The sequence below is a fragment of the Oncorhynchus gorbuscha genome, linkage group LG07, assembly GCF_021184085.1.
Source record: "Oncorhynchus gorbuscha isolate QuinsamMale2020 ecotype Even-year linkage group LG07, OgorEven_v1.0, whole genome shotgun sequence".
Lineage (NCBI taxonomy): Eukaryota > Metazoa > Chordata > Actinopteri > Salmoniformes > Salmonidae > Oncorhynchus > Oncorhynchus gorbuscha.
Window position 1 is genome coordinate 87,882,104 of NC_060179.1, and position 72,089 is coordinate 87,954,192.

General features: G+C 44.1%; 2 protein-coding genes across 2 annotated transcripts in view; both read left to right on the forward strand.

Annotated features, from left to right (window-relative positions):
* Window positions 1-8,809: 8,809 nt before the first annotated feature.
* Window positions 8,810-44,656, forward strand: LOC124039069. Its single transcript, XM_046354949.1, has 4 exons — window positions 8,810-9,950; window positions 13,081-13,131; window positions 41,227-41,327; window positions 44,630-44,656. The coding sequence occupies exons 1-4, from the start codon at window positions 8,810-8,812 to the stop codon at window positions 44,654-44,656; spliced, it is 1,320 nt and encodes a 439-aa protein (XP_046210905.1).
* A 5,301-nt stretch (window positions 44,657-49,957) lies between these two features.
* LOC124039399 overlaps window positions 49,958-72,089 on the forward strand; it is a 28,705-nt gene continuing 6,573 nt past the window's right edge. Inside the window, exons 1-7 of the mRNA XM_046355363.1 lie at window positions 49,958-50,037; window positions 65,662-65,820; window positions 66,125-66,245; window positions 66,401-66,447; window positions 69,626-69,714; window positions 69,963-70,133; window positions 70,610-70,806. Of these exons, the coding sequence (XP_046211319.1) occupies window positions 66,175-66,245; window positions 66,401-66,447; window positions 69,626-69,714; window positions 69,963-70,133; window positions 70,610-70,806 (575 nt within the window). The 5' untranslated portion in view covers window positions 49,958-50,037; window positions 65,662-65,820; window positions 66,125-66,174. The remainder of the gene's footprint in view (window positions 50,038-65,661; window positions 65,821-66,124; window positions 66,246-66,400; window positions 66,448-69,625; window positions 69,715-69,962; window positions 70,134-70,609; window positions 70,807-72,089) is intronic.

A 72,089-nucleotide genomic window follows, 5' to 3' on the forward strand; every position in this document is an offset into this window, starting at 1 on the left:
CAGTGATATGCTGAACTGGGAGCTGACCTCCAGTGATATGCTGAACTGGGAGCTGACCTCCAGTGATATGCTGAACTGGGAGCTGACCTCCAGTGATATGCTGAACTGGGAGCTGACCTCCAGTGATATGCTGAACTGAGAGCTGACCTCCAGTGATATGGTGAACTGGGAGCTCACCTCCAGTGATATGGTGAACTGGGAGCTCACCTCCAGTGATATGCTGAACTGGGAGCTGACCTCCAGTGATATGCTGAACTGAGAGCTGACCTCCAGTGATATGGTGAACTGGGAGCTGACCTCCAGTGATATGCTGAACTGAGAGCTGATCTCCAGTGATATGCTGAACTGAGAGCTGACCTCCAGTGATATGCTGAACTGGGAGCTGACCTCCAATGATATGGTGAACTGGGAGCTCACCTCCAGTGATGTGGTGAACTGGGAGCTGACCTCCAGTGATATGGTGAACTGGGAGCTCACCTCCAGTGATATGGTGAACTGGGAGCTCACCTCCAGTGATATGGTGAACTGGGAGCTGACCTCCAGTGATATGGTGAACTGGGAGCTCACCTCCAGTGATATGGTGAACTGAGAGCTCACCTCCAGTGATATGGTGAACTGGGAGCTGACCTCCAATGATATGGTGAACTGGGAGCTGACCTCCAATGATATGGTGAACTGGGAGCTCACCTCCAGTGATATGGTGAACTGGGAGCTGACCTCCAGTGATATGCTGAACTGGGAGCTGACTCCAGTGATATGCTGAACTGGGAGCTGACCTCCAGTGATATGCTGAACTGGGAGCTCACCTCCAGTGATATGGTGAACTGGGAGCTGACCTCCAGTGATATGGTGAACTGGGAGCTGACCTCCAGTGATATGGTGAACTGGGAGCTGACCTCCAGTGATATGCTGAACTGGGAGCTCACCTCCAGTGATATGGTGAACTGAGAGCTCACCTCCAGTGATATGGTGAACTGGGAGCTGACCTCCAATGATATGGTGAACTGGGAGCTGACCTCCAATGATATGGTGAACTGGGAGCTCACCTCCAGTGATATGCTGAACTGGGAGCTGACCTCCAGTGATATGCTGAACTGAGAGCTGACCTCCAGTGATATGGTGAACTGGGAGCTGACCTCCAGTGATATGCTGAACTGAGAGCTGACCTCCAGTGATATGGTGAACTGGGAGCTCACCTCCAGTGATATGGTGAACTGGGAGCTCACCTCCAGTGATATGCTGAACTGGGAGCTGACCTCCAGTGAAATGCTGAACTGAGAGCTGACCTCCAGTGATATGGTGAACTGGGAGCTGACCTCCAGTGATATGCTGAACTGAGAGCTGACCTCCAGTGATATGCTGAACTGAGAGCTGACCTCCAGTGATATGCTGAACTGGGAGCTGACCTCCAATGATATGGTGAACTGGGAGCTCACCTCCAGTGATATGGTGAACTGGGAGCTGACCTCCAGTGATATGGTGAACTGGGAGCTCACCTCCAGTGATATGCTGAACTGGGAGCTCACCTCCAGTGATATGGTGAACTGGGAGCTGACCTCCAGTGATATGGTGAACTGGGAGCTCACCTCCAGTGATATGGTGAACTGAGAGCTCACCTCCAGTGATATGGTGAACTGGGAACTGACCTCCAATGATATGGTGAACTGGGAGCTGACCTCCAATGATATGGTGAACTGGGAGCTCACCTCCAGTGATATGGTGAACTGGGAGCTGACCTCCAGTGATATGGTGAACTGGGAGCTGACCTCCAGTGATATGCTGAACTGGGAGCTGACCTCCAGTGATATGCTGAACTGGGAGCTCACCTCCAGTGATAGGGTGAACTGGGAGCTGACCTCCAGTGATATGGTGAACTGGGAGCTGATCTCCAGTGATATGGTGAACTGGGAGCTGACCTCCAGTGATATGGTGAACTGGGAGCTCACCTCCAGTGATATGGTGAACTGAGAGCTCACCTCCAGTGATATGGTGAACTGAGAGCTCACCTCCAGTGATATGGTGAACTGGGAGCTGACTTCCAATGATATGGTGAACTGGGAGCTGACCTCCAATGATATGGTGAACTGGGAGCTCACCTCCAGTGATATGGTGAACTGGGAGCTGACCTCCAGTGATATGCTGAACTGGGAGCTCACCTCCAGTGATATGGTGAACTGGGAGCTGACCTTCAGTGATATGGTTGGTCAACTTTACGTGGGTAAGAATAGTCAGTTGCCCATTGAGCTTTTCAATAAGCTTTGCAAAGCTTTGCAATTACGACACATTTGGTTGTACATGTTCATTGAAATAGAAAGGGCTTATGCTTCCAAACATACTCTACATTTTATTACCAAAAGTCTAGATGATGTAAATCCACCTCGAGACTGATGGAAAGAAGTTTGACAGGCATGCATTATTGTGGAGTACTGGATTTCTCAACATTTCAAGCCTCCTTATTCTGTTTAGTTTGGATGTGTTTACCCTCTGAGGGGAATGTAGCTCGTAGTTGACACAGACTTCTAACTGCGTCTTTCACCAGGCGATATAACATTGTAATTTAAGTCTTCAGTCCTCTAACGAATCAACGTTACCAAATAACAATATAGAGCAACATTTTAACAGGGGAAATAGCTGTCCAGTTGGGAGGTGTATGGACATAATCATGTGAGTCTCCTGTCTTCATGAGTACCAACAAACACCCAGAACATTAAAAAGGTAGAAGACATATTTCCTGTAAATTTAACCCTGTAGATCTATATATGCCATTTAGCAGACGCTTTTATCCAAAGCGACTTACAGTCATGTGTGCATACATTCTACGTATGGGTGGTCCCGGGAATCGAACCCACTACCCTGGCGTTACAAGCGCCATGCTCTACCAACTGAGCTACAGAAGGACAACAACAATTGAGCCATCTGGTTGGGTGTTGCATAGATATGTCTTTGTAGTCTACATCATTATCTCATGTCATGTGATAGGAAGTTAATATATAATATTAATATTAATATAATTAGTCATTAAACAATGCTTATGGTATAGGGGACGGTTGCGTCCCACTTGGGCAAAAAACAGGGAAAATGCAGCGCGGCAAATTTTAAAAAATGATATAAAAATCAAACTTTTATCGAACTTTTATTAAATCACACATGTAAGATACTCAATTAAAGCTACGCTCATTGTGAATCCAGCCAACACGTCAGATTTTCAAAAGGCTTTTCGGCGAAGGCATAAGAACCTATTATCTGACGATAGCACAACAGTAAACAAAGAGGATAGCATATTTCAACCCTGCAGGCGCTACACAAAACGCAGAAATAAAATATATAACATGCATTACCTTTGATGAGCTTCTTTTGTTGGCACTCCAATATGTCCCATAAACATCACAATTGGTCCTTTTGTTCGATTAACTCCGTCCATATATATCCAAAATGTCCATTTATTTGACACGTTTGATCCAGAAAAAAACAGCTTCCAAAAAACGCAACGTCACTACAAAATATTTCAAAAGTTGCCTAGAAACTTTGCCAAAATATTTTAAACTACTTTTGTAGTACAACTTATAGGTATTTTTAACCGTTAATAATCGATCAAATTGTAGACGGGTCTGTCTGTGTTCAATACAGGAAGACAACAAACCAATGCTACTTTTCACGTCTTGCTCACTCTCAACAGTGTTACCCAGTTCCTAGATGGCCTACTTCTTCATTGCACAAATGAATAACCTCAACAAAATTCCAAACACTGGTGACATCCAGTGGAAGCGGTAGGAACTGACAACAGGTTCCTAAGAAATATAATTTGCCAATGAGATATCAGTGAACAGACAGAGACCAAAACCAAAAACATTCGGAACGGTTTGTCCTCTGGGTTTTGCCTGCTACATAAATTCTGTTTTACTCACAGACATGATTCAAACAGTTTTAGAAACGTCAGAGTGTTTTCTATCCAAATCTACTAATGATATGCATATCTTATATTCCTGGCATCAGTAGCAGGAAGTTGAAATTGGGCACGCTGTTTATCCAAAAGTGAAAATGCTGCCCACTATACCTTAAGAAGTTTTAAGGATATGACTGCTATGAGACTTCCTGAGAACCATAGTCACAGTACTCTGAGCATAAAACAGATGGGGAAAGTTTGGGTGATTGGGTGATGAATAGGTATGGCTTTCTAGTTGTCACGCTCTGATTTGTTTCACCTGTTCCTGTAATTGTCTCCACCCCCTCCAGGTGTCGCTTATTTTCCCCAGTGTATTTATCCCTGTGTTTCCTGTCTCTCTGTGTAAATTTGTCTTGTATGTTTAGTCAAGTCAACCAGCATGTTGTTCCCGTACTCCTTTTGCTATTCTCCTTATTCTAGTCTTCCCAGTTTTGACCCTTGCCTGTTTTCTGGACTTTGTGCCTGCCTTGACCACGAGCCTATCTGCCACTCTGTGCCTCCTGGACTCTGATCTGGTTTTGACCCTTTTTCCTGTCCATGACCATTCTCTTGCCTTTGGATTATTAAACATTGTAAAACTCCAACCATCTGCCTCCTGTGTCTGCATCTGGGTCTCGCCTTGTGCCTTGATAGTAGTAGGTTTTGTAACGGGCACGGCTTTCTAATGGGCACGGCTTTCTAACGGGCACGGCTTTCTAACGGGCACATCTTTCTAACGGGCACATCTTTCTAATGGGCACGGCTTTCTAACGGGCACGGCTTTCTAACGGGCACATCTTTCTAACGGGCACACCTTTCTGACGGGCACGGCTTTCTAACGGGCACATCTTTCTAACGGGCACGGCTTTCTAACGGGCACGGCTTTCTAACGGGCACGGCTTTCTAACGGGCACGTCTTTCTAACGGGCACGGCTTTCTAACGGGCACAGCTTTTTAATTCACATAGCGCGAAAAGGTGGGGAAAGTATTTTCCGTGAAGCCATCCACTTGAGTGTAGAAGGGGCTTATTGTGATAGTAACTCTAAATGTCTCGAGAAATAAAATCAGATAAATCTTCTTAGGGATAGGGGGCAGTATTCGGAAGTTCGGATGACTGAGGTGCCCAAAGTAAACTGCCTGTTATTCAGGCCCAGAAGCTAGGATATGCATATAATTGGTAGTATTGGATAGGAACCACTCTGCAGTTTCTAAAACTGTAAGAATAATGTCTGTGATTATAACATAACTGATATGGCAGGCAAAAACCCGAGGAGAATCAATCCGTAAATATTTATTTTCAGGTCACCACACATTGAAATGGCTGTCTATGGGAAAATCAAAGGAAATCCTCCCAGATTGCAGTTCCTATGACCTCCACTAGATGCCAACAGTCTTTAGAAAAGGTTTCAGGCTTGTTTTTTTTTTAAATGAGCTAGAATTTGTAGTTTTTCTGAGTGTCTCCCATTATGACTGTAGTCTTGTGTGGTTGAGGGCGCGCATTCCGTTATTTATCTCCGGTATTGAACACACTATTCTCTGTCTTAAATTTAATTGTTTATTTACGTATTAGGGTACCTGAGGACTGATTAGTTGTTTGACTTGTTTGGACAAAGTTTATTGGTTACTTTTGGGATTCCTTTGTATGCATTTTGAATGAGGGGAACAGGTGGATTACTGAATCAAGCGCGCAAACTAAACAGACTTTTTGGGGATATAAAGAAGGACTTTATCGAACAAAACAGCCATTTATTATATAGCTGGGATCGTTGGGATTGCAAACAGAGGAAGATCTTCAAAGAAGAGTGATTTATTGTATCGCTACTTCTGACTTTCGTGACACCTCTGCTTGGTTGGAAAATGTTTGTAATGCTTTTGTATGTGGGGCGCTGTCCTCAGATAATCGCATGGTATGCTTTCGCCGTGAAGCCTTTTTGAAATCTGACAAAGCGTCTGGATAAACAAGAAGTTGAGCTTTTAGACAATGTAAGACACTTATATTTTCATGAATGTTTAATATTACGATTTTTGTATTTTGAATTTCGTGCTCTACAATTTCACCGGATGTTGTCGAGGTGTTCCGCTAGCGGGACGTCTAGCCCAAAGAGGAAAACTTAGAGATCCAATAATTTGAGTGGTTTATTTAGGTGGTGATGGGCAGGGATTTAGTTGAGGGTGGTGATGATGGGCAGGGATTTAGTTGGGGGTGGTGATGATGGGCAGAGCTTTAGTTGGGTGGTGGTGATGGGCAGGGGTTTATTTAGGTGGTGATGGGCAGGGGTTTATTTAGGTGGTGATGGGCAGGGATTTAGTTGGGGGTGGTGATGATGGGCAGGGATTTAGTTGGGTGGTGTTGGGCAGGGATTTAGTTGGGTGGTGTTGGGCAGGGATTTAGTTGGGGGTGGTGGTGATGGGCAGGGGTTTATGGGCAGGGATTTAGTTGGGTGGTGGGGTTTAGTTGGGGGTGGTGATGATGGGCAGGGATTTAGTTGGGTGGTGTTGGGCAGGGATTTAGTTGGGTGGTGTTGGGCAGGGATTTAGTTGGGGGTGGTGGTGATGGGCAGGGATTTAGTTGGGTGGTGTTGGGCAGGGATTTAGTTGGGTGGTGTTGGGCAGGGATTTAGTTGGGTGGTGTTGGGCAGGGATTTAGTTGGGGTGGTGGTGTTGGGCAGGGATTTAGTTGGGTGGTGTTGGGCAGGGATTTAGTTGGGTGGTGTTGGGCAGGGATTTAGTTGGGGGTGGTGGTGATGGGCAGGGATTTAGTTGGGTGGTGTTGGGCAGGGATTTAGTTGGGTGGTGTTGGGCAGGGATTTAGTTGGGTGGTGTTGGGCAGGGATTTAGTTGGGGGTGGTGGTGATGGGCAGGGATTTAGTTGAGTGGTGTTGGGCAGGGATTTAGTTGGGGGTGGTGGTGATGGGTTGAGTGGTGTTGGGCAGGGATTTAGTTGGGGGTGGTGGTGATGGGCAGGGATTTAGTTGGGTGGTGTTGGACAGGGATTTAGTTGGGGGTGGTGGTGATGGGCAGGGATTTAGTTGGGTGGTGTTGGGCAGGGATTTAGTTGGACAGTGTTGAGCCGAGTGGTGGTGATGGGCAGGGCGTTCTCTAATTCATTCTGTCTGTCTTCTCACCAATCTGAGAACAGGACTGGGCCTGTGGAGATTTATCTGATGCCTTAGGGGTGGTGGGTGTGCCATGCATCTGCTCACTGGCAGTGTTTGTGTGTATGTGTGTGTATGCATGTGTGTGTGTGTGTGTGCGTGTGTGTGTGCGTGTGTGCGTGTGTGCGTGTGTGCGTGTGTGCGTGTGTGTGTGTGTGCGCGTGTAGGTGTGGGTGTGCGTGTGTGTGTGTGTGTGTGTGTGTGTGTGTGTGTGTGTGTGTGTGTGTGTGTGTGTGTGTGTGTGTGTGTGTGTGTGTGTGTGTGTGTGTGTGTGTGTGTGTGTGTGTGTGTGTGTGTGTGTGTGTGTGTGTGTGTGTGTGTGTGTGTGTGTGTGCACTGATGCACGTATAGTACACACCTGCTCCAAACATTGAGCCTCAACACAATGTCAACACTGACTCAGGGATTACACACACACACCAGCCTGATCTCTAGAAATTGATTTCAAACATTTTAAAATGTCCTGAGAATGCCTTCATCGGTGCTCACTCAATAACCGATTGTCCAGCAAACTCATGATGTTCAGAGCCGAAGAACACTGCTCAGATCAATGCGCTACTGCAGTTCACAATGCTCTAGCAAGCCCTGAGAATACTGATGATACTTGATGGTAATATTGAGTCGTTTTGTATTATTTTGTTTTAAACCTTCCCCAAACCACAGCCCTAACCTTAACCACTTAACCCTGTAACCACGCGGAATTAACCCTGTAACCACGCAGAATTAACCCTGTAACCATGGAGAATTAACCCTGTAACCATGGAGAATTAACCCTGTAACTATGGAGAATTAACCCTGTAACCATGTGGAATTAACCCTGTAACCAAGCGGAATTAACCCTGTAACCATGGAGAGTTAACCCTGTAACTATGGAGAATTAACCCTGTAACTATGGAGAATTAACCCTGTAACCACGCGGAATTAACCCTGTAACCATGGAGAATTAACCCTGTAACCATGGAGAATTAACCCTGTAACTATGGAGAATTAACCCTGTAACCACGTGAAATTAATGCGGGGAAAAAATGTACGTTCATCCATAATACGCTGAATTTCATTAAGATGTTATTTTCCCGGGTATCATAGGCTTTTTTTAAAGCAGAACAACGTCTAAACATGAAGCCCTGCTTTCCATATGAAAGGCCTTTTTAATTATAACTGGTATTCATTTCAAGTGTTCCTCTGACCCAGAGCAGCAACATGAATAGGTTAGTCCTCTCTGCTTGCTAAGCAACACAGACTGCAGAAGGATATATTTACATGGCGTGTGAAGCCCATCAAAGAGTTAGAGCAGGAGCACAGTGCAGAGGTGTGGGTGGCTGTTCGCTGTTCATCCGTCAGACTATTGACGAAGGCGTATCAGATGAAACTGGAAAAACAAGGCAATGTTTACCAATAGTCTTGCTTGCCAAGCTCATGACAAGACAGATGTCAGAAGACACTAGTTTAGCAACTATACCAGCCTCCTTGTTTGTTTTTTGGGGCTGTCTGAGGTAAGTGGAGTGCAGAGTGATCTGATGTGTCAGAGAAATTGTCTTATCAGATGAAACTGAAGAATGGCCTCCTTGTGGTCTGAGACTGCCCGAGGATGTGCAGAGTGATTGGAATTGGCAGGGAACGCATGACAGACGTAGTTGGGAAATGCTGGTAAAATAAAACCCATAACATTTTCGGAAACATCAAGTTCACCAGTGTGCTGGATTTATCCATTATTTTCTGGGATTGGGAAGACATGGCTGCAGAGAGGTTGCATGGTCCTCAAAGGCATCGTCTGTGTCTGTGGAGGAAGAATGTACATGATCTCTCCTGCAGGCTGCTGTGCTGCTGCTGCTCCTGTGTGGGAGGTGAGGACAAAGAACTACTACCTGACCAGAGCCAGAGAGGGCAGAGCGGGGAGAGGGATACACAGCTGGAGTGGACTTGTCTGGGGGACGACCAGGGGATCTCAGGGGAGGGAGAGGCCAGTGCTATCCACATCACGGTGGAGGATCTTGGGCTGGCCAACCCTAGCTTCAATCTGACCAAAGAGGTTTCACCAGTCCAGATGCTCAGTGCTGTTAGTCCATCTTCCAACTCTGTGTCGGCCGTCCGCAGGGCACTGAAGAAGAAAAGACTGCTGAAACCTCTGTCCTCCCTTCCTCTCCAGCAGAGAGGAGACCAGCCGGGAGGAGACCAGCTGGGAGGAGACCAGTCGGGAGGAGACCAGTCGGGAGGAGACCAGTCGGGAGGAGACCAGCCGGGAGGAGACCAGCCGGTAGGAGACCAGCCGGGAGGAGAACAGACAAAGAGGAGAAGCCCAGCCAGCGAGGAAGAGCGTGGGGCACACCAGAGGAGATACATTACAGGTGAGGGGGAGCAGCGTGAGGCAATGCAGGAGCAGGAGATAGAGGTAGCGGAGGAGGAGGACTCAATTCTGTTTGACACACCTGGCGGCTCAGGTACAGGTAGCCTCCTCACCCCACCTGTCATCAACCTGATCCCTCCCACTCCCTCTGACGTCATCGATGAAGACCAGTTCTTTGATGACATCATCTCGGACGAGGAGAGCATGGCGCACACGTATGGGACTGGTAGTGATGGGAGTAGCAACACCGCCGGAGACCGGGAAGAAGAGGAAGAGGAGGAGAGGATGGAGGATTTGGACCAGGAGCCTGAAGAGGAGGGGACCAAGAGAGACGCAGAGACCATGGAGAGGCAAATGGTGGATGGGAGTAAAGGGTATCTGGGAGAACCAGACCAGGAGGTGCTCCTTCACGCTCCAGCCCCTGAGAGGGAGGGGGAGGTCAGGTCTGCTGAGGAGAAGGAGAGACCCAAGCCCAGCTTCCTCTGTAGTGCCTACCAGGTGGCTCCTCTACCTGAGTACCCCCGGAAGAGTGAGTCTAACATTCCTACCACTAGGACCTACAGTACTACGGTCACAGAATATATACAGTCACATCACACAGCACAGGACCTACTGCATTAGTCACATCAAACAACCTACTGCATTAGTCACATCACAAAGCCTACTGTGTTAGTCACATCACACAGCACAGGACCTACTGCATTAGTCACATCACAAAGCCTACTGTGTTAGTCACATCACACAACCTACTGCATTAGTCACATCACAAAGCTTACTGTAGTAGTCACATCACACAACCTACTGTATTAGTCACATCACACAACCTACTGCATTAGTCACATCACAAAGCCTACTGTGTTAGTCACATCACACAACCTACTGCATTAGTCACATCACAAAGCCTACTGTGTTAGTCACATCACAAAGCCTACTGCATTAGTCACATCACAAAACCTACTGTGTTAGTCACATCACACAACCTACTGTATTAGTCACATCACACAACCTACTGTATTAGTCACATCACACAGTACAGGACCTACTGTATTAGTCACATCACACAGTACAGGACCTACTGTATTAGTCACATCACACAGTACAGGACCTACTGTATTATTCACATCACACAGTACAGGACCTACTGTATTAGTCACATCCCACAGTACAGGACCTACTGCATTAGTCACATCACACAGTACAGGACCTACTGTATTAGTCACATCACACAGTACAGGACCTACTGTATTAGTCACATCACACAGGACCTACTGTATTAGTCACATCACACAGTACAGGACCTACTGTATTAGTCACATCACACAGCCTACTGCATTAGACACATCACACAGTACAGGACCTACTGTATTAGTCACATCCCACAGTACAGGACCTACTGTATTAGTCACATCACACAGTACAGGACCTACTGTATTAGTCACATCACACAGTACAGGACCTACTGTATTAGTCACATCACACAGTACAGGACCTACTGTATTAGTCACATCACACAGGACCTACTGTATTAGTCACATCACACAGGACCTACTGTATTAGTCACATCACACAGTACAGGACCTACTGTATTAGTCACATCACACAGTACAGGACCTACTGTATTAGTCACATCCCACAGTACAGGACCTACTGTATTAGTCACATCACACAGTACAGGACCTACTGTATTAGTCACATCACACAGCACAGGACCTACTGCATTAGTCACATCACACAGCCTACTGCATTAGTCACATCACACAGTACAGGACCTACTGTATTAGTCACATCACACAGTACAGGACCTACTGTATTATTCACATCACACAGCATCCCACAGGACCTACTGTATTAGTCACATCACACAGCATCCCACAGGATCTACTGTATTAGTCACATCACACAGTACAGGACCTACTGTATTAGTCACATCACACAGTACAGGACCTACTGTATTAGTCACATCACACAGGACCTACTGTATTAGTCACATCACACAGTACAGGACCTACTGTATTAGTCACATCACACAGTACAGGACCTACTGTATTAGTCACATCACACAGGACCTACTGTATTAGTCACATCACACATTACAGGGCCTACTGTATTAGTCACATCACACAGGACCTACTGTATTAGTCACATCACACAGTACAGGACCTACTGTATTAGTCACATCACACAGTACAGGACCTACTGTATTAGTCACATCACACAGTACAGGACCTACTGTATTAGTCACATCACACAGTACAGGACCTACTGCATTAGTCACATCACACAGGACCTACTGTATTAGTCACATCACACAGGACCTACTGTATTAGTCACATCACACAGTACAGGACCTACTGTATTAGTCACATCCCACAGTACAGGACCTACTGTATTAGTCACATCACACAGGACCTACTGTATTAGTCACATCACACAGTACAGGACCTACTGTATTAGTCACATCACACAGCCTACTGCATTAGACACATCACACAACCTACTGTATTAGTCACATCACACAACCTACTGTATTAGTCACATCACACAGCCTACTGTATTAGTCACATCCCACAGTACAGGACCTACTGTATTAGTCACATCACACAACCTACTGTATTAGTCACATCACACAGCCTACTGCATTAGTCACATCACACAACCTACTGTATTAGTCACATCACACAGTACAGGACCTACTGTATTAGTCACATCACACAGTACAGGACCTACTGTATTAGTCACATCACACAGTACAGGACCTACTGTATTAGTCACATCACACAGTACAGGACCTACTGTATTAGTCACATCCCACAGTACAGGACCTACTGTATTAGTCACATCACACAGTACAGGACCTACTGTATTAGTCACATCACACAGCACAGGACCTACTGCATTAGTCACATCACACAGCCTACTGCATTAGTCACATCACACAGTACAGGACCTACTGTATTAGTCACATCACACAGTACAGGACCTACTGTATTAGTCACATCACACAGTACAGGACCTACTGTATTAGTCACATCACACAGGACCTACTGTATTAGTCACATCACACAGTACAGGACCTACTGTATTAGTCACATCACACAGTACAGGACCTACTGTATTAGTCACATCACACAGTACAGGACCTACTGTATTATTCACATCACACAGCATCCCACAGGACCTACTGTATTAGTCACATCACACAGCATCCCACAGGACCTACTGTATTAGTCACATCACACAGTACAGGACCTACTGTATTAGTCACATCACACAGTACAGGACCTACTGTATTAGTCACATCACACAGTACAGGACCTACTGTATTAGTCACATCACACAGCATCCCACAGGACCTACTGTATTAGTCACATCACACAGTACAGGACCTACTGTATTATTCACATCACACAGCATCCCACAGGACCTACTGTATTAGTCACATCACACAGTACAGGACCTACTGTATTAGTCACATCACACAGTACAGGACCTACTGTATTAGTCACATCACACAGCATCCCACAGGACCTACTGCAGTCACCACCCTTTCTTCTCTGCTCTCCATTTCAAATGAATACAAGTGTGATATTTGATTAATTCAAGCATGCTAACTTATTATATTAAAGTAGATGTGGTTATTGGCATCTTTTCTATTCCAGGGAGCTTCAACTCGAGCATCAATCTGCTGTTGTTCACTGAGCACAACCTGGGTGAGTGAGGTGTGTGTGTTTGTGTTCCCAGGCATTGGGTTGCTGTGGCTCTGTACCCTTCATCACTCTACTCATGCCATCTTCATCTTCTTCACTCTCTCTCTGAAAGGCCTGCTCTCCCCACAGCCTCGACATTTACATTTACATTTAAGTCATTTAGCAGACGCTCTTATCCAGAGCTACTTACAAATTGGTGCATTCACCTTATGACATCCAGTGGAGCAGCCACTTTACAATAGTGCATCTAGTGCTGTCCTGGCGTCGTGAGGGAGTTTGTTCCACCATTGCGGGGCCAGAGCAGCGAACAGTTTTGACTGGGCTGAGCGGGAACTGTACTTCCTCAGTGGTAGGGAGGCGAGCAGGCCAGAGGTGGATGAACGCAGTGCCCTTGTTTGGGTGTAGGGCCTGATCAGAGCCTGGAGGTACTGAGGTGCCGTTCCCCTCACAGCTCCGTAGGCAAGCACCATGGTCTTGTAGCGGATGCGAGCTTCAACTGGAAGCCAGTGGAGAGAGCGGAGGAGCGGGGTGACGTGAGAGAACTTGGGAAGGTTGAACACCAGACGGGCTGCGGCGTTCTGGATGAGTTGTAGGGGTTTAATGGCACAGGCAGGGAGCCCAGCCAACAGCGAGTTGCAGTAATCCAGACGGGAGATGACAAGTGCCTGGATTAGGACCTGCGCCGCTTCCTGTTTGAGGCAGGGTCGTACTCTGCGGATGTTGTAGAGCATGAACCTACAGGAACGGGCCACCGCCTTGATGTTAGTGGTCCTTCTGTAGCTCAGTTGGTAGAGCATGGCGCTTGTAACGCCAGGGTAGTGGGTTCAATTCCCCGGACCACCCATACGTAGAATGTATGCACACATGACTGTAAGTCGCTTTGGATAAAAGCGTCTGCTAAATGTCATATATAGAACGACAGGGTTCTTAGCGCTCTGGGAGGAGGACACAATGGAGTTGTCAACCGTGATGGTGAGATCATGGAACGGGCAGTCCTTCCCCGGGAGGAAGAGCAGCTCCGTCTTGCCGAGGTTCAGCTTGAGGTGGTGATCCGTCATCCACACTGATATGTCTGCCAGACATGCAGAGATGCGATTCGCCACCTGGTCATCAGAAGGGGGAAAGGAGAAGATTAATTGCGTGTCGTCTGCATAGCAATGATAGGAGAGACCATGTGAGGTTATGACAGAGCCAAGTGACTTGGTGTATAGCGAGAATAGGAGAGGGCCTAGAACAGAGCCCTGGGGGACACCAGTGGTGAGAGCGCGTGGTGAGGAGACGCCACCTGGTAGGAGCGACCTGTCAGGTAGGACACAATCCAAGCGTGGGCCGCGCCGGAGATGCCCAACTCGGAGAGGGTGGAGAGGAGGATCTGATGGTTCACAGTATCGAAGGCAGCCGATAGGTCTAGAAGGATGAGAGGAGAGAGAGTTAGCTTTAGCAGTGCGGAGCGCCTCCGTGATACAGAGAAGAGCAGTCTCAGTTGAATGACTAGTCTTGAAACCTGACTGATTTGGATCAAGAAGGTCATTCTGAGAGAGATAGCGGGAGAGCTGGCCAAGGACGGCACGTTCAAGAGTTTTGGAGAGAAAAGAAAGAAGGGATACTGGTCTGTAGTTGTTGACATTGGAGGGATCGAGTGTAGGTTTTATCAGAAGGGGTGCAACTCTCGCTCTCTTGAAGACGGAAGGGACGTAGCCAGCGGTCAGGGATGAGTTGATGAGCGAGGTGAGGTAAGGGAGAAGGTCTCCGGAAATGGTCTGGAGAAGAGAGGAGGGGATAGGGTCAAGCGGGCAGGTTGTTGGGCGGCCGGCCGTCACAAGACGCGAGATTTCATCTGGAGAGAGAGGGGAGAAAGAGGTCAGAGCACAGGGTAGGGCAGTGTGAGCAGAACCAGCGGTGTCGTTTGACTTAGCAAACGAGGATCGGATGTCGTCAACCTTCTTTTCAAAATGGTTGACGAAGTCATCTGCAGAGAGGGAGGAGGGGGGGGGAGGATTCAGGAGGGAGGAGAAGGTGGCAAAGAGCTTCCTAGGGTTAGAGGCAGATGCTTGGAATTTAGAGTGGTAGAAAGTGGCTTTAGCAGCAGAGACAGAGGAGGAAAATGTAGAGAGGAGGGAGTGAAAGGATGCCAGGTCCGCAGGGAGGCGAGTTTTCCTCAATTTCCGCTCGGCTGCCCGGAGCCCTGTTCTGTGAGCTCGCAATGAGTCGTCGAGCCACGGAGCGGGAGGGGAGGACCGAGCCGGCCTGGAGGATAGGGGACATAGTGAGTCAAAGGATGCAGAAAGGGAGGAGAGGAGGGTTGAGGAGGCAGAATCAGGAGATAGGTTGGAGAAGGTTTGAGCAGAGGGAAGAGATGATAGGATGGAAGAGTAGAGAGTAGCGGGGGAGAGAGAGCAAAGGTTGGGATGGCGCGATACCATCCGAGTAGGGGCAGTGTGGGAAGTGTTGGATGAGAGCGAGAGGGAAAAGGATACAAGGTAGTGGTCGGAGACATGGAGGGGAGTTGCAATGAGGTTAGTGGAAGAACAGCATCTAGTAAAGATGAGGTCGAGCGTATTGCCTGCCTTGAAGGTAGGGGGGGAAGGTGAGAGGGTGAGGTCAAAAGAGGAGAGGAGTGGAAAGAAGGAGGCAGAGAGGAATGAGTCAAAGGTAGACGTGGGGAGGTTAAAGTCGCCCAGAACTGTGAGAGGTGAGCCGTCCTCAGGAAAGGAGCTTATCAAGGCATCAAGCTCATTGATGAACTCTCCGAGGGAACCTGGAGGGCGATAAATGATAAGGATGTTAAGCTTGAAAGGGCTGGTAACTGTGACAGCATGGAATTCGAAGGAGGCGATAGACAGATGGGTAAGGGGAGAAAGAGAGAATGACCACTTGGGAGAGATGAGGATCCCGGTGCCACCACCCCGCTGACCAGAAGCTCTCGGGGTGTGCGAGAACACGTGGGCGGACGAAGAGAGAGCAGTAGGAGTAGCAGTGTTATCTGTGGTGATCCATGTTTCCGTCAGTGCCAAGAAGTCGAGGGACTGGAGGGAGGCATAGGCTGAGATGAACTCTGCCTTGTTGGCCGCAGATCGGCAGTTCCAGAGGCTAACGGAGAGCTAGCTGTTGGCTAGCTAGCAGTGTCTCCTACGTTAAGGATGACAAATAGCTGGCTAGCTAACCTCGGTAAATTAAATTAAATTAAATTAAATTAAATTAAGATAATCACTCTAAGACTACACACTCTAAACTACACAATTATCTTGGATATGATGACAGCAAAGACAACTATGTAGCTAGCTAACACTACACTAATCAAGTCGTTCAGTTGAGTGTAATAGTTTCTACAGTGCTGCTATTCGGTAGACGGTGGACGTTTGCTAGCTGGCGGGCAGATAGCAGTGTAGACTACGTTAGGACGACGAAATACGATAATTACGCAATTATCTTTGATACAAAGACGGCTATGTAGCTAGCTAAGAAGAAATTGCTAAGATTAGACAAATCAAACCGTTGTACTATAATGAAATGTAATGAAATGTAATGAAAAGTTATACTACCTGCGGAGCGAAGTGCCGATTCGACCGCTCGCTCCAACCCGGAAGCATCCAATACAATACAGATAATTGTATGCTTTTGTTTTAAGCCAACTTTCTTCTTCGGACAGAGCTGTGGGCACCTGACTCACGCCTTGGAGACAGCCCGGTTCCAAATCAAATGCAAAACATTTTAAACCGGTGCAAAACACGCCAAAATAGTTATCGGATTCACGTGGAATTGTTGTTCAATTTAAAATGTTTGAATATGAAATTATTCATGATGGGATGAAATGTGATTTTATCTTCTAAAATGTGAGATTTGAGTTTTCTGCTCAATCAGTGGCACACTCCACTAATTGAGTACATACTGTATGTGTGTGTATCTGCCCCTTGAAAGGAACACAGTAAAAACTCCTTTCACCCCTGTGTGTCCTGACTGATTATTATTCTCCTTCTTGAGGATGATGTTCATCTCTCCATTACTAGTGGTTATCCCACTAGTGGTTATCCCACTGGCTGGTGGAAAACGGATTCGTCCAGCTTGAGGCTCGGTGCCACCATCTCCCTCACCCCTCCCTCAGCATGCCTCAGCATGCCACAGCCCAGACATTCCTTTCTGGCTGTCTTCCTCTGTGTCTAAGGGCTGGCACAGGGCTAAGGCAGGGCTGGCACAGGGCTGAGGCAGGGCTGGCACAGGGCTGAGGCAGGGCTGGCACAGGGCTGAGGCAGGGCTGGCACAGGGCTGAGGCAGGAATGGCATAGGGCTGAGGCAGGGTCAGGGCTGAGGCAGGGCTGGCACAGGGCTGAGGCAGGGCTGGCACAGGGCTAAGGCAGGGCTGGCACAGGGCTGAGGCAGGGCTGGCACAGGGCTGAGGCAGGGCTGGCACAGGGCTGAGGCAGGAATGGCATAGGGCTGAGGCAGGAGCAGGGTCAGGGCTGAGGCAGGGTCAGGGATGATACAGGGCTGAGGCAGAGTCGGGACAGAGGCAGAGTCAGGGTTAAGACAGGTCCGAGGCAGGGTCAGGTCTGAGGCAGGGTCAGGGCTGAGACAGGGCTGAGGCAGGGTCAGGGCTGAGGCAGGGTCAGGGCTCAGGCAGGGCAGAGGCAGGGCTGAGGCAGGGTCAGGGCTGAGGCAGGGCTGAGGCAGGGTCAGGGCTGAGGCAGGGTCAGGGCTGAGGCAGGGTCAGGGCTGAGACAGGGCTGAGGCAAGGTCAGGGCTGAGGCAGGGTCAGAGCTGAGGCAGGGCTGAGGCAGGGTCAGGGCTGAGTCAGGGCTGAGGCAGGGTCAGGGGTGAGGCAGGGTCAGGGCTGAGGCAAGGTCAGGGCTGAGGCAAGGTCAGGGCTGAGGCAGGGTCAGGGCTGAGGCAGGGCAGAGGCAGGGCTGAGGCAGGGCTGAGGCAGGGTCAGGGCTGAGGCAGGGTCAGGGCTGAGGCAGGGTCAGGGCTGAGGCAGGGTTGAGGCAGGGTCAGGGCTGGGGCAGGGTCAGGGCTGAGACAGGGCTGAGGCAAGGTCAGGGCTGAGGCAGGGTCAGAGCTGAGACAGGGCTGAGGCAGGGTCAGGGCTGAGGCAGGGTCAGGGCTGAGGCAGGGTCAGGGCTGAGGCAGGGTCAGGGCTGAGGCAGGGCTAAGGCAAGGTCAGCGCTGAGGCAGGACTGAGGCAAGGTCAGGGTTGAGTCAGAGGCAGGACTGAGGCAGGGCTGAGGCAGGGCTGAGGTAGGGTCCGGGCTGAGGCAGGGTCAGGGCTGAGGCAAGGTCAGCGCTGAGGCAAGGTCAGGGCTGAGGCAAGGTCAGGGCTGAGGCAGAGTCAGACCTGAGGCAGGGTCAGGGCTGAGACTGATTATTAGAAAGCAAATTACGGACTCCTCTTTAAATCTGCGTATTCCTTCAAAGCTCAGTTGTCCTGAGTCTGCACAACTCTGCCAGGACTTAGGATCAAGAGAGACGCTCAAGTGTTTTAGTACTATATCTCTTGACACAATGATGAAAATAATCATGGCCTCTAAACCTTCATGCTGCATACTGGACCCTATTCCAACTAAACTACTGAAAGAGCTGCTTCCTGTGCTTGGCCCTCCTATGTTGAACATAATAAACAGCTCTCTATCCACCAGATGTGTACCAAACTCACTAAAAGTGGCAGTAATAAAGCCTCTCTTGAAAAAGCCAAACCTTGACCCAGAAAATATAAAAAACGATCGGCCTATATCGAATCTTCCATTCCTCTCAAAATTTTAGAAAAGGCTGTTGCGCAGCAACTTACTGCCTTCCTGAAGACAAACAATGTATACAAAATGCTTCAGTCTGGTTTTAGACCCCATCATAGCACTGAGACTGCACTTGTGAAGGTGGTAAATTATCTTTTAATGGCCACAGACCGAGGCTCTGCATCTGTCCTCGTGCTCCTAGACCTTAGTGCTGCTTTTGATATCATCGATCACCACATTCTTTTGGAGAGATTGGAAACCCAAATTGGTCTACACGGACAAGTTCTGGCCTGGTGTAGATCTTATCTGTCGGAAAGATATCAGTTTGTCTCTGTGAATGGTTTGTCCTCAGACAAATCAACTGTAAATTTTGGTGTTCCTCAAGGTTCCGTTTTAGGACCACTATTGTTTTCACTATATGTTTTACCTCTTGGATGTAATTCGAAAACATAATGTAAACTTTCACTGCTATGCGGATGACACACAGCTGTACATTTCAATGAAACATGGTGAAGCCCCAAAATTGCCCTCGCTAGAAGCATGTGTTTCAGACATAAGGAAGTGGATGGCTGCAAACTTTCTACTTTTTACTTTTGACCCTGATCTCCCTTTTGAAGAACATATCAAGACCATTTCAAGGACAGCTTTTTTCCATCTACGTAACATTGCAAAAATCAGAAACTTTCTGTCCAAAAATGATGCAGAAAAATTAATCCATGCTTTTGTCACTTCTAGGTTAGACTACTGCAATGCTCAACTTTCCGGCTACCCGGAAAAAGCACCAAAAAACTTCAGTTAGTACTAAATACGGCTGCTAGAATCTTGACTAGAACCAAAACATTTAATCATATTACTCCAGTGCTAGCCTCCCTACACTGGCTTCCTGTCAAAGCAAGGGCTGAGGCAGGGTCAGGGCTGAGGCAGGGTCAGGGCTGAGGCAAGGTCAGGGCTGAGGCAGGGCTGAGGAAAGGTCAGGGCTGAGGCAGAGTCAGGGCTGAGGCAGGGCTGAGGCAGGGTCAGGGCTGAGACAGGGCTGAGGCAGGGTCAGGGATGAGACAGGGCTGAGGCAGGGTCAGGGTTGAGCTGTTTGTTTAGAAATTCTAGGGACAATTAGGAGACCTGCGTCTTGTGACCGTAGCGTACGTGAAGGTATGTACGGCAGGACCAAATCAGAGAGATAGGTAGGAGCAAGCCCATGTAATGCTTTGTAGGTTAGCAGTAAAACCTTGAAATCAGCCCTTGCTTTGACAGGAAGCCAGTGTAGGGAGGCTAGCACTGGAGTAATATGATTAAATGTTTTGGTCAGCAGGGCTGACCCTGCCTCAGCCCTGACCCTGCCTCAGCCCTGACCCTGCCTCAGCCCTGACCCTGCCTCAGCCCTGACCCTGCTTCAGCCCTGTCTCAAATCAAATCAGATCAAATGTATGTATATAGCCCTTCGTACATCAGCTGATATCTCAAAGTGCTGTACAGAAACCCAGCCTAAAACCCCAAACAGCAAGCAATGCAGATGTAGAAGCACGGTGGCTAGGAAAAACTCCCTAGAAAGGCCAAAACCTAGGAAGAAACCTAGAGAGGAACCAGGCTATGTGGGGCGGCCAGTCTTCTTCTGGCTGTGCCGGGTGGAGATTATAACAGAACATGGCCTAGATGTTCAAATGTTCATAAATGACCAGCATGGTCCAATAATAATAAGGCAGAACAGTTGAAACTGGAGCAGCAGCACGGCCAGGTGGACTGGGGACAGCAAGGAGTCATCATGTCAGGTAGTCCTGATGCATGGTCCACAGGACACCGAATAGGACAGGAGAAGTACTCCAGATATAACAAACTGACCCTAGCCCCCCAACACATAAACTACTGCAGCATAAATACTGGAGGCTGAGACAGCAGGGGTCAGGAGACACTGGCCCCATCCGAGGACACCCCTGGACAGGGCCAAACAGGAAGGATATGGTGTTGGTTAAAGCCATTGTCTGGTGATTTAAAAATGTTTTGTAATTCTATGAATCTTACCCAGTTGATTAACTCACCTACTCTCCCAAATCTTAAAAGCCCAGATAAATCTACCCTGATTGATTTGATATTGGCAAATGTTCCACATAAGTATTCTGCGGTTGGTGTTTTTTTTCATTGATTTAACTGACCATTGAGCTGTTGTTGCTGTTAGAAATACTAAGGTTCCTAAGACAAACCCACGTTTTATTCGTAAGAGAAATTTGAAGTTGTTTTAATGAGCAGGCTTTCTTTCATGATTTGTTTATTTTGACTGGAGCAGATTGAGCTTATCCCTGATGTGGAAACTGCCTGGAAATTCTTTCATGATGTTTTTTTCCAAATAGTAAACAAACATGCCCCATTCCGCAGGTTCAGGGTTAAAGGGCGGGTTAATCCATGGTTTTGTTCTGAGCTGTCTTGTATTATTCAAGACCATAATCTAGCCTGGGCTAAATCAAGGAAATCATGTTCTGATGCTGATTGGCTTATTTTTAGGCAGTTACGAAACAAGTGTTCTTTTCTTCTCAGGGAGAAAAAGTCTGAATATTTTATGTCTGTTACCACTGATAACCTGAATGACCCTGGCAAGTTTTGGAAAGCTATTAAGTCTGTCTGGTAAGAGTAATGTTAATGAATTACTGGCATGTGTATTGAAGTGTTGCTGTATATGACAAAACTGAAATGCTGAATTGTATCGTCTGGTAGGCTGTTTGATTCAGTGTCCTTTGTCTCTGTACAACCCTGTGTGGATGAACCAGTGAGAGCTGGTCAAACGTTTAGCTTTTTGTCATTCTCAGTGCAGGTGGTACATAAAGCCCTGAAATCCTTAGATCAGAGAAAGCCTGCAGGTCCTGATCATTCTCAGTGCAGGAGGTACATAAAGCCCTGAAATCCTTAGATCAGAGAAAGCCTGCAGATCCTGATCATTCTCAGTGCAGGAGGTACATAAAGCCCTGAAATCCTTAGATCAGAGAAAGCCTGCAGGTCCTGATCATTCTCAGTGCAGGTGGTACATAAAGCCCTGAAATCCTTAGATCAGAGAAAGCCTGCAGGTCCTGATCATTCTCAGTGCAGGTGGTACATAAAGCCCTGAAATCCTTAGATCAGAGAAAGCCTGCAGGTCCTGATCTTTTGGATCCCTGCTTTTTAAATCTGGCAGCTGATTTCATAGCTGAACCACTTACATATCTGTTCAATCTAACCCTGGAATGTAGGACGCTCTTGAAAAAGAGATGTTAAATCTCAATGAGCCCTTTCTGGTTAAATAAAATAAATGTTTAAAAAACGCTCAAAACTGTAAGCGCAAACCACCACATTTAACCACGGCCTCCAGACAATCACTGATTTTAAAGGGAAAGCCAGCTAATTCACGGAATCTGACCCATCACTGTTGGACAATTTAAAAACCATCTTGGCCTGCTTTGAGGAAAACAACACCAAGCCATCGACGTGGGCCCCCGCCGCTCATGAGGACTGTGTGCTCTCTATCTCCGTGGCTGTTGTAAGACATGCAAGCGAGTTAGCCCTCGTAAATCTGCCAGCCCAGACGGCCTCCCAAGCCGCATCCTCTGAGCATGTACATACCAGCTGGCTCAAGTGTTTACAGACAAATTCAATGTCTCCCTATCCCAGTCTGTCCCCACTTGCTTCAAGATGTCCACCATTATTCCTGTACCCAAGAAAGCAAAGGTAACTCAACTAAATGACTATCTCCCGATTACCTGACACCCTAGACCCACTACAATTTGCATACCGCCCCAACAGATTGACAATCGCCATTACACTGCCCTATCCCATCTAGGGCTGTTAACTCGCACTAGACTAAATTCTTCCTAGTTATTTATCATCCCATCGGATAGTACCTGTCTTTATCAAACTGAGAGAAGCTAACGAGGGTAATTAAGGCTAGACATTAATGTTACTGCACTTCTCACCATCTTACATTTAGTAGAAATCCTAAATAAGAGCCTACCTGTTGGCTTTTTGTCAAAGCAGCCTTTCTTTCTCATTTCACTATTAATTATGTCATTTTAAATCCATCTTCCACTGATTAGATATCTCCTAACTTGCCACACAAGTGGAGCAGCAATGCAGTTGTGTCTCTTGTGCAAGGATCAGAGCACATGCCTTTTTTTGTGACTTTTTCAAAATCATCAATATACGACCCCCCCGGTCTGAACCCCTCCCTGTGCATCTGGGTCCTTGACTTCCTGACAGGCAGATCCAAGGGGTGAAGGTAGGCCACAACACCTGTGTCCCGCTGACACTTAACATGGGGGCCCCACAGGGGCGCGTGCTCAGCTCCCTCCTGTGGGCCCTGTTCACCCGTGGAGTGGTGCCAGGAAAATGTTGTTAAGGCCACAGTCTTGTTTCCCAGACTTATTTTACAGCTTTGTTTCCCAGCCTTGTTTCCCAGACTTGTTTCCCAGCCTTGTTTCCCAGACTCATTTCCCAGCCTTGTTTCCCAGACTCGTTTCCCAGCCTTGTTTCCCAGACTCATTTCCCAGACTTATTTCTCAGACTCATTTTACAGTTTTGTTTCCCAGACTCGTTTCCCAGCCTTATTTCTCAGACTCGTTTCCCAGACTTATTTCTCAGACTCGTTTTACAGCTTTGTTTCCCAGACTCGTTTTACAGCTTTGTTTCCCAGACTCGTTTCCCAGCCTTGTTTCCCAGACTCGTTTCCCAGACTCGTTTCCCAGACTTATTTCTCAGACTCGTTTTACAGTTTTGTTTCCCAGACTCGTTTCCCAGCCTTGTTTCCCAGACTCATTTCCCAGCCTGGTTTCCCAGACTCGTTTTACAGTTTTGTTTCCCAGACTCGTTTCCCAGACTTATTTCTCAGACTCGTTTTACAGTTTTGTTTCCCAGACTCATTTCCCAGCCTTGTTTCCCAGACTCATTTCCCAGCCTTGTTTCCCAGACTCATTTCCCAGCCTGGTTTCCCAGACTCATTTCCCAGCCTGGTTTCTCAGACTCGTTTTACAGTTTTGTTTCCCAGACTCGTTTCCCAGCCTGGTTTCCCAGACTCGTTTTACAGTTTTGTTTCCCAGACTCGTTTCCCAGCCTTGTTTCCCAGCATGAATCATTCTTCCAGCTTGTTTTAAAAAGGTAAAAAGGGAAAGGCATTTGCAGCTTGCAGCTCCACAGATCCAGCGATCTGTTATGGGAATGTCAGCTTTCTGTGGGAAAGAACCCAATTTGTGTCACAGAACAATCTCTTTTTCCTAAATGGCACCCTCGTTCCCTACATAGTGTGTTACTTTTGACCAGAGCCAATAGCACTCCGCAGGGATCCATTTGGAACACAATCTGTCATCAGCCAGACAGACAGAGCTCAGCCAGCCAGTGTGTCCTACGGTTACGGTATAGTATAGGCTGCCTGCCAATCACACTCTGAGTCCAGAATAAACTAGCAAATTGGGAACGGAGCATTATGCTATGATAAGGATTATGATAACTCTAGGGAGAAGTGACAACCGGGGGAATATTTAGAGCTTTGATAGGCCAGCAGGGTGTAAAGCATTTTACAAAGACCTCGATTTTCCTCCTTAAATGTATTTATTGACGGGAAGGTAGAAAAAAAACAGGGGAAAGTTTCCTTATGAAACTCCATTTTCCACCACGCAGATATTTCTATTACCGGATGTTGCATTTTCACATTCAGCCAATCAGGTTGCAGCAATAATTTACTGTGAAACTATCAAAACAGACTGCAGCAACATGATTGGATGAAAGCAATGTGCAACATCTGGGACATAAATCGAGTTAAGGTGGTAACTGACGTCTTTGCTGAATGGAGAATATTTTATGTACCAACCAGTCCACAGGGGATGTGAGTTTATACGCTAGCCGGCTGCTTAGATTCCCTTTGGCTGGTAAGGTGAAATGACTCAAAATCGCTATCTGCCGGCCTTTGGGCTTGGTATGACCATATAGCTGACAACGTCTTACCTTTAGCTAATTCATACACATTAGTACAGGAACATAAACTCACAACAAGATCATTATTTACAAGTTGATGGCGAGTTAATTACAGAAAATAGTTTACAGTTGTGAGTGTGATGAAATAAAAGCGGGGCATTCTCCAGGATAATTTTTGAACTTGGACTGTCTCGTTGTCCTAACGTTAAATGCTAATTTGACTTTGGTGCAAATCATGTTGTTCTTCACATTACCTTCTCTTGTAAACACACACTATATCAAATAAATCAAAATTTATTTGGTACATGCACAGGATACAGAATAAACGATAAAGTGAAATGGTTCACTTGCATATGGAGTCTTTTGTTCAGACATGTAGCTAGCTAGCTAAATAATGAACCATAATCCCAACTCATAACGTTACTATACTGCACCTACAAGTAGCTAAAGCTAACCACCAACTAGGTTCAATGTTAGCTAGCCAGCTAACATTAGGCTATAACTAGCAAAGAAAATGGCTCTGAGATATCAATAATACTATATAACACAGATCATACACATTAGCTAGAGAGCCAGCTAGCTAACAGTACGCTTTAACTTGCAATGAAAATGACTTAATAACACAATTAGAAATGTATAATATCTGAAAATGTAGCTAGCTAGATTTTTCTACCCGTATACATGCTTCCCACTCTCTGTCACGGATGCCATGGTTGCCCTTAGTTTGAAGATGTAATCCGGAGACAGCAGTTTTGTACAACAGCCTTCTATTTTCTCTTTTTGACTCTCTCCGCATTTGCAATCAAATGCCTGAATTTACTCCATCTCCTTAGCTATCATACTCTGCTTCTATTTAAAAACTCTGTTCTCCAAAAAGTGTAGAGTCTCAAATCAAATCAAATCAAATTGTATTTGTCACATACACATGGTTAGCAGATGTTTAATGCGAGTGTAGCGAAATGCTTGTGCTTCTAGTTCCAACAATGCAGTGATAACCAACAAGTAATCTAACTAACAATTCCAAAACTACTGTCTTATACACAGTGTAAGGGGATAAAGAATATGTACATAAGGATATACAAATGAGTGATGGTACAGGGCAGCATACAGTAGATGGTATCGAGTACAGTATATACATATGAGATGAGTATGTAGACAAAGTAAACAAAGTGGCATAGTTAAAGTGGCTAGTGATACATGTATTACATAAGGATGCAGTCGATGATATAGAGTACAGTATATACGTATGCATATGAGATGAATAATGTAGGGTAAGTAACATTATATAAGGTAGCATTGTTTAAAGTGGCTAGTGATATATTTACATCATTTCCCATCAATTCCTATTATTAAAGTGGCTGGAGTTGGGTCAGTGTCAATGACAGTGTGTTGGCAGCAGCCACTCAATGTTAGTGGTGGCTGTTTAACAGTCTGATGGCCTTGAAATAGAAGCTGTTTTTCAGTCTCTAGGTCCCAGCTTTGATGCACCTGTACTGACCTCGCCTTCTGGATGATAGCGGGGTGAACAGGCAGTGGCTCGGGTGGTTGATGTCCTTGATGATCTTTATGGCCTTCCTGTAACATCGGGTGGTGTAGGTGTCCTGGAGGGCAGGTAGTTTGCCCCCGGTGATGTGTTGTGCAGACCTCACTACCCTCTGGAGAGCCTTACGGTTGAGGGCGGAGCAGTTGCCGTACCAGGCGGTGATACAGCCCGCCAGGATGCTCTCGATTGTGCATCTGTAGAAGTTTGTGAGTGCTTTTGGTGACAAGCCGAATTTCTTAAGCCTCCTGAGGTTGAAGAGGCGCTGCTGCGCCTTCTTCACGACGCTGTCAGTGTGAGTGGACCAATTCAGTTTGACTGTGATGTGTATGCCGAGGAACTTAAAACTTGCTACCCTCTCCACTACTGTTCCATCGATGTTTCCTGTTTCCTGAAGTCCACAATCATCTCCTTAGTTTTGTTGACGTTGAGTATGAGGTTATTTTCCTGACACCACACTCCGAGGGCCCTCACCTCCTCCCTGTAGGCCGTCTCGTCGTTGTTGGTAATCAAGCCTACCACTGTTGTGTCGTCCGCAAACTTGATGATTGAGTTAGAGGCGTGCGTGGCCACGCAGTCGTGGGTGAACAGGGAGTACAGGAGAGGGCTCAGAACGCAGCCTTGTGGAGCCCCCGTGTTGAGGATCAGCGGGGAGGAGATGCTGTTGCCTACCCTCACCACCTGGGGGCGGCCCGTCAGGAAGTCCAGTACCAAGTTGCACAGGGCGGGGTCGAGCTTGATGACGAGCTTGGAGGGTACTATGGTGTTGAATGCCGAGCTGTAGTCGATGAACAGCATTCTCACATAGGTATTCCTCTTGTCCAGGTGGGTTAGGGCAGTGTGCAGTGTGGTTGAGATTGCGTCGTCTGTGGATCTATTTGGGCGGTAAGCAAATTGGAGTGGGTCTAGGGTGTCAGGTAGGGTGGAGGTGATATGGTCCTTCACTAGTCTCTCAAAGCACTTCATGATGACGGAAGTGAGTGCTACGGGGCGGTAGTCGTTTAGCTCAGTTACCTTAGCTTTCTTGGGAACAGGAACAATGGTGGCCCCCTTGAAGCATGTGGGAACAGCAGACTGGTATAGGGATTGATTGAATATGTCCGTAAACACATCGGCCAGCTGGTCTGCGCATGCTCTGAGGGCGCGGCTGGGGATGCCGTCTGGGCCTGCAGCCTTGTGAGGGTTAACACGTTTAAATGTCTTACTCACCTCGGCTGCAGTGAAGGAGAGACCGCATGTTTTCGTTGCAGGCCGAGTCAGTGGCACTGTATTGTCCTCAAAGCGGGCAAAAAAAGTTATTTAGTTTGCCTGGGAGCAAGACATCCTGGTCCGTGACTGGGCTGGATTTCTTCCTGTAGTCCGTGATTGACTGTAGACCCTGCCACATGCCTCTTGTGTCTGGGCCGTTGAATTGAGATTCTACTTTGTCTCTGTACTGACGCTTAGCTTGTTTGATAGCCTTGCGGAGGGAATAGCTGCACTGTTTGTATTCTGTCATGTTACCAGACACCTTGCCCTGATTAAAAGCAGTGGTTCGCGCTTTCAGTTTCACGCGAATGCTGCCATCAATCCACGGTTTCTGTTTAGGGAATCTTTTTATCGTTGCTATGAGAACGACATCTTCAACGCACGTTCTAATGAACTCGTACACCGAATCAGCGTATTCAGCAATATTTTTATCTGACGCAATCCGAAACATGTCCCAGTCCACGTGATGGAAGCAGTTGGACAGACCTCAGCGTGGGAGCCTCTTGTTTAAGTTTCTGTCTGTAGGCAGGGATCAACAAAATGGAGTCGTGGTCAGCTTTTCCGAAAGGGGGGCGGGGCAGGGCCTTATATGCATCGCGGAAGTTAGAGTAACAATGAGCCAAGGTTTTACCACCCCTGGTTGCGCAATCGATATGCTGATAAAATTTAGGGAGTCTTGTTTTCAGATTGGCTTTGTTAAAATCCCCAGCTATAATATATATACGGCTGTGATTATAATCGAAGAGAATTCTCTTGGTAGATAATGTGTTCTACATTTGATTGTGAGGAATTCTAAATCAGGTGAACAGAAGGATTTGAGTTCCTGTATGTTTCTTTCATCACACCATGTCTCGTTAGTCATGAGGCATACGCCCCCGCCACTCTTCTTACCAGAAAGATGTTTGTTTCTGTCGGCGCGATGCGTGGAGAAACCCGTTGGCTGCACCGCCCCGGATAGCGTCTTCCCAGTGAGCCATGTTTCCGTGAAGCAGAGGACGTTACAGTCTCTGATGTCCCTCTGGAATGCTACCCTTGCTCGGATTTCATTAACCTTGTTCTCAAGAGACTGGACATTGGCAAGAAGAATGCTAGGGAGTGGTGCGCGATGTGCCCGTGTCCTGAGTCTGACCAGAAGACCGCTACGTTTCCCTCTTTTACGAAGTCGCTTTTTTGGGGGCTCGCTGCATGGAATCAATTCCGTTGACCTGTTTGTAAGGCAGAACACAGGATCCGCGTCACGGAAAACAGATTCTTGGTCGTACTGATGGTGAGTTGACGCTGATCTTATATTCAGTAGTTCTTCTCGACTGTATGTAATGAAACCTAAGATGACCTGGGGTGCTAATGTAAGAAATAACACATAAAAAAAAAAAAAAACTGCATAGTTTCCTAGGAACGCGAAGCGAGGCGGCCATCTTCTGCAGTTCTTCATGATATCTCTGAAAAAAAAGAGACGGATTACCTAAAAGATGATGACAATGCCCCCATCCACAAGGCACGAGTGGTCACTGAATGGTTTGATGAGCATGAAAACTATATCAACTATATGCCATGGTCATCTCACTCATCAGATCTCAACCCAATATACCATGGCCTCTCAGTCACCAGATCTCAACCCAATATACCATGGCCTCTCAGTCACCAGATCTCAACCCAATATACCATGGCCTCTCAGTCACCAGATCTCAACCCAATATACCATGGCCACCTCACTCATCAGATCTCAACCCAATATACCATGGCCTCTCAGTCACCAGATCTCAACCCAATATACCATGGCCTCTCAGTCACCAGATCTCAACCCAATATACCATGGCCATCTCACTCACCAGATCTCAACCCAATATACCATGGCCTCTCACTCATCAGATCTCAACCCAATATACCATGGCCTCTCAGTCACCAGATCTCAACCCAATATACCATGGCCTCTCACTCACCAGATCTCAACCCAATATACCATGGCCATCTCACTCACCAGATCTCAACCCAATATACCATGGCCTCTCAGTCACCAGATCTCAACCCAATATACCATGGCCATCTCACTCACCAGATCTCAACCCAATATACCATGGCCTCTCAGTCACCAGATCTCAACCCAATATACCATGGCCATCTCACTCACCAGATCTCAACCCAATATACCATGGCCTCTCAGTCACCAGATCTCAACCCAATATACCATGGCCATCTCACTCACCAGATCTCAACCCAATATACCATGGCCTCTCAGTCACCAGATCTCAACCCAATATACCATGATCTCAATCTCACTCATCAGATCTCAACCCAATATACCATGGCCTCTCAGTCACCAGATCTCAACCCAATATACCATGGCCTCTCAGTCACCAGATCTCAACCCAATATACCATGCCTCTCATCATCAGCCAATCTACCAGTCACCAGATCTCAACCCAATATACCATGGCCTCTCAGTCACCAGATCTCAACCCAATATACCATGGCCATCTCACTCACCAGATCTCAACCCAATATACCATGGCCATCTCAGTCACCAGATCTCAACCCAATATACCATGGTCATCTCACTCACCAGATCTCAACCCAATTGAATACATATGTGAGATTCTGAAACGGTGCCTGAGACAGTGTTTTCCTTCACCATCAACAAAACACCAAATTGTGGAATTTATTTTGTGGAAGAACGGTGTCGCATCCCTCCAATAGAGTTCCACATACATGTAGAATCTATGCCAAGATGCATTCTGGCTCGTGGTGGCCCTGCTTCTTATTAAGATACTTGGGTAATGTTGGTGTTTCCTTTGTTTTGGCAGTTACCTGTAGTACACACTAGCTAGCTGGCTAGTACACAAACAGTGGCAAGAAAAGGTACGAACCCTTTGGAATGACCTGGATTTCTGCATACATTGATCATAAAATGTGATCTGAACTTCATCTAGGTCACAACAATAGACCAACACAGTCTGCTTAAACTAACAACGCACAAACAATTATATGTTTTCATGTCTTTATTGAACACACCACGTACACATTCAGAGTGCAGTGCTAGAAAAGAATGTGAAACCTTGGATTTAATAACTGGTTGACCCTCCTTTGGCAGCAATAACCTCAACCAAATGTTTTCTGTAGTTGCCGGATCAGACCTGCACAACGGTCAGGAACACTGTCAAAACTGTCTCAGTTCAGCAATATTCTTGGGATGTTTGGTGTGAACCGCTCTCTTGTGGTCATGCCACAGCATCTCAATCGGGTTGAGGTCAGGACTCTGACTGGGCCACTCCAGGAGGTTTATTTTCTTCAATTGAAGCCATTCTGTTGTTGATTTACTTCTGTGTTTTGGGTTGTTGTCCTGTTGCATCACCCAACTTCTGTTGAGCTTCAAGTGGAGGACTGATTGCCTAACATTCTCCTGCAAAATGTCTTGATAAACTTGGGAATTCATTTTCCTGTTGATGATAGCAAGCTGTCCAGGCTCTGAGGCAGCAAAGCAGCCCCAAACCATGGAGCTCCCTTCACCATACTTTACATTTGGGATGCGGTTTTGATGTTGGTGTGCTGTGCCTTTTTCTCCACACATAGCATTGTGTGTTCCTTCCAAACAACTCAACTGTAGTTTCATCTGTCCAGAATGTGTTTCCAGTAGAGCTGTGGAACATCCAGATGTGCAGCATTGTGGCATCTTCCCTGGTGTCCTCCCATGAACACCATTCTTGTTTAGTGTTTTATGTATCGTAGACTCGTCAACAGAGATGTTAGCATGTTCCAGAGATTTCTGTATGTCTTCAGCTGACAATCTAGGATTTTTCTTAACCTCATTGAGCATGCTGTGCTGTGCTCTTGCGGTCACCTTTGCAGGACGGCCACTCAGGGAGAGTAGCAACAATGCTGAACTTTCTCCATTTAAAGACAATTTGTCTTACTGTGGACTGATGAACATCAAGGCTTTTAGAGATACTTGTGTAACCCTTTCCAGCTTTATGCAAGTTAACAATTCTTAATCTTAGGTCTTCTGAGATCTCTTTTGTTCGAGGCATGGTTAACATCAGAAAATGCTTCTTGTGAATAGCAAACTCAAATTTTGTGAGTGTTTTTTATAAGGCAGGGCTGCTCTAACCAACATCTCCAATCTCATCTCCTTGATTGGACTCCAGATCAGCTGACTCCTGACTCCAATTAGCTTTTGGAGAAGTCATTAGCCTAGGAGTTCACATGCTTTTTCCAACCTATACAGTGAATGTTTAATTATGTATTCAATATAGACAGGAAAAATACAATCATTTGTATGTTATTAGTTTAACCACACTATGTTTGTGTATTGTTGTAATTTAGATGAAGATCAGATCAAATATGATGACCACTTCATGCAGAAATCCAGGTAAATCCAAAGGGTTCACATACTGTTTCTTGCCACTGTATTGACTGGAGCCAGACCCTATTGAACCCAACTCTTTCTTGGCACTACTTGGGACACCTCACACACATCCTCCAGTCTAGGGTCAGCAGATAGACCATACTCACTGGCTGGGCTGTGGGACAGTGAACGTGCATTGTGGTGAACAACTCCCTTCTACCAGCCAATGAGCATCCAGGATCCAAACAACCCATTTATTCCTGGGGATAAGCACCTTAGAGCAGAACCATTTAGAGAGTTGTTTTTTAAATATGTTAATGGAGCATTAAAACGCATTAAAACGTTTCCCTACTCAAAATGCACAGAGAGAGTTAACCTCTAGAGAGAGAAGGGAAATACTTTACTCAAAATGCACAGAGAGTTAACCTCTAGAGAGAGAAGGAAAACACTTTACTCAAAATGCACAGAGAGATTATTATTGAAGATGAACACGTCGCTCTGCAGCAAACGAGCATTATCCATTAGATCCAAGAATGACACAGCATTATCCATTAGATCCAAGAATGACACAGCATTATCCATTAGATCCACGAATGACACAGCATTATCCATTAGATCCAAGAATGACACAGCATTATCCATTAGATCCACGAATGACACAGCATTATCCATTAGTTCCAAGAATGACACAGCATTATCCATTAGATCCACGAATGACACAGCATTGTCCATTAGTTCCAAGAATGACACAGCATTATCCATTAGATCCACGAATGACACAGCATTATCCATTAGTTCCAAGAATGGCACAGCATTATCCATTAGATCCAAGAATGACACAGCATTCTCCATTAGATCCACGAATGACACAGCATTATTCATTAGTTCCAAGAATGACACAGCATTATCCATTAGTTCCAAGAATGACACAGCATTATCCATTAGAGCCAAGAATGACACAGCATTCTCCATTAGATCCACGAATGACACAGCATTATTAATTAGTTCCAAGAATGACACAGCATTATCCATTAGTTCCAAGAATGACACAGCATTATCCATTAGTTCCAAGAATGACACAGCATTATCCATTAGATCCAAGAATGACACAGCATTAGTGTTCATTAGATCCAAGAGTCTGGGTTCATTAGATCCAAGAATGAGACAGAGTCAGGGTTCATTAGATCCAAGAATGACACAGCATTGGCCTTCATTAGATCCAAGAATGAGACAGAGTCAGGGTTCATTAGATCCAAGAATGAGACAGAGTCAGGGTTCATTAGATCCAAGAATGACACAGAGTCAGGGTTCATTAGATCCAAGAATGAGACAGAGTCAGGGTTCATTAGATCCAAGAATGACACAGAGTCAGGGTTCATTAGATCCAAGAATGACACAGCGTTAAGGTTCATTAGATCCAAGAATGACACAGAGTCAGTGTTCATTAGATCCAAGAATGACACAGAGTCAGGGTTCATTAGATCCAAGAATGACACAGAGTCAGGGTTCAATAGATCCAAGAATGACACAGAGTCAGGGTTGGTAGGATGTTAGTGTTCATGACTGATGTTGTTGATGTGGTAGGATGTTATGGTTCATGGCTGATGTTGTTGATGTGGTAGGATGTCAGGGTTCATGACTGATGTTGTTGATGTGGTAGGATGTTAGGGGTCATGACTGATGTTGTTGATGTGGTAGGATGTTAGTGTTCATCACTAATGTTGTTGATGTGGTAGGATGTTAGGGTTCATGACTGATGGTGTTGATGTGGTAGGATGTTATGGTTCATGACTGATGGTGTTGATGTGGTAGGATGTTAGGGTTCATGACTGATGTTGTTGATGTGGTAGGATGTTATGGTTCATGACTGATGGTGTTGATGTGGTAGGATGTTAGGGTTCATGACTGATGTTGTTGATGTGGTAGGATGTTATGGTTCATGACTGATGGTGTTGATGTGGTAGGATGTTAGGGTTCATGACTGATGGTGTTGATGTGGTAGGATGTTAGGGTTCATGACTGATGTTGTTGATGTGGTAGGATGTTAGGGGTCATGACTGATGTTGTTGATGTGGTAGGATGTTAGTGTTCATCACTAATGTTGTTGATGTGGTAGGATGTTAGGGTTCATGACTGATGCTGTTGATGTGGTAGGATGTTAGGGTTCATGACTGATGTTGTTGATGTGGTAGGATGTTAGGGGTCATGACTGATGTTGTTGATGTGGTAGGATGTTAGTGTTCATCACTAATGTTGTTGATGTGGTAGGATGTTAGGGTTCATGACTGATGTTGTTGATGTGGTAGGATGTTAGGGTTCATGACTGATGTTGTTGATGTGGTAGGATGTTAGGGTTCATGACTGATGTTGTTGATGTGGTAGGATGTTATGGTTCATGACTGATGTTGTCATGTTGTTGATGTGGTAGGATGTTAGGGTTCATGACTGATGTTGTTGATGTGGTAGGATGTTAGGGTTCATGACTGATGTTGTCATGTTGTTGATGTGGTAGGATGTTATGATTCATGACTGATGTTGTCATGTTGTTGATGTGGTAGGATGTTAGTGTTCATGACTGATGTTGTTGATGTGGTAGGATGTTAGTGTTCATCACTAATGTTGTTGATGTGGTAGGATGTTAGGGTTCATGACTGATGTTGTCATGTTGTTGATGTGGTAGGATGTTAGGGTTCCTGGCTGATGTTGTTGATGTGGTAGGATGTTAGGGTTCATGGCTGATGTTGTTGATGTGGTAGGATGTTATGATTCATGACTGATGTTGTTGATGTGGTAGGATGTTAGGGTTCATGACTGATGTTGTCATGTTGTTGATGTGGTAGGATGTTATGGTTCATGACTGATGTTGTTGATGTGGTAGGATGTTATGGTTCATGACTGATGTTGTTGATGTGGTAGGATGTTATGGTTCATGACTGATGTTGTTGATGTGGTAGGATGTTAGGGTTCATGACTGATGTTGTTGTTGTTGTGGTAGGATGTTGTTGATGTGGTAGGATGTTAGGGTTCATCACTAATGTTGTTGATGTGGTAGGATGTTAGGGTTCATCACTGATGTTGTTGATGTGGTAGGATGTTAGGGTTCATGACTGATGTTGTCCTGTTGTTGATGTGGTAGGATGTTAGTGTTCATGACTGATGTTGTAATGTTGTTGATGTGGTAGGATGTTAGGGTTCATGACTGATGTTGTTGATGTGGTAGGATGTTAGTGTTCATGACTGATGTTATCATGTTGTTGATGTGGTAGGATGTTAGGGTTCATGACTGATGTTGTCCTGTTGTTGATGAGGTAGGATGTTAGGGTTCATGACTGATGTTGTTGATGTGGTAGGATGTTAGGGTTCATGGCTGATGTGTTGATGTGATGGTAGGATGTTAGGGTTCATGATGTTGTCATGTTGTTGATGTGGTAGGATGTTATGGTTCATGACTGATGTTGTCATGTTGTTGATGTGGTAGGATGTTAGGGTTCATGACTGATGTTGTTGATGTGGTAGGATGTTAGTGTTCATGGCTGATGTTGTCATGTTGTTGATGTGGTAGGATGTTAGGGTTCATGGCTGATGTTGTCATGTTGTTGATGAGGTAGGATGTTAGGGTTCATGACTGATGTTGTTGATGTGGTAGGATGTTATGGTTCATGACTGATGTTGTTGATGTGGTAGGATGTTAGGGTTCATGACTGATGTTGTTGATGTGGTAGGATGTTAGGGTTCATGACTGATGTTGTTGATGTGGTAGGATGTTATGGTTCATGACTGATGTTGTTGATGTGGTAGGATGTTAGGGTTCATGGCTGATGTTGTCATGTTGTTGATGAGGTAGGATGTTAGGGTTCATGGCTGATGTTGTCCTGTTGTTGATGTGGTAGGATGTTAGGGTTCATGACTGATGTTGTTGATGTGGTAGGATGTTAGGGTTCATGGCTGATGTTGTTGATGTGGTAGGATGTTAGGGTTCATGACTGATGTTGTTGATGTGGTAGGATGTTATGGGTTCATCACTGATGTTGTTGATGTGGTAGGATGTTAGGGTTCATGACTGATGTTGTTGATGTGGTAGGATGTTAGGGTTCATGATTGGTGTTGTTGATGTGGTAGGATGTTAGGGTTCATGACTGATGTTGTCCTGTTGTTGATGTGGTAGGATGTTAGGGTTCATGACTGATGTTGTCCTGTTGTTGATGAGGTAGGATGTTAGGGTTCATGGCTGATGTTGTTGATGTGGTAGGATGTTAGGGTTCATGACTGATGTTGTCATGTTGTTTAGGATGATGGTAGGATGTGGTATGTTAGGGTTCATGACTGATGTTGTTGATGTGGTAGGATGTTAGGGTTCATGACTGATGTTGTTGATGTGGTAGGATGTTAGGGTTCATGACTGATGTTGTCCTGTTGTTGGTGTGGTAGGATGTTAGGGTTCATGGCTGATGTTGTTGATGTGGTAGGATGTTGTCATGTTGTTGATGAGGTAGGATGTTATGGTTCATGACTGATGTTGTTGATGTGGTAGGATGTTAGGATTCATGATTGATGTTGTTGATGTGGTAGGATGTTATGGTTCATGACTGATGTTGTTGATGTGGTAGGATGTTAGAATTCATGATTGATGTTGTTGATGTGGTAGGATGTTAGGGTTCATGGCCGATGTTGTCATGTTGTTGATGTGGTAGGATGTTAGGGTTCATGACTGATGTTGTCCTGTTGTTGATGAGGTAGGATGTTATGGATTCATGACTGATGTTGTTGATGTGGTAGGATGTTAGGGTTCATGACTGATGTTGTTGATGTGGTAGGATGTTAGGGTTCATGACTGATGTTGTTGATGTGGTAGGATGTTAGGGTTCATGACTGATGTTGATGTGGTAGGATGTTAGGGTTCATGACTGATGTTGTTGATGTGGTAGGATGTTAGGGTTCATGACTGATGTTGTCCTGTTGTTGATGAGGTAGGATGTTAGGGTTCATGGCTGATGTTGTTGATGTGGTAGGATGTTATGGTTCATGACTGATGTTGTTGATGTGGTAGGATGTTAGGGTTCATGGCTGATGTTGTTGATGTGGTAGGATCTTAGGGTTCATGGCTGATGTTGTTGATGTGGTAGGATGTTAGGGTTCATGGCTGATTTTGTTGATGTGGTAGGATGTTAGGGTTCAGACTGATGTTGTTGATGTGGTAGGATGTTAGGGTTCATGACTGATGGCTGATGTTATTGATGTTGTTGATGTGGTAGGATGTTAGGGTTCATGACTGATGTTTGTTGATGTGGTAGGATGTTAGGGTTCATGACTGATGTTGTTGATGTGGTAGGATGTTAGGTTCATGACTGATGTTGTCCTGTTGTTGATGTGGTAGGATGTTAGGGTTCATGACTGATGTTGTCATGTTGTTGATGAGGTAGGATGTTATGGTTCATGACTGATGTTGTTGATGTGGTAGGATGTTAGGGATTCATGATTGATGTTGTTGATGTGGTAGGATGTTATGGTTCATGACTGATGTTGTCATGTTGTTGATGTGGTAGGATGTTAGGGTTCATCTGACTAATGTTGTCATGTTGTTGATGTGGTAGGATGTTAGGGTTCATGACTGATGTTGTCCTGTTGTTGGTGTGGTAGGATGTTAGGGTTCATGACGATGTTGTCATGTTGTTGATGAGGTAGGATGTTATGGTTCATGACTGATGTTGTTGATGTGGTAGGATGTTAGGATTCATGATTGATGTTGTTGATGTGGTAGGATGTTGTGGTTCATGACTGATGTTGTTGATGTGGTAGGATGTTAGAATTCATGATTGATGTTGTTGATGTGGTAGGATGTTAGGGTTCATGGTTCATGACGATGTTGTCATGTTGTTGATGTGGTAGGATGTTAGGGTTCATGACTGATGTTGTCCTGTTGTTGATGAGGTAGGATGTTAGGATTCATGACTGATGTTGTTGATGTGGTAGGATGTTAGGGTTCATGACTGATGTTGTTGATGTGGTAGGATGTTAGGGTTCATGACTGATGTTGTTGATGTGGTAGGATGTTAGGGTTCATGACTGATGTTGATGTGGTAGGATGTTAGGGTTCATGACTGATGTTGTCCTGTTGTTGATGTGGTAGGATGTTAGGGTTCATGGCTGATGTTGTTGATGTGGTAGGAGGGTTCATGACTGATGTTTCATGGTGATGTTGTTGATGTGGTAGGATGTTAGGGTTCATGGCTGATGTTGTTGATGTGGTAGGATGTTAGGGTTCATGACTGATGTTGTTGATGTGGTAGGATGTTAGGGTTCATGACTGATGTTGTTGATGTGGTAGGATGTTAGGGTTCATGACTGATGTTGTCCTGTTGTTGATGTGGTAGGATGTTAGGTTCATGACTGATGTTGTTGATGTGGTAGGATGTTAGGGTTCATGGCTGATGTTGTCATGTTGTTGATGTGGTAGGATGTTATGATTCATGACTGATGTTGTTGATGTGGTAGGATGTTAGGGTTCATGGCCGATGTTGTCATGTTGTTGATGTGGTAGGATGTTAGGGTTCATGACTGATGTTGTCCTGTTGTTGATGAGGTAGGATGTTAGGGTTCATGGCTGATTTTGTTGATGTGGTAGGATGTTAGGGTTCATTGCTGATGTTGATGTGGTAGGATTTTAGGGTTCATGACTGATGTTGTTGATGTGGTAGGATGTTAGTGGTTCATGACTGATGTTGTCCTGTTGTTGGTGTGGTAGGATGTTAGGGTTCATGACTGATGTTGTCATGTTGTTGATGTGGTAGGATGTTATGGTTCATGACTGATGTTGTTGATGTGGTAGGATGTTAGGGTTCATGACTGATGTTGATGTTGTTGATGTGGTAGGATGTTATGGTTCATGACTGATGTTGTCATGTTGTTGATGTGGTAGGATGTTAGGGTTCATGACTGATGTTGTCATGTTGTTGATGTAGGATGTTAGGATGACTGATGTTGTTGTTGTTGGATTAGGATGTTATGGGTTCATGACTGATGTTGTTGATGTGGTAGGATGTTAGGGTTCATGACTGATGTTGTCATGTTGTTGATGTGGTAGGATGTTAGTGGTTCATGGCTGATGTTGATGTGGTAGGATTTAGGGTTCATGACTGATGTTGTTGATGTGGTAGGATGTTAGTGTTCATGACTGATGTTGTCATGTTGTTGATGTGGTAGGATGTTAGTGTTCATGACTGATGTTGTCATGTTGTTGATGTGGTAGGATGTTATGGTTCATGACTGATGTTGTTGATGTGGTAGGATGTTAGGGTTCATGACTGATGTTGTCATGTTGTTGATGTGGTAGGATGTTAGTGTTCATGACTGATGTTGTCATGTTGTTGATGTGGTAGGATGTTAGGGTTCCTGACTGATGTTGTTGATGTGGTAGGATGTTATGGTTCCTGACTGATGTTGTTGATGTGGTAGGATGTTAGGGTTCATGACTGATGTTGTTGATGTGGTAGGATGTTAGGGTTCATGGCTGATGTTGTTGATGTGGTAGGATGTTAGGGTTCCTGACTGATGTTGTTGATGTGGTAGGATGTTAGGGTTCATGACTGATGTTGTTGATGTGGTAGGATGTTAGGGTTCATGACTGATGTTGTTGATGTGGTAGGATGTTAGGGTTCATGACTGATGTTGTTGATGTGGTAGGATGTTAGGGTTCATGACTGATGTTGTTGATGTGGTAGGATGTTAGGGTTCACTGATGTTGTAGGATGTTGTTGATGTGGTAGGATGTTAGGAGGGTTCATGGATGATGTTTGTGATGTTGTTGATGAGGTAGGATGTTAGGGTTCATGACTGATGTTGTTGATGTGGTAGGATGTTAGGGTTCATGACTGATGTTGTTGATGTGGTAGGATGTTATGGTTCATGACTGATGTTGTCCTGTTGTTGATGTGGTAGGATGTTAGGGTTCATGGCTGATGTTGTTGATGTGGTAGGATGTTAGGGTTCATGACTGATGTTGTTGATGTGGTAGGATGTTAGGGTTCATGACTGATGTTGTTGATGTGGTAGGATGTTAGGGTTCATGACTGATGTTGTTGATGTGGTAGGATGTTATGGTTCATGACTGATGTTTGTTCCTGTTGTTGATGTGGTAGGATGTTAGGGTTCATGACTGATGTTGTCCTTGATGATGTGGTAGGATGTTAGGGTTCATGACTGATGTTGTTGATGTGGTAGGATGTTATGGTTCATGACTGATGTTGTTGATGTGGTAGGATGTTAGTGTTCATGACTGATGTTGTCCTGTTGTTTCTAGAGAAAAGGATGGGACTCTTTCTATTTCAGATCTGTCTAAGCCAGCACACCATTATTAGTGATAGGTGATACAGGGCAGGGTAAGTTTGGTTTCCCTTACGTGATTTCATAGGGACAAAATCATCCCCCCTGCTTCCTTCTGTAGGCTTGGATCCAAACTACATGTTTCACAAAGACACTAAATGAATTAATTAATTAATCAGTTTTACATCCAAGCTATCTTTCTAAATCATGTAGCGCGTATCGTCAAGATCGCAGATTTGAGAGAAACAACAAATGCCGGTACATATACGTGTCTTATATCTACTGAAAGCTTAAATTATTGTTAATATAACTGCACTGTCCAATTTACAGTAGCCATTACTGCAAAAAATGCCATGCTATTGTTTGAGGAGAGCTCCTAACAGCAAAACATTTCTTTCTTCGTGATAGGTTTGATAAATTAACCTCTGAATGTAAAATGTGTACTTACATTCTGATATCTTGCTCTGATTTATCATCCAAAGGGTCCCAGAGATAACATGAAGTGTTGTTTTATTAGATAAAATCCTTTCATATCCTAAAAAGACCCATATAGCATGCACGATCGACTTTGTATTTCCACTCGTTCAATTTGCAAAGAAAGGAATCTGTAAAAATCTCACCCTAAACATTGTTTCAACGAGTCAAATCACGTTCATATCTATTCCTCAGAGATCTTAGAAGTTAACCAGACTTCACAATATCATTAGGGGTGTAGTATATCCTATAGGACACCATATCAGAGATCCTAGAAGGTAACCAGACTTCACTATATCATTAGGGGTGTAGTATATCCTATAGGACACCATATCAGAGATCCTAGAACGTAACCAGACTTTCCACAAATTTCAAAGTGTTTCCTTTTAAATGGTATCAAGAATATGCATATCCTTGCTTCAAGTCCTGAGCTACAGGCAGTTAGATTTGGGTATGTCATTTAGGTGAATAATAAAAAATGGTGGCTATCCCTAAAAAGTTTTAATAACATGTCTCCCTGTTTCTCTCTATAGATGACTGGAGCAACGCGGACGCCAGTTGCCATGAGTTACTGAGAGCAGAACTGCGACTGCTTCCTCTCAGAACCAAGATGGAGGCCTCTATCTACCAAAGGGTAATGCCCATAGCGATAAATAAAGGACTAGATGGATAAAACCCATTTTAGCATGGACATTACCATTTAGGTCTTCCACCATTTTAAAGTATATAACTGGGTGGGGATCCAGAGCATTGTCTTCTTCTTCTTCATGTTGGGTTGCCTGTGGCTGATTTAAGCTATATCACCACCATCTAGTAGCCACAATATATAAATGAGACAAGATTTGGTTCAGTACTCCAGCACTGCAGGTGGTGTTAAATCACCAATATTTATATTGACACTTTTTTCAAACGCAAAAGAAGAAGAACAATAACAACTTTAAAATGAAGCGAGCCTCATTGGTACTACCTGTGTTGTCACGGACACCACAAGGGTACAGAGACAAAGATGAGTCCTATATCTATGTATATGGTCCCTACACTTCATCTGGTCTATTTTTCAAGACCACAGTCATATGGCCTGGATTTTTAACACTACCTAACCAGGCCAAGCTGTACTGGTCTGGCCTGGTTACTGATCAACTACCTAACCAGGCCAAGCTGTACTGGTCTGGCCTGGTTACTGATCAACTACCTAACCAGGCCAAGCTGTACTGGTCTGGCCTGGTTACTGATCAACTACCTAACCAGGCCAAGTTGTACTGGTCTGGCCTGGTTACTGATCAACTAGCTAACCAGGCCAAGTTGTACTGGTCTGGCCTGGTTACTGATCAACTACCTAACCAGGCCAATCTGTACTGGTCTGGCCTGGTTACTGATCAACTACCTAACCAGGCCAATCTGTACTGGTCTGGCCTGATTACTGATCAACTACCTAACCAGGCCAATCTGTACTGGTCTGGCCTGGTTAATGATCAACTACTGAGCCAGGCCAAGTTGTACTGGTCTGGCCTGATTACTGATCAACTACCTAACCAGGCCAATCTGTACTGGACTGGCCTGGTTACTGATCCACTACTGAGCCAAACCAAGCTGTACTGGGCTGGCCTGGCCTGGTTACTGATCCACTACTGAACCAAACCAAGCTGTACTGGGCTGGCCTGGTTACTGATCCACTACTGAACCAAACCAAGCAGTACTGGGCTGGCCTGGTTACTGATCCACTACTGAACCAAACCAAGCCGTACTGGGCTGGCCTGGTTACTGATCCACTACTGAACCAAACTAAGCTGTACTGGGCTGGTCTGGTTACTGGTCCAACATTGTGCCTGCAACTGTCCTGTGAAAACGTCAGCATAGCCTGCAGCGTCTCAGCTGTTTTCTACCAATGGATGCGATCATTTGTAGAAAACCCATAGTTGCTCTCGTCCCGATCTTGAATTGTCATTTGACCTTTATGCATAATCAATCACAAGCTTTGGAACATTTCCTGTAAACAATCACTGCCTTAATTTTACGGCTTGGGGTTCCGCGAGCGGAACGTTTCGACAACAGCCGGTGAAATGACAGAGCGCGAAATTCAATTATTTTTTAAATAAATGTTTTACTTTCATACATTCACAAGTGCAATACGTCAAATTAAAGCTTAACTTCTTGTTAATCTAGCCATCGTGTCAGATTTCAAAAAGGCTTTACGGCGAAAGCACACCATGCGATTATGTTAGGTCAGTGCCAAGTCACAAAAAACATACAGCCATTTTCCAGCCAAAGAGAGGAGTCACAAAAAGAAGAAATAGAGATAAAATAAATCACTAACCTTTGATCTTCATCAGATGGCACTCATAGGATTTCATGTTACACAATACATGTATGTTTTGTTCAATAAAGTTCATATTTATATCCAGAAATCTTTGTTTACATTTTCGTGTTATATTCAGTAATGTTTTGCCTCCAAAACATCTGGTGAAATTGCAGAGAGCCACATCAATTTACAGAAATACTCATCATAAATGTTGATGAAAGATACAAGTGTTATACATAGGATTAAAGATAAACTTCTCCTTCACGCAACCGCTGTGTCAGATTTTCAAAAAAGCTTTATGGCGAAAGCACACCATGCGATCATCTGAGTACAGCGCTCAGACACCAAAACAAGCCATACAGATACCCATTTACATTTACATTTAAGTCATTTAGCAGACGCTCTTATCCAGAGCGACTTACAAATTGGTGCATTCACCTTATGACATCCAGTGGAACAGTCACTTTACAATAGTGCATATAAATCTTAAAGGGGGGGGTGAGAGGGATTACTTATCCTATCCTAGGTATTCCTTAAAGAGGTGGGGTTTCAGGTGGCTCCGGAAGGTGGTGATTGACTCCGCTGTCCTGGCGTCGTGAGGGAGTTTGTTCCCGCCAAGTTGTGGAGTCAACAAAAGTCAGAAATAGCGTTATAAATATTCACTTACCTTTGATGATCTTCATCGGGAATGCACTCCCAGGAATCCCAGTTCCACAATAAATGTTTGTTTTGTTCAATAAAGTCACTCATTTATGTCCAAGTTCCTCCTTGTTGTTTGCACGTTTAGTTCACTAATTCAAATGCACAAAGTATGGGCACTAAGTCCAGACGAAAAGTACAAAAAAGTTCAATTAAAGTTAATAGAAAACGATGTATATATTTAGGATGTTTTTGGATAAATCTTCAATAATATTCTGTTGTCATTAGAAAGGAAAGGGAACGGAGCTCGCTCTCGCGCTCATGGCCATCCGCGATAAACAACTCATGGCTTTCAGCTGAGCCACTTACTCTGAGTGGTCTTACTCTCTCCCCTTTCACAGCAGAAGCCTGAAACAACTTTCTAAAGACTGTTGACATCTAGTGGAAGCCTTAGGAAGTGCAATCTGACCCCATTTACACTGGATATTGAATAGGCAATGACATGAAAAACTACAAACCTCAGATTTCCCACCTGCTGGTTGTATTTTTCTCAGGTTTTTGCCTGCCATATGATTTCTGTTATACTCACAGACATCATTCAAACAGTTTTAGAAACTTCAGAGCGTTTTCATAGTAGTTCAGTATGTCTTCAGAGCAACATTTCTCCTTGATCCAATTTAGGTAGGTTATTTAGCTAGGTTATTTAGTTAGGTTATTTAACTAGGATATTTGGCTAGGTTATTTTGGCTAGGTTATTTGGCTAGGTTATTTGTCTAGGTTATTTGGCTAGGTTATTTGGCTAGGTTATTTAGTTAGGTTATTTAACTAGGTTAGTTTAGCTAGGCTATTTAGCTCAATTATGAATGAAGAAAGTAAGAGATGAAAATTGATTTGATTCCTTTAGTTTTTGAGATGATTATGAATATAGAGGTTTCTCTTTGTTGAGTTAGTTAATTCACCAAAATAATGTGCTTGTTTTATGCTCCTGTGTGTCTCAGTTGGTACGAGGGTACGAGGTTGTCTAAGACCATGGGTTCGAAGTTTGCAGGGACAACATAGTGTCCTGATTACCCACCCTTCTTTCCAAGTGCACTTGGATTTATCAATGGTGGAATCTGCCTCCAGCTACTTTTTACACCAATCCAATACTTTAAAATCCAAGACAGGGAATGTGCAAGTGTCCTCTTTGTGTTTCCTGTTTGGACAGAGTGGTCATATGTCTGGTTGTCCATTTACTGTAGAAACCTGGAGCAGCTTGTTCCTGCAGTCTGGGCGGGGCCACCACTGTGACCGTTCCTAGAAGCCACACCTTCCACTCCTTATCCAATCAGAGCCCTGACCACACCCAGGAGGAGGAAGGGTCACCGCGGCAACGGCGCATCACAGTTGGTGAGGTCTCCAATCGTAAAACTGGTTTATTGTTGTGTTATTGACACTGTCAATACAGCTAGTACTATTACTCCGATTTAATACCGATACTATACTACTACTACAGATAATGTTGACCTCTTCATATCCTCTTATAACACGTTTGATGTTCTTTATGCACACTACATTATGTGTTACAGCGACTGATATCATCGATACATTTCCCTGTCTATCAATCAGAAGGTTTAGCACAATAAATATAAGACCTTCCTTTGATTCATCTTCCTTGGAAGTACAGAACATGAGCATTTCTGTCCTGTTACATGAGTTGAAAACTTAACAGAGCTCACTTCTCCTTTCCTCCCCTTCTCTTTCCTCCCCTCTGTTTCACTCTCTCTTTCCTCTCCTCTTTCTCTCTCTCTTTCCTCTCCTCTTTCCCCCTCTCTCTTTCTCTCGTTCCTCCCCTCTCTTTCCCTCTCTCTTTCCCCCTCTCTTTCCCCTCTCTTTTTCCATCCCCCTCTCTCTTTTCCTCTCCTCTTTCCCCCTCTCATTCCCCATCTTTTCTCCTCTCTCTCTCCCTCTCTCTCCCCTCCATTCCCCCTCTCTCTCCTCTCTCTTTCCCCTCCTCTTTCCCCCTCTCATTCCCCCTCCATCTTTTCTCCTCTCTTTCCCTCTCTCTCGTTCCCCCCTCTTTTCCCTCTCTTTCCCTCTCTCTTTTTCCTCTCCCTCTCTTTCCCTCTCTTTCCCTTCTCTTTCCCCCCTCTCATTCCCCCTCCATCTTTTCTCCTTTCTTTCCCTCTCTCTCGTTCCTCCCCTCTTTCCCTCTCTCTTTCCCTCTCTCTTTCCCCCTCTCATTCCCCCTCCATCTTTTCTCCTCTCTCTTTCCCTCTCTCTCGTTCCTCCCCTCTCTTTCCCTCTCTCTTTCCCTCTCTCTTTCCCTCTCTCTCGTTCCTCCCCTCTCTTTCCCTCTCTCTTTCCCTCTCTCTTTCCCCCTCTCATTCCCCCTCCATCTTTTCTCCTCTCTCTTTCCCACTCTCTCTTTCCCCTCTCACAGCATCATTCATGCCACAGTCTAATGACCAGAATGGAAGCTTCCCAGAGAAGGTACAGTAACACAGTCAATCCCCATAAAAAGACCTTCAGGGTGGCAACGGCACGGAAACAGAAAGCTGCCCCAAATAGAACTATAAAACACAATGCGTCTGAACTTCAGAAATACAACCCACAATGCATCTGAACTTCAGAAATACAACCCACAATGCGTCTGAACTTCAGACATACAACCCAAACTACTCAAAGCAATGACTCAGCAAATATTCTCAGGATCGTGGTCACATTGCCCAGGTTTTGCCAAAATGGGATTGCATAGAACAGTCCTGTTGACCAGAGCCGGTACACTCTGTAGGGAATAGAGTGCAATTTGGGATGTATCCCTGGTGACCATAGAGAAACATCTGGTACATAGTATGTAGAAGTAAGAAGTGAAAAGTATATTTCCTGTGTTAGCAACAAAGGAATAGAAATGGATAAATTACAGTTATGCTCGAGCCTTGCATTCACGATGATCTATACATCCCTGACTACCGTAGTGTCTGTAATACATCTTCACATTAACAACTGCAAAATTCACAATGATCTATACATCCCTGACTAGCGTAGTGTCTGTAATACATCCTCACAGGACAGACTAAGCACGGTCACACACTGCTATACAGGACAGTCACGGTCACACACTGCTATACAGGACAGACTAAGCACGGTCACACACTGCTATACAGGACAGACTAAGCACGGTCACACACTGCTATACAGGACAGACTAAGCACGGTCACACACTGCTATACAGGACAGACTAAGCACGGTCACACACTGCTGTACAGGACAGACTAAGCACGGTCACACACTGCTATACAGGACAGACTAAGCACGGTCACACACACACTGCTATACAGGACAGACTAAGCACGGTCACACACTGCTATACAGGACAGACTAAGCACGGTCACACACTGCTATACAGGACAGACTAAGCACGGTCACACACTCTATACAGGACACTGCTATACAGGACAGACTAAGCACGGTCACACACTGCTGTACAGGACAGACTAAGCACGGCCACACACTGCTGTACAGGACAGACTAAGCACGTTCACACACTGCTGTACAGGACAGACTAAGCACGGCCACACACTGCTGTACAGGACAGACTAAGCACGTTCACACACTGCTATACAGGACAGACTAAGCACGGTCACACACTGCTATACAGGACAGACTAAGCACGGTCACACACTGCTATACAGGACAGACTAAGCACGGTCACACACTGCTATACAGGACAGACTAAGCACGGTCACACACTGCTATACAGGACAGACTAAGCACGGTCACACACTGCTATACAGGACAGACTAAGCACGGTCACACACTGCTATACAGGACAGACTAAGCACGGTCACACACTGCTATACAGGACAGACTAAGCACGGTCACACACTGCTATACAGGACAGACTAAGCACGGTCACACACTGCTATACAGGACAGACTAAGCACGGTCACACACTGCTGTACAGGACAGACTAAGCACGTTCACACACTGCTATACAGGACAGACTAAGCACGCACTTTCACACACTGCTATACAGGACAGACTAAGCACGGTCACACACTGCTATACAGGACAGACTAACGGTCACACACTGCTATACAGGACAGACTCACACACTGCTATACAGGACAGACTAAGCACGGTCACACACTGCTATACAGGACAGACTAAGCACGGTCACAACTGCTATACAGGACAGGCACTTTCACACACTGCTATACAGGACAGACTAAGCACGGTCACACACTGCTATACAGGACAGACTAAGCACGGTCACACACTGCTATACAGGACAGACTAAGCACGGTCACACACTGCTGTACAGGACAGACTCACTGTGGTGAAATTCCATCTCTTATTACTCAGCAAACAGCAAAACATCTCATGGAATGGAAGGGAACTGTGAGGGGACACACACACAGAGAAACACACACACAGGGAAACACACACACAGAGAAACACACACACAGAGAAAAACACACACACACAGAGAAACACACACACACACAGAGAAACACACACACAGGGAAACACACACACAGAGAAACACACACACAGAGAAACACACACACAGAGAAACACAAACACACACAGAGAAACACACACACAGAGAAACACACACACAGAGAAACACACACACAGAGAAACTCACACACACAGACAAACACACACACACAGACAAACACACACACACAGAGAAACACACACACAGAGAAACACACACACACACAGACACACACACACACACAGAGAAACACACACACAGAGAAACACACACACAGACAAACACACACACACAGAGAAACACACACACAGAGAAACACACACACACACAGACACACACACACACACAGAGAAACACACACACACACAGACAAACACACACACACACAGACAACACACCAACACACACACACACACACACACACACACACACACACACACACACACACACACACACACACACACACACACACACACACACACACACACAGAATCACAGAAACACACACACACCCACAAAAACACACACACCCACAAAAACACACACACAGAGAAGCACACACACACACACACACACACACACACACACACACACACACACACACACACACACACACACACACACACACACACACACACACACACACACACACACACACACACACACACACACAGAGAAACACACACACACAGATATACTCCAACACACACACACACACAAAAACACACACACAGAAACCACACACACACACAGAATCACAGAAACACACACACACACACACACACGCACACACAGACATACTCCAACACACACACACTCGAACACACACATAAAGCACTGAAATCTAACAGTACAACTCCCACAATCTTCTTATTGTCAATTTATTTCAGCCAATCATCATTATTTCCCAAAAGTTTGCCAAGAGCCGGCAGTGGACTGATTTGGTCAGCTGTTAGAACAAGCAAAGTAGACACTTTACCATTCTTGGGTAAAGACTTTCAGCTTCCCTCCAGGTTCTGAGGGGGGTCGGATTACAGATATGAGAAACAGGAGCGGCAACATTTCCTCCATCTACGTTGTTAATACCCAGCAATAATCTTTTCCACATCGCTTCTCTTTCATAATTCTGTATTTTATAAATCATGAATATTATGGCTCACAGTTTGTTGTTGGCATTTCATTCCTGAGTTTGTCCCTGGAGCCCCCCCCCCAGCCTCATTGCAAAATGTGTAGAATAACATGATATTAGCTATAAAACTGCACACTTCTCTCTCTGCTCCGTGGAACTATGTTTAGATTTGCAGGGAATTATCTTTAAAAAAGCTCAATTCTCTCAGCCTCATGGTCAAATATGTAGAATAGCATGAGCTCTAAAATTGTGATTTGTTTTCTCTTTGCCCCATCTGTCCACTAGTTCAGTCTTTCTTTTTCCTTCTGTCTGTCTTTCTGCCTAAATATCCTTGTCACTGTTTAGAATGTTCGGTGTGACGTTGTAAATTGCAAAATTAACCATGTAAGAAGTCTGCGAAGTTTGAAGAAAACCTCAGGAATGCTACCCCTGTCACGCTCCATTTGTTTTTATTAAACTGGAATTGACATTTTAACTCTCTCTCTGTGTGTGTGTGTGTGTGTGTGTGTGTGTGTGTGTGTGTGTGTGTGTGTGTGTGTGTGTGTGTGTGTGTGTGTGTGTGTGTGTGTGTGTGTGTGTGTGTGTGTGTGTGTGTGCCAGTGGTTCAGCAGTGTGTGTGTGTGTGTGTGTGTGTCAGAACTGTTTGTGTGTGTGTTGTGTGTTTGTGTGTGTGTGTGTGTTATAGGATTTTGACAGACAAGGGGGAAAACCTCTAGGAGAATTGAACACAGAAGAAGTCTGCCAGTGGTTCAGCAGTATTGGCCTTTCGAAAAGCATCCAGTTCATCAGAGGTAACATCGTTTCATCATGTCCCTCCCTCTTCAGAACTCATTTATGTCCCATGCTGACGTTGCCTATTAAAACACCTTTAAACACCTTTATTTGAACCGCTGAGCTGACGTTGCCTATTAAAACACCTTTAAACACCTTTATTTGAACCGCTGAGCTGACGTTGCCTATTAAAACACCTTTAAACACCTTTATTTGAACCGCTGAGCTGACGTTGCCTTTATTAACTCACGTTGCCTATTAAAACACTCTAAACACCTTTATGAGCTGACGTTGCCTATTAAAACACCTTTAAACACCTTTATTTGAACCGCTGAGCTGACGTTGCCTATTAAAACACCTTTAAACACCTTTATTTGAACACGTTGCCTATTAAAACACCTTTAAACACCTTTATTTGAACCGCTGAGCTGATGTTGCCAATTAACTCACCTTTAAACACCTTTATTTGAACCGCTGAGCTGACGTTGCCTATTAAAACACCTTTAAACACCTTTATTTGAACCGCTGAGCTGACGTTGCCTATTAAAACACCTTTAAACACCTTTATTTGAACCGCTGAGCTGACGTTGCCTATTAAAACACCTTTAAACACCTTTATTTGAACCGCTGAGCTGACGTTGCCTATTAAAACACCTTTAAACACCTTTATTTGAACCGCTGAGCTGACGTTGCCTATTAAAACACCTTTAAACACCTTTATTTGAACCTATTAAAACACCTTTAAACACCTGAGCTGACGTTGCCTATTAAAACACCTTTAAACACCTTTATTTGAACCGCTGAGCTGACGTTGCCTATTAAAACACCTTTAAACACCTTTATTTGAACCGCTGAGCTGACGTTGCCTATTAACTCACCTTTAAACACCTTTATTTGAACCGCTGAGCTGATGTTGCCAATTAACTCACCTTTAAACACCTTTATTTGAACCGCTGATCAAAACATTTCGGCCAGTATTTACATCTCAGTAGGAAATCGATGCTGAATTAATGAGTACATATGTCTGATCTTTTTTAAATCTCATAAAATAACAAACCCAAAACGAACTGCCTGTAGCTCAGGACCTGCATTACGGATATGCTTATTCTTGGTACCATTTGAAAGGAAACACTGTGAAGTGTGTAAATATGAAGGGAATGTAGGAGAATATAACACAATAGATCTGGTAAAAGACAATACAAAGAAAAAACTAACCGTTCTTTTGTATTTTTTTGTACCATCTTTGAAATGCAAGAGAAAGGCCATAATGTATTATTCCAGCCCAGGTGCAATTTAGATATTGGCCACTAGATGGGAGCAGTGTATGTGCCAATTTTTGGATTAATCCAATGAACCATTGCATTTATGTTCAAACTTTTGTATCAAGACTGATCAAATGTGCCTAATTTGTGCCTAACATTTTCATGTTCAAAATTGTGCACTCTCCTCAAACAACAGCATTGTATTATTTCACTGTAATAGCTACTGGAATTTCGAGATTGCAGTTAGATTAACAAGAATTTAAGCTTTCTGCCAATATCAGATATGTCTATGTCCTGGGAAATGTTCTTGTTACTCACAACCTCATGTTAATCACATTAGCCTAAGTTAGCTCAACCATCCCGTGGAAGGGACACCGATCCCGAAGAAGTCTTAACATGATCAATCTTTTGTCGGAGAAAATGTTCCTGCCCATCAGGAAATTCAAATGTGCCTCGTGATTTATACTGAACAAAAATATAAATGCAACATGTAAAGTCTTGGTCTCGTGTTTCATGAGCTGAAATATCAAATCAAATGTATTTATAAAGCCCTTCTTACATCAGCTGATATCTCAAAGTGCTGTACAGAAACCCAGCCTCAACCCCCAAACAGCAAGCAATGCAGGTGTATAAGCACGTGCATCTTGTACAGGTGCACCTTGTGCTGGGGACAATAAAAGGCCACTCTAAAATGTGCAGTTTTGTCAAACAATGCAATGTCACAGATGTCTCAAGTTTTGAGGGCTCATGCAATTGGCATGCTGACTGCAGGAATGTACACCAGAGCTTGGACTGTTCATTTCTCTACTATAAGCTGCCTCCAACGTTGTTGTAGAGAATTTAGCAGTAAGTTCAACCAGCCTCACAATCGCAGACCTCGTGTAACCACGACAACCCAGGACCTCCACATCTGGCTACTTCACCTGAAGGATTGTCTGAGACTAGCCACCCAGACAGATGATGAAACTGAGGAGTATTTCTGTCTGTAATAAATCCCTTTTGTGGGGAAAAAATCATTCTGATTGGCTGTGCCTGGCTTCCCAGAGGTTGGGCCTGGCTCCCAAGTAAGGGGGCCGATGCCCTCCCAGGCCCAACCATAGCTGCGCCCCTGCCCAGTCATTTACATTTACATTACATTTAAGTCAATTAGCAGACGCTCTTATCCAGAGCGACTTACAAATTTGAAATCCATATAGTATGGCCTAATGAATTGACTTAAATTGACTGATTTCCTTATATGAACTTTAACTCAGTAAAATCGTTGAAATTGTTGCATGTTGATTTTGTATATATATTTTTTAGTATAGATACTTTGACTGAAAACCGGTATTTCTCTTCCCTCCATGCAGCGTTAGGATATCCAGTCGAGTCATTAGGATCTCCCTCTCTCGCTCACTCAAACACACCAGACAGAATATTACTACTCTATACAGTGGGGAGAACAAGTATTTGATACACTGCCGATGTTGCAGGTTTTCCTACTTACAAAGCATGTCTGTAATTTTTTTAATCATAGGTACACTTCACTTATAAGTAATTAATTTGCATTTTATTGCATGACATAAGTATTTGATACATCAGAAAAGCAGAACTTAATATTTGGTGTATCCATAAGTCTCTCTGTATCCATAAGTCTCTACTGTATCCATAAGTCTCTCTGTATCCATAAGTCTCTACTGTATCCATAAGTCTCTACTGTATCCATAAGTCTCTCTGTATCCATAAGTCTCTCTGTATCCATAAGTCTCTCTGTATCCATAAGTCTCTACTGTATCCATAAGTCTCTACTGTATCCATAAGTCTCTCTGTATCCATAAGTCTCTCTGTATCCATAAGTCTCTCTGTATCCATAAGTCTCTACTGTATCCATAAGTCTCTACTGTATCCATAAGTCTCTACTGTATCCATAAGTCTCTCTGTATCCATAAGTCTCTACTGTATCCATAAGTCTCTCTGTATCCATAAGTCTCTACTGTATCCATAAGTCTCTCTGTATCCATAAGTCTCTACTGTATCCATAAGTCTCTCTGTATCCATAAGTCTCTCTGTATCCATAAGTCTCTCTGTATCCATAAGTCTCTACTGTATCCATAAGTCTCTACTGTATCCATAAGTCTCTACTGTATCCATAAGTCTCTCTGTATCCATAAGTCCCTACTGTATCCATAAGTCTCTACTGTATCCATAAGTCTCTACTGTATCCATAAGTCTCTACTGTATCCATAAGTCCCTACTGTATCCATAAGTCCCTACTGTATCCATAAGTCTACTGTATCCATAAGTCTCTACTGTATCCATAAGTCTCTACTGTATCCATAAGTCTCTCTGTATCCATAAGTCTCTACTGTATCCATAAGTCTCTACTGTATCCATAAGTCTCTCTGTATCCATAAGTCTCTCTGTATCCATAAGTCCCTACTGTATCCATAAGTCTCTACTGTATCCATAAGTCTCTCTGTATCCATAAGTCTCTACTGTATCCATAAGTCTACTGTATCCATAAGTCTCTACTGTATCCATAAGTCTCTCTGTATCCATAAGTCTCTACTGTATCCATAAGTCTCTCTGTATCCATAAGTCTCTCTGTATCCATAAGTCTCTACTGTATCCATAAGTCTCTACTGTATCCATAAGTCTCTACTGTATCCATAAGTCTCTACTGTATCCATAAGTCTCTCTGTATCCATAAGTCCCTACTGTATCCATAAGTCTCTACTGTATCCATAAGTCTCTACTGTATCCATAAGTCTCTCTGTATCCATAAGTCCCTACTGTATCCATAAGTCCCTACTGTATCCATAAGTCTCTACTGTATCCATAAGTCCCTACTGTATCCATAAGTATCCATAAGTCTCTCTGTATCCATAAGTCTCTACTGTATCCATAAGTCTCTATCCTGTATCCATGTATCCATAAGTCTCTACTGTATCCATAAGTCTCTACTGTATCCATAAGTCTCTACTGTATCCATAAGTCTCTACTGTATCCATAAGTCTCTACTGTATCCATAAGTCTCTCTGTATCCATAAGTCTCTACTGTATCCATAAGTCTCTACTGTATCCATAAGTCTCTACTGTATCCATAAGTCTCTACTGTATCCATAAGTCTCTACTGTATCCATAAGTCTCTACTGTATCCATAAGTCTCTCTGTATCCATAAGTCCCTACTGTATCCATAAGTCTCTACTGTATCCATAAGTCTCTACTGTATCCATAAGTCTCTCTGTATCCATAAGTCCCTACTGTATCCATAAGTCCCTACTGTATCCATAAGTCTCTACTGTATCCATAAGTCCCTACTGTATCCATAAGTCCCTACTGTATCCATAAGTCTCTCTGTATCCATAAGTCTCTACTGTATCCATAAGTCTCTCTGTATCCATAAGTCTCTCTGTATCCATAAGTCTCTACTGTATCAAATCAAATCAAATCAAATCAAATTTATTTATATAGCCCTTCGTACATCAGCTGATATCTCAAAGTGCTGTACAGAAACCCAGCCTAAAACCCCAAACAGCAAACAATGCAGGTGTAAAAGCACGGTGGCTAGGAAAAACTCCAGAAAGGCCAAAACCTAGGAAGAAACCTAGAGAGGATCCATAAGTCCTCTTCTGGCTGTGCCGGGTAGAGATTATAACAGAACATGACCAAGATGTTCAAATGTTCATAAATGACCAGCATGGTCAAATAATAATAAGGCAGAACAGTTGAAACTGGAGCAGTATCCAGTCAGATGGACTGGGGACCATAAGCCATCATGTCAGGTATCCTGGGGCACGGTCCTAGGGCTCCAGGTCCTCCTGTCTCTACTGAGAGAGCATAAGTCCTCTTCTGGCTATCCATAAGTCTCTACTGTATCCATAAGTAAGTGGCTGTAGTATCCAGTTAAGTCTAGCTCTGGCTGTATCCAGCCAGGTGTATAACAGAACGTATCCAAATGTCAAATGTTCATAAATGACCAGCATGGTTGAATAATAGTATCCAGAACAGTTGAAACTGGAGCAGGAGCATGGCCAGGTGGACTGGGGACACTGTATCTCATGTCAGGTAGTCCTGGGACATGTATCCTAGGGCCCAGCCAGTTGAAACTGGAGCAGCAGCATGGCCAGGTGGACTGGGGACAGCATAAGTCATCATGTCAGGTAGTCCTGGGGCATGGTTCTAGGGCTCAGGTCCTCCGAGAGAGAGAAAGAAAGAGAGAAGGAGAGAATTAGAGAACTCACACTTAGATTTACACAGGACACCGAATAGGACAGGAGAAGTACTCCAGATAAACAAACTGACCCTATCCATAAGTCTCTACTGTATCCATAAGTCTCTCTGTATCCATAAGTCTCTCTGTATCCATAAGTCTCTCTGTATCCATAAGTCTCTCTGTATCCATAAGTCTCTACTGTATCCATAAGTCTCTACTGTATCCATAAGTCTCTACTGTATCCATAAGTCTCTCTGTATCCATAAGTCTCTCTGTATCCATAAGTCTCTACTGTATCCATAAGTCCCTACTGTATCCATAAGTCTCTACTGTATCCATAAGTATCCATAAGTCTCTCTGTATCCATAAGTCTCTCTGTATCCATAAGTCTCTACTGTATCCATAAGTATCCATAAGTCTCTACTGTATCCATAAGTCTCTCTGTATCCATAAGTCTCTCTGTATCCATAAGTCTCTACTGTATCCATCCATAAGTCTCTACTGTATCCATAAGTCTCTCTGTATCCATAAGTCTCTACTGTATCCATAAGTCTCTACTGTATCCATAAGTCTCTACTGTATCCATAAGTCTCTACTGTATCCATAAGTCTCTACTGTATCCATAAGTCTCTCTGTATCCATAAGTCTCTACTGTATCCATAAGTCTCTCTGTATCCATAAGTCTCTCTGTATCCATAAGTCTCTACTGTATCCATAAGTCTCTCTGTATCCATAAGTCTCTCTGTATCCATAAGTCTCTCTGTATCCATAAGTCTCTACTGTATCCATAAGTCTCTCTGTATCCATAAGTCTCTATCCTGTATCCATAAGTCTCTCTGTATCCATAAGTCTCTATCCTGTATCCATAAGTCTCTCTGTATCCATAAGTCTCCTGTATCCATAAGTCTCTCTGTATCCATAAGTCTCTGTATCCATAAGTCTCTCTGTATCCATAAGTCTCTACTGTATCCATAAGTCTCTCTGTATCCATAAGTCTCTACTGTATCCATAAGTCTCTCTGTATCCATAAGTCTCTACTGTATCCATAAGTCTCTCTGTATCCATAAGTCTCTCTGTATCCATAAGTCTCTCTGTATCCATAAGTCTCTCTGTATCCATAAGTCTCTACTGTATCCATAAGTCTCTCTGTATCCATAAGTCTCTCTGTATCCATAAGTATCCATAAGTCTCTACTGTATCCATAAGTCTCTCTGTATCCATAAGTCTCTACTGTATCCATAAGTCTCTACTGTATCCATAAGTCTCTACTGTATCCATAAGTCTCTCTGTATCCATAAGTCTCTACTGTATCCATAAGTATCCATAAGTCTCTCTGTATCCATAAGTCTCTCTGTATCCATAAGTCTCTCTGTATCCATAAGTCTCTACTGTATCCATAAGTCTCTACTGTATCCATAAGTCTCTACTGTATCCATAAGTCTCTACTGTATCCATAAGTCTCTACTGTATCCATAAGTCTCTCTGTATCCATAAGTCTCTACTGTATCCATAAGTCTCTACTGTATCCATAAGTCTCTACTGTATCCATAAGTCTCTCTGTATCCATAAGTCTCTACTGTATCCATAAGTCTCTCTGTATCCATAAGTCTCTCTGTATCCATAAGTCTCTACTGTATCCATAAGTCTCTGTATCCATAAGTCTCTACTATCCATAAGTCTCTACTGTATCCATAAGTCTCTACTGTATCCATAAGTCTCTATCCATAAGTCTCTACTGTATCCATAAGTCTCTCTGTATCCATAAGTCTCTCTGTATCCATAAGTCTCTACTGTATCCATAAGTCTCTACTGTATCCATCTCTACTGTATCCATAAGTCTCTACTGTATCCATAAGTATCCATAAGTCTCTACTGTATCCATAAGTCTCTACTGTATCCATAAGTATCCATAAGTCTCTCTGTATCCATAAGTCTCTACTGTATCCATAAGTCTCTCTGTATCCATAAGTCTCTACTGTATCCATAAGTCTCTACTGTATCCATAAGTCTCTCTGTATCCATAAGTCTCTCTGTATCCATAAGTCTCTACTGTATCCATAAGTCTCTACTGTATCCATAAGTCTCTCTGTATCCATAAGTCTCTCTGTATCCATAAGTCTCTCTGTATCCATAAGTCTCTCTGTATCCATAAGTCTCTCTGTATCCATAAGTCTCTCTGTATCCATAAGTATCCATCTCTGTATCCATCTCTGTATCCATAAGTCTCTCTGTATCCATAAGTCTCTCTGTATCCATAAGTATCCATAAGTCTCTATCCATAAGTCTCTATCCATAAGTCTCTCTGTATCCATAAGTCTCTACTGTATCCATAAGTCTCTACTGTATCCATAAGTCTCTACTGTATCCATAAGTCTCTCTGTATCCATAAGTCTCTACTGTATCCATAAGTATCCATAAGTCTCTCTGTATCCATAAGTCTCTCTGTATCCATAAGTCTCTCTGTATCCATAAGTATCCATAAGTCTCTACTGTATCCATAAGTCTCTACTGTATCCATAAGTCTCTCTGTATCCATAAGTCTCTCTGTATCCATAAGTCTCTCTGTATCCATAAGTCTCTCTGTATCCATAAGTCTCTCTGTATCCATAAGTATCCATAAGTCTCTCTGTATCCATAAGTCTCTACTGTATCCATAAGTCTCTCTGTATCCATAAGTCTCTACTGTATCCATAAGTCTCTACTGTATCCATAAGTCTCTACTGTATCCATAAGTCTCTACTGTATCCATAAGTCTCTCTGTATCCATAAGTCTCTACTGTATCCATAAGTCCCTACTGTATCCATAAGTCTCTACTGTATCCATAAGTCTCTCTGTATCCATAAGTCTCTACTGTATCCATAAGTCCCTACTGTATCCATAAGTCTCTCTGTATCCATAAGTCTCTACTGTATCCATAAGTCCCTACTGTATCCATAAGTCTCTCTGTATCCATAAGTCTCTACTGTATCCATAAGTCTCTCTGTATCCATAAGTATCCATAAGTCTCTCTGTATCCATAAGTCTCTCTGTATCCATAAGTCTCTCTGTATCCATAAGTCTCTCTGTATCCATAAGTCTCTCTGTATCCATAAGTCTCTCTGTATCCATAAGTCTCTACTGTATCCATAAGTCTCTCTGTATCCATAAGTCTCTACTGTATCCATAAGTCTCTACTGTATCCATAAGTCTCTACTGTATCCATAAGTCTCTACTGTATCCATAAGTCCCTACTGTATCCATAAGTCCCTACTGTATCCATAAGTCTCTCTGTATCCATAAGTCTCTCTGTATCCATAAGTCTCTCTGTATCCATAAGTCTCTCTGTATCCATAAGTCTCTACTGTATCCATAAGTCTCTACTGTATCCATAAGTCTCTACTGTATCCATAAGTCTCTACTGTATCCATAAGTATCCATAAGTCTCTCTGTATCCATAAGTCTCTCTGTATCCATAAATCTCTACTGTATCCATAAGTCTCTCTGTATCCATAAGTCTCTCTGTATCCATAAGTCTCTCTGTATCCATAAGTCTCTACTGTATCCATAAGTCTCTCTGTATCCATAAGTCTCTACTGTATCCATAAGTCTCTACTGTATCCATAAGTCTCTACTGTATCCATACAATTTTTTTAAACAGGTATTTTTCAATCCAGATGCCCGGATATTTGTAGGCGGGAACCTGATCGATGGGAGAACTAACCAAATATATAGTCAATTGCAGCTCTAGAGGTCAATGTACCTAGAGGAGGACGGAAGCCAGCTGTCCTCCGGCTACACCATGGTGCTACCCTACAGAGTGCTGCTGAGGCTACTGTAGACCATGGTGCTACCCTACAGAGTGCTGCTGAGGCTACTGTAGACCATGGTGCTACCCTACAGAGTGCTGCTGAGGCTACTGTAGACCATGGTGCTACCCTACAGAGTGCTGCTGAGGCTACTGTAGACCATGGTGCTACCCTACAGAGTGCTGCTGAGGCTACTGTAGACCATGGTGCTACCCTACAGAGTGCTGCTGAGGCTACTGTAGACCATGGTGCTACCCTACAGAGTGCTGCTGAGGCTACTGTAGACCATGGTGCTACCCTACAGAGAGCTGCTGAGGCTACTGTAGACCATGGTGCTACCCTACAGAGTGCTGCTGAGGCTACTGTAGACCATGGTGCTACCCTACAGAGTGCCGCTGAGGCTACTGTAGACCTTCACTGCAAAACAGTGTGTTTTAATTAATTATTTGGTGACGTGAATATATTTAGTTAGGATAACTTTTTTACGTTTCACTATTTAAAAAATAAATAATAATAATTTCACTAAGTAGGATGGTCCTCCCCTTCCTTCTCTAAGGAGCCTCCACTGGTGTCCTAAAGCATTCAAATTAAATGTTCTATCGAAAAAGAACAGCAGCTGAGAAATGACCAAGAGTTCAAACATTTTTTGCTAAACATTAACGTTTTAATTATTAACGATCGCAGAGATCGCCACCTTTTGTGGAGCGGGAGAACAAGGGCCGCCTTTCTACACCTTAGGAATAATACCCAAGAAAATGGATCAATTTAAAATATGAGTCAAGGGCTCCACAATCAGAGGTGCAGCAAACCATAGAAGACATGGGTCAAGCATATCTGGACGTTTAAACATCAATAATAATCAGAGCATCCAGAAGTTCCCTAGTAGTGACTTGACGAAGACAGAACAGTGGGACACCATTTACAGAAGCTGGCAAGTCTGTGATTGAACAGCACTCTTTTTTCAGAATTGTCCTTAACATTTTGATTAAAGCATCAGTCATTTCAGTCTGATCAGTCTGATAGTCAGATAAATGGCCTACAGCCATAACATTTCAGTCTGATATACAGTCGTGGCCAAAGGTTTTGAGAAATAAATAAATATTAGTTTTCACAATGTTTACTGCTTCAGTGTCTTTAGATATTTTTGTCGGATGTATAATTACAAGCATTTCTGTAATGCTGCGGGTGTCGTAGGTGTGTGGAGTCAAACGCAGGAGACAGAGAGTGCAATGCTGTGCGTCTTTAATAGCACCAACGCACCACAGGGTGCTCACAATAGTAACGGCCCCAAACACAGGGAATGAAAATGTACAACGGAAAAGTCACGACCAGGCACTAACACGTACCTCTACAACAGAGCCGAAGGTGACACTGAAATAATCCCGCACAACAACCAGGCGGGCCGGCTGTCTAATAAAGACAAACTAATCATATATAAACAGGTGCTACCAATCAACATACAAGGAGGGGGAGGAAAGACAATCAGTGGCAGCTAATAGGCCGGTGACGACGACCGCCGAGCGCCACTCGTGACAGTACCCCCCCCTTCCCCTGACGCTGCGGCTCCCGCAGCGCGCCGACACCGGCCTCGAGGTCGCCCCGGAGGACGAGGTGCAGGGCGATCCGGATGGAGGCGATGGAAATCCCTCAACATGGATGGATCCAAGATGTCCCCCACCGGTACCCAGCACCTCTCCTCCGGGCCGTACCCCTCCCAGTCCACGAGGTACTGCAGGCCCCTCACCCGGCGTCTTGAGTCCAGAATGGCCCGGATCGTGTACGCTGGGGACCCCTCGATGTCCAGAGCGGGGGGGATACCTCCAGCACCTCACTGTCCTGCAGGGGACCAGCTACCACCGGCCTGAAGAGAGACACATGAAACGAGGGGTTAATACGATAATAGGAAGGGAGTTGTAATCGATAACACACCTCGTTTATCCTCCTCAGGACTTTAAAGGGCCCTACACACTGCGGCCCCAGCTTCCGGCAGGGCAGGCGGAGAGGTAGGTTTCGGGTCGAGAGCCAGACCCTGTCCCCCGGTACAAACACGGGGGCCTCACTGTGGTGGCGGTCAGCACTCCTCTTCTGCCGTCCACTCGCTTGTTGTAGAGATTCCTGGATGGCCCTCCAGGTCTCCTTGGAGCGCTGTACCCATTCCTCCACCGCAGGAGCCTCGGGCTGGCTCGGATGCCATGGTGCCAGGACCGGCTGGTACCCCAACACACACTGAAAAGGGTACACGTTAGTAGAGGAGTGGCGTAGTGAGTTCTGAGCCATTTCAGCCCAGGGAATGTAGCGTGCCCACTCCCCTGGCCGATCCTGGCAATACGACCGCAGAAACCTACCCACCTCCTGGTTCACTCTCTCCACCTGCCCATTACTCTCGGGGTGATAACCGGAGGTCAGGCTGACAGAGACCCCCAAGCGTTCCATGAACGCTCTCCATACCCGAGACGTGAATTGGGGGCCCCGATCAGAAACGATATCCTCCGGCACCCCGTAGTGCCGAAAGACATGGGTGAATAACGCCTCCGCAGTCGGTAGGGCTGTAGGGATACCGGGCAACGGGAGGAGACGGCAGGACTTAGAGAATCGATCCACAATCACTAGAACCGTGGTGTTCCCCTGAGACGGCGGAAGATCGGTCAGGAAATCTATGGACAGATGTGACCATGGCCGCTGTGGAACGGGGAGGGGTTGTAACTTCCCTCTAGGGAGGTGCCTAGGAGCCTTACTCTGAGCGCACACTGAACAGGAGGAGACATAACCCTTAACGTCCTTCGCCAAAGTAGGCCACCAATACCTCCCCTGAAGGCTCCCCACTGTCCTCGTCACCCCAGGGTGACCCGAGGAGGGTAGGACATGAGCCCACCGAATCAGCTTGTCCCGAACACCAAGCGGCACGTACCTTCGCCCCGCTGGACACTGAGGAGGCGCGGGTTCAGCCCGTAACGCCCGCTCGATATCCGAGTCCACCTCCCATACCACTGGTGCTACCAGCTTTGAGGCGGGAAGGATGGGAGCAGGTTCGGTGGACCCATCCTCCGTGTCGTAAAGGCGGGACAGTGCGTCAGCCTTTACGTTCTGGGAGCCCGGTCTATAAGACAAAGTAAACCGGAACCGGGTGAAGAATATGGCCCACCTTGCCTGACGTGGGTTAAGTCTCCTAGCTGCCCGAATATACTCCAGGTTCTGGTGGTCGGTCCAGATGAGAAAAGGATGCTTAGCCCCCTCAAGCCAGTGTCTCCACACCTTCAGAGCTCTAACCACCGCTAGCAACTCCCGGTCCCCCACATCATAGTTACGCTCCGCTGGGCTGAGCTTTCTTGAGAAGAAAGCGCAGGGGCGGAGTTTTGGCGGCGTACCCGAGCGCTGCGATAGCACGGCATCCACCCCAGCCTCGGACGCGTCCACCTCCACTATGAATGCTAGAGAGGAGTCCGGATGCGCCAACACGGGCGCATCAGTGAACAGCGCCTTCAACTTGTTGAACGCTCCGTTCGCCTCTGCTGACCACTGCAACCGCACCGGGCCACCCTTCAGCAGTGAGGTAATGGGAGCCGCTAGGTACTAACACGTACCTCTACAACAGAGCCGAAGGTTACTATGAAATAATCCCACACAACAACCAGGCGGGCCGGCTGTCTAATAAAGACAAACTAATCATATATAAACAGGTGCTACCAATCAACATACAAGGAGGGGGAGGAAAGACAATCAGTGGCAGCTAATAGGCCGGTGACGACGACCGCCGAGCGCCACTCGTGACAATTTCATTAGTGTCAAAGGCTTTTATTGACTTACATGAATTACATGAAGTTGATGCAAAGAGTCAATATTTGCAGTGTTGACCCTTCTTTTTCAAGACATCTCCAATTTGCCCGGGCATGCTGTCAATTAACTTCTGGGCCACATCCTGACTGATGGCAGCCCATTCTTGCACAATCAATGCTTGGAGTTTGTCAGAATTTGTGGGTTTTTGATTGTCCACCCGCCTCCTGAGGATTGACCACAAATTCTCAATGGGATTAAGGTCTGGGGAGTTTCCTGGCCATGGACCCAAATATCAATGTTTTGTTCCTCGAGCCACTTAGCAAGGTGCTCCACCATGCTGAAAAAGGCATTGTTCGTCACCAAACTGTTCCTGGATGGTTGAGAGAAGATGCTCTCGGAGGATGTGTTGGTACCATTCTTTATTCATAGCTGAGTTCCTAGGCAACATTGTGAGTGAGCCCACTCCCTTGGCTGAGAAGCAACCCCACACATGAATGGTCTCAGGATGCTTTGCTGTTGGCATGACACAGGACTGATGGCAGCGCTCACCTTGTCTTCTCCGGTCTTCTCCGGATGCCCCAAACAATCAGAAAGGGTATTCATCAGAGTAAATGACTTTACCCCAGTCCTCAGCAGTCCAATCCCTGTACCTTTTGCAGAATATCAGTCTGTCCCTGATGTTTTTCCTGGAGAGAAGTGTCTTCTTTGCTGCCCTTCTTGACGCCAGGCCATCCTCCAAAAGTCTTCGCCTCACTGTGCGTGCAGATGCACTCACACCTGCCTGCTGCCATTTCTGAGCCAGCTCTGTACTGTACTGAATCACTTTAGGAGACGGTCCTGGTGCATGCTGGACTTTCTTGGGCGCCCTGAAGCCTTCTTCACAACAATTGAACCGCTCTCCTTGAAGTTCTTGATGATCCGATAAATGGTTGATTTAGGTGCAATCTTACTGGCAGCAATATCCTTGCCTGTGAAGCCTTTTTTGAGCAAAGCAATGATGACGGCACGTGTTTCCTTGCACGGAACCATGTTTGACAGAGGAAGAACAATGGTTCCAAGCACCACCCTCCTTTTGAAGCTTCCAGTCATGATAGGGTGATCTCCAGCCTTGTCCTCATCAACACTCACACCTGTGTTAATAACGCGATAATTACTGACATGATGTCAGCTGGCCCTTTTGTGGCAGGGCTGAAATGCAGTGGAAATATTTTTGGGAGATTCAGTTCATTTTCATGACAAAGAGGGACTTTGCAATTAATTCCAATTCATCTGATCACTCTTCATAACATTCTGGAGTATATGCAAAGTACCATCATACAAACTGAGGCAGCAGACTTTGTGAAAATGTATATTTGTGTCACTCTCAAAACTATTGGCCACGACTGTAGTATTGTAGTTCAGTAGAACCTCTTTGGGCAGAGAGATGTCTTTTCAGTGATTTATCAACCCTCCATAATGTTAAATAAATACAAATCCTCATCAATCTACACACAATACCCCATAATGATTAGGCAAAAAATTTTTTTTACAAATGTATTATCAATAAAAAACTGACCTACCTCATGTACATAAGTATTCAGAGCCTTTGCTATGAGACTCAAAATTGAGGCTCAGGTGCATCCTGTTTCCATTGATCATCCTTTAGATGTTTCTACAACTTGATTGGAGTCCACCTGTGGTCAATTAAATTGATTGGACATGATTTGGAAAGGCACACACCTGTCTATATGAAGGTCTCACAGTTGACAGCTGATGTCAGGACATAAACCAAGACATGAGGTTGAAGGAATTGTCCATAGAGCTACGAGACAGGATTGTGTCGAGGTACAGATCTGGGGAAGGATTGTGTCGAGGCACGGATCTGGGGAAGGATTGTGTCGGGGCACAGATCTGGGGAAGGATTGTGTCGGGGCACAGATCTGGGGAAGGATTGTGTCAGGGCACAGATCTGGGGAAGGATTGTGTCGAGGCACAGATCTGGGGAAGGATTGTGTCGAGGCACAGATCTGGGGAAGAATTGTGTCGGGGCACAGATCTGGGGAAGGATTGTGTCAGGGCACAGATCTGGGGAAGGATTGTGTCAGGGCACAGATCTGGGGAAGAATTGTGTCGGGGCACAGATCTGGGGAAGGATTGTGTCAGGGCACAGATCTGGGGAAGGATTGTGTCAGGGCACGGATCTGGGGAAGGATTGTGTCAGGGCACAGATCTGGGGAAGGGTACCAAAACATGTCTGCAGCGTTGAAGAAGTTTGGAAACACCAAGACTCTTCCTAGTGCTGGCCACCCGGCAAAACTAAGCTATCGGGGGAGGGCCTTGGTCAGGGAGGTGACCAATAACCTGATAGTAACACTGACAGAACTACTGTACTTTCAGTTTGATGCTGACATATGAAGTCATCCTTGTTGTGGATTGAAAGCCTGTATTGTGTGGCTTTAATATTTAATAAAATCATTAGACTATCTGATTTACTTCTTGAAAACATTGAAATAAATGAACTTGTGTGCCTAATGTAGGCTATAAGCTTGTTATATTAAATTGACAAAGTAAGATCCAATGATGGAACTCGAAGAGCAAACTTGCAATGTATTCCAGGCTTAAGTCCACTGACCTTTGACCCTGACAGAGGCAGAGCTGTGTGGGGCTGATATAGCCTCCATAGACCTCACCACCCTCGATGTCCTTCACATCTCCAGCCTGCAGGAGAGAGAGCAGCTTTTGTCAGCCGTCTACAGAGAACTGCACCCACCATCCACGACCTCACAGAGACTGGACTTACTACTGGGTATGATACATTAATCAGCTGATTAGTTGATCTGTCGATCAATCGATCTATCGATCAATTGGTTAATCGATTATACAATCAATCTATCTATCAATCGAACAATGACTGATTTTTATTGTTGACTGTGTTGTCTCAAATAGTATGTCATTCATCAGTAATACAAATAATGATTGATTTGGATTTCTATTGCGTTTTTCCAGATTATCAAAGCGTTTTTAATGTTACTCTGCCAATCCTCCGTCGAGTACTTCACACTGGATAACAAGCATTTCCCTCATTAGCAGTGTATTTTTCTTCCCTGTAGAAACCTTGGATCCTAACGACGTAGAGAAATTCACAGCAGCATTAGTGAATATGAGCAAATCAAAGTCCTCTCTGCAAAAAAGCTGCCTCAACATGAATCCGATGAATTCCTTCAAGTTCAGGTATGTGTCACGCCCTGGTCTATTGTGGTGTGTTTTGTCTTTGGGTTTTGGTATGTATGTCTACCCATTATCAGGACTAACCCATAATTATATTCTATATTGTAAATATCTATTTCCTTTTTTCTTTTGGTTGCTTCCTGTAATGGATGCCAAAGCCCGATGGTCCAGAGGAACTCTCAGCTGATGGAGATCACCATAAATGGTACTAGCTGCGTTTGTTGGTTTGTCTATCATCATTTACCATCATACTGTACACTAGAGCAGATCACAGAGAGAGAATGATTTTTGATGTCCTCTCTACTGTATCAATCTACTATATCTCGCTGTCCTCTCTACTGTTTGTTATTGTCCTCTCTACTGTATATTGATGTCCTCTCTACTGTATATTGATGTCCTCTCTACTCTATATTGATGTCCTCTCTACTGTATATTGATGTCCTGTCTACTGTATATTGATGTCCTCTCTACTGTATATTGATGTCCTCTCTACTGTATCAATCTACTGTATATTGGTGTCCTCTCTACTGTATATTGATGTCCTCTCTACTGTATCAATCTACTGTATATTGATGTCCTCTCTACTGTATCAATCTACTGTATATTGATGTCCTCTCTACTGTATCAATCTACTGTATGTTGATGTCCTCTCTACTGTATATTGATGTCCTTTCTACTGTATATTGATGTCCTCTCTACTGTATCAATCTACTGTATGTTGATGTCCTCTCTACTGTATCAATCTACTGTATATTGATGTCCTCTCTACTGTATATTGATGTCCTCTCTACTGTATGTTGATGTCCTCTCTACTGTATATTGATGTCCTCTCTACTGTATATTGATGTCCTCTCTACTGTATCAATCTACTGTATGTTGATGTCCTCTCTACTGTATATTGATGTCCTCTCTACTGTATCAATCTACTGTATGTTGATGTCCTCTCTACTGTATATTGATGTCCTCTCTACTGTATCAATCTACTGTATGTTGATGTCCTCTCTACTGTATCAATCTACTGTATGTTGATGTCCTCTCTACTGTATATTGATGTCCTCTCTACTGTATCAATCTACTGTATATTGATGTCCTCTCTACTGTATCAATCTACTGTATGTTGATGTCCTCTCTACTGTATATTGATGTCCTCTCTACTGTATCAATCTACTGTATGTTGATGTCCTCTACTGTATATTGATGTCCTCTCTACTGTATCAATCTACTGTATATTGATGTCCTCTCTACTGTATCAATCTACTGTATATTGGTGTCCTCTCTACTGTATGTTGATGTCCTCTCTACTGTATATTGATGTCCTCTCCACCACCTTACCTCACTCTACTTTACTTAACTCTTTACTGTAATCTACTTTACTGTACTCTACTCTAATTTATGCTACTCTACTTTACTGTAATCTACTTTACTCTACTCTACTTTATTCTACTCTACTTTATTCTACTCTACTTTATTCTACTCTACTTTACTCTACTCTACTTTACTCTACTCTACTTTACTCTACTTTATTCTACTCTACTTTACTCTACTCTACTTTATTCTACTTTACTTTATTCTACTCTACTTTACCAAACTCTACTTTACTCTACTCTACTTTACTCTACTCTACTTTACTCTACTTCATTCTACTCTACTTTATTCTACTCTACTTTATTCTACTGTACTTTATTCTACTCTACTTTACCATACTCTACTTTACCACACTCTACTTTACTCTACTTTATTCTACTCTACTTTACTGTACTCTACTTTACCACACTCTACTTTACTCTGCTCTACTTTACTGTACTCTACTTTACCACACTCTACTTTACTCTACTCTACTTTACTGTAATCTACTTTACCACACTCTACTTTACTCTACTCTACTTTACTCTACTCTATTCTACTCTACTTTACTGTACTCTACTTTACCACACTCTACTTTACTGTAATCTACTTTACCACACTCTAATTTACTCTACTCTACTTTATTCTACTCTACTTTACTCTAGTCTACTTTATGCTACTCTACTTTACTGTACTCTACTTTACCACACTCTACTTTACTCTACTCTACTTTATGCTACTCTACTTTACTGTACTCTACTTTATTCTACTCTACTTTACTCTACTCTACTTTATTCTACTCTAATTTACTGTACTCTACTTTACCACACTCTACTTTACTCTACTTTATTCTTCTCTACTTTACTGTACTCTACTTTACTCTACTCTACTTTATGCTACTCTACTTTACTCTAATCTACCGCACTCTATTTTGTTCTACTCTACTCTATTTTACTGTATTCTGCTTTATTCTACTCTACTGTACTTTATACTTTACTGCATTCGACTTTACTGTACTCTACTTTATTCTACTTTACGGTACTCTACTTTATTCTACTTTACTGTACTCTACTTTATTCTACTTTACTGTACCTTACTTTATTCTACTTTACGGTACTCTACTTTATTCTACTTTACTGTACTCTACTTTACCACACTCTACTTTACTCTACTCTACTCTACTTTACTGTACTCTACTTTACCACACTGTACTTTACTCTACTCTACTTTATTCTACTCTACTTTACTGTAATCTACTTTACCACACTCTACTTTACTCTACTTTATTCTACTCTACTTTACTGTACTCTACATGACTCTACTCTACTTTATTCTACTCTACTTTACTCTACTACTCTACTTTATTCTACTCTACTTTATTCTACTCTACTTTACTCTACTCTACTTTATTCTACTCTACTCTACTTTACTCTACTTTATTCTACTCTACTTTACTCTACTTTACCACACTCTACTTTACCACACTCTACTTTACTCTACTTTATTCTACTCTACTTTACTGTACTCTACTTTATTCTACTCTACTTTATTCTACTCTACTTTATTCTACTCTACTTTATTCTACTCTACTTTATTCTACTCTACTTTATTCTACTCTACTTTACTGCAGTCTACTTTGTTCTACTCTACTTTATTTTACTGAATTCAGCTTTATTCTACTCTAATGTACTTTATTATACTTTACTGTACTCTACTGTAATCTACTCTACTTTAGTCTACTCTACTTTACCGTACTCCACTTTATTGCACTCTACTTTGTTCTACTCTACTGTACTCTATTTTACCTTATTCAATTTTACTCTACTCTAATTTACTCAACTTGACTTGACCTGGTCCCAGATCTGTTTGTACTGTATTCTCAAAACTTATTTTCATTGTTACACGCCAAACATAGACAAGGACTATAGGAGTTGGCAAGACCGCACAGATCTTGGACCAGGTTAGGGCTATGCCCATACTTTATCATTGAATTTATAATTGATATGTGACAATAAATCATGTTTGTCTGTGCTTTGAAGGTTCTTCAGAGGAGCTGATACCAGAACAACATGTATCTGATCTGGTGATCTCCGAGAACCATCAACTAGAGCTGCAGCTGTGCAAAAAAGTAAACACTGAACCCAGTAACATTGTTGCATAGAATGTACAATCTGGCTTTCACACACAATAGCTTGTTCTTGTGCCAGACTTCACTGCAATACGCACAATCATGTCCACTTACAAGTTACAGTATTGGTTCTGTAGTCTACTCCCAGATTCAATACTCCCAGCTTCAATACATCAAAGAGAAGATGAGACTATACAAGTGACAAGTTAATAAGTTGCTCTTAAACTCTGTCCCTCCAACTGGCGAAGTCTAAAAGTGTAAGCAAGGCCCCAACCCCTGGTGTTAATGGTTACCATGACAACGGACATGTCAGTCAGAATCGCCAGATACAGCCGATACAGGTGGTCAGCTTGCCAGGTAAAGAGGAAAAGATCCGGGAGCTCAACCAACAGGACTCTCTACAAAACCTTATCCTACAGGTGAGATGGTGACGACCCACCACTAACTATTGATCTTCTTCTTCTTCTCATGTTGCCTGGTAGCCTTCCGATAGCATAGCATAACTAATCATAGCATAGCATAGCTAAGGATAGCATAGCATAGCATAACTAATCAAAAATCAAATCAAATCAAATGTTATTTGTCACATACACATGGTTAGCAGATGTTAATGCGAGCGTAGCGAAATGCTTGTGCTTCTAGTTCCGACAATGCAGTGATAACCAACGTTAGCTAGATGCTAACAAATCCAAAACTACTACCTTATACACACAAGGAGTAAAGATTATGTACATAAAGATCATAGCATAGCTAAGCATAGCATAGCATAACTAAGCATAGCATAACATAACTAAGCATAGCATAACTAAGCATAGCATAACATAGCTTAACTAAGCATAGCATAGCATCTAGGGGTATTTTCATTCATTGTTGACTCCTCTTTCTGACACCTCAGGTGCAGGAGATCCACCACGGCCTGGTAGCATTCTGTTCGGACCTGAAGAGCATGGGTGTAGAGGTGGACACGTCAGGGCTGAGCTTCCCTGAGCTGGAGCAGCGCCTGGGGCTGGCTATGAGACTGCTCAAGGACAAGAGACACAGTCTAGAGAGCCTCAGAGAGACCATAGGAGATGCAGGCGTTCAAAGGAACAAGTAGGTGGCTGCTATGTGTAGACAACAAAGCCTACTGTTCCCATAATGCAATGCAGTACAGACAATGCATTGTTGTGAGAACGTCTTTCAGATATACAGTAGGTGGTGTAATATCAGTCTTTCAGATATACAGTAGGTGGTGTAATATCAGTCTTTCAGATATACAGTAGGTGGTGTAATATCAGTCTTTCAGATATACAGTAGGTGGTGTAATATCAGTCTTTAAGATATACAGTAGGTGGTGTAATATCAGTCTTTAAGATATACAGTAGGTGGTGTAATATCAGTCTTTAAGATATACAGTAGGTGGTGTAACATCAGTCTTTCAGATATACAGTAGGTGGTGTAATATCAGTCTTTCAGATATACAGTAGGTGGTGTAACATCAGTCTTTCAGATATACAGTAGGTGGTGTAATATCAGTCTTTCAGATATACAGTAGGTGGTGTAACATCAGTCTTTCATATATACAGTAGGTGGTGTAACATCAGTCTTTCATATATACAGTAGGTGGTGTAACATCAGTCTTTCATATAAGGGTAGCTATCCTATATATGGTCACGTTCACACGGAGGGAAAAGTCATTCTGGTTGGCAACCAAGGAAAGCAGTTAAAAGAAGAAGCTCCTCACAACTTTCTCATAGTTCAAATCGACTCTCACTCAGTTACTGATTCAGTCTCTCGCGAGCACACTGACTCACTAGTAACATAATAAAATGTAAATTAATATATGCTATTTATTTATGCAATTCATCCTTTACAGTTGGACTCGTGCTTTTGTTTAGGAATACAGCAAATCATTTCACCAACCTGGCTGGTTAGTTTTAGTTTCTACTTTGCCAAAAGATGCTATGAATGGACGTTATGCATCACTAGAACTCTATTACTAATCAAATCTACAAATAAACTGGATCAAATTGATGCCTTTGTAATGTTTTTATTTTAAGGGAAACTAAAAGGCAATATGTCAATGTTTTTTTTCTAGGACTTTGTAGAATTATACTTTGTTATTTTAAAAATATATATATATTTGCATGCAATTTATATTTTAAAATAGTTTATGCAGTATTTATCAAGCGTTGGCGCTCATGTTTGCTGCATCTGATGCATATGCTAAAGAAGACACCCTGCAACTCTGGTGGGTACTGATAGGCTGAAAGGTCAGGTGGTTAATATGTTAATGAGTACTGATAGGCTGAAAGGTCAGGTGGTTAATATGTTAATGAGTACTGATAGGCTGAAAGGTCAGGTGGTTAATATGTTAATGAGTACTGATAGGCTGA

Bases quoted from the DNA above. Each gene is read 5' to 3' on its own strand.
- LOC124039069 (XM_046354949.1), top strand. From the start codon at position 8,810: ATGGCTGCAGAGAGGTTGCATGGTCCTCAAAGGCATCGTCTGTGTCTG. The intron at 9,951-13,080 runs GTGAGTCTAACA...TTTCTATTCCAG, and splicing joins ACCTGAGTACCCCCGGAAGA to GGAGCTTCAACTCGAGCATC. The intron at 13,132-41,226 runs GTGAGTGAGGTG...TTCTCTCTATAG, and splicing joins GTTCACTGAGCACAACCTGG to ATGACTGGAGCAACGCGGAC.